General features: G+C 29.1%; 3 protein-coding genes and 1 long non-coding RNA gene across 5 annotated transcripts; 3 read left to right on the top strand and 1 right to left on the bottom strand.

The window, feature by feature from the left end:
- The first annotated feature begins 7,031 nt into the window (after window positions 1–7,031).
- Window positions 7,032–25,189, top strand: LOC111628995 (ubiquitin carboxyl-terminal hydrolase 22-like). The gene is made up of 3 exons (XM_023372857.1): window positions 7,032–7,422; window positions 22,817–22,949; window positions 24,086–25,189. The coding sequence occupies exons 1-3, from the start codon at window positions 7,303–7,305 to the stop codon at window positions 24,139–24,141; spliced, it is 309 nt and encodes a 102-aa protein (XP_023228625.1). The 5' UTR covers window positions 7,032–7,302; the 3' UTR covers window positions 24,142–25,189.
- Window positions 25,190–32,322: 7,133 nt separating this feature from the next.
- LOC111628994 (ubiquitin carboxyl-terminal hydrolase 22-like) lies at window positions 32,323–45,213 on the top strand. The gene is made up of 3 exons (XM_023372855.1): window positions 32,323–32,442; window positions 43,485–43,657; window positions 43,770–45,213. The coding sequence occupies exons 1-3, from the start codon at window positions 32,331–32,333 to the stop codon at window positions 43,866–43,868; spliced, it is 384 nt and encodes a 127-aa protein (XP_023228623.1). The 5' UTR covers window positions 32,323–32,330; the 3' UTR covers window positions 43,869–45,213.
- Window positions 45,214–46,806: 1,593 nt separating this feature from the next.
- LOC111629002 lies at window positions 46,807–51,474 on the bottom strand. The gene is made up of 3 exons (XR_002757255.1): window positions 51,300–51,474; window positions 48,165–48,386; window positions 46,807–47,019 (listed from the first exon to the last, which is right to left on the bottom strand). It is a non-coding gene; the product is annotated as an uncharacterized LOC111629002 (long non-coding RNA).
- A 3,811-nt stretch (window positions 51,475–55,285) lies between these two features.
- On the top strand, window positions 55,286–61,790 carry LOC111629001 (Krueppel-like factor 6). Of its 2 annotated transcripts, XM_023372865.1 has the most exons (3): window positions 55,286–55,368; window positions 56,013–56,135; window positions 60,507–61,790. In XM_023372865.1, the coding sequence occupies exon 3, from the start codon at window positions 60,509–60,511 to the stop codon at window positions 61,508–61,510; it is 1,002 nt and encodes a 333-aa protein (XP_023228633.1). In that variant the 5' UTR covers window positions 55,286–55,368; window positions 56,013–56,135; window positions 60,507–60,508; the 3' UTR covers window positions 61,511–61,790. The 2 variants fall into 2 exon arrangements, with proteins under 2 accessions (XP_023228633.1, XP_023228634.1); XM_023372866.1 differs by lacking the exons at window positions 55,286–55,368; window positions 56,013–56,135 and adding an exon at window positions 57,170–57,281.
- Window positions 61,791–64,844: the final 3,054 nt, after the last annotated feature.

Genomic DNA, 64,844 nt, shown 5'->3' with positions numbered 1-64,844 from the left:
AGATGACTCATAAAATGAAATAGAAAAATTATATTATTTTCTACATAATGTTTACAAGAAGGGAAGTTGCATTCGACCTTTTTCGAGAAAGGGAAATCAACTTCCTTTCTCACGAGCCATCTTCAAATTCTGACCGCCATATGTCTATTTATCCTCTCTGTACGTCATCGCACAGCCCGTATAAACCGCGGTACCTGCTACGTGATTGGTCAGAGAATGGGTTAAAAAGAGCGATTTTCCCGCCATTCCGGGCAGTCCTCGAAATACGAAGATGCCATAAAGATGACATAAGAATCACCTCGTCGAATATTTTACTTTGTGCGCCTTAATAAAGAAGAAGATTACCTTGCAATCATCTTCCATTTCCCGTACTTCTCCAGCTACAGAGAGGACTATGTACGCTACATAAGTCCAGGTAGTATAGTCCATATTTTTGTGAATTCTCTCTCGCGAATAGAGTAGGAATTTAATAATCTCGCAGTATATTTGTATTAGTAAATCTTGTTATTGTTATATAATGGTCACGTTGCTAAACTCAGCTCCATGTCACGATCTTATCGCGTACCCGCGACTCTTCCCATTCATCGAGTAAGCCCTCCTATTTAAAATATTTTACTATCATATATCGCGAGTTAAACCGCGAAGTAAAAATAATAGTTTAACTGGTATGGGAATCCTGACGTCGAAAGGATACCTCCAGTGCCAGCGAGGCAAGTTTTAGGATGGAGCGAGATCCTATTATGACGCCCCCCCCGAAAATATCGAAAAGTGAAACAAATATTTTTTCCTTTAATTTTCTTTACCACTGAGGTACCCCCTAGGAATTAGCGCCTGGAGCGGCTGCTCCGTTCGCCCTATGGTAGGGCTGGATACCTCTATCCTGATGACCACATACTAAAGCCATCCTAACGACCAAGTGTACAAGTCAAGTGGATTGTTGCCGATAAAAATTAGAGAATCCAACCCATCTACCTATTATAAAATGTTTAATTTTAAATTTGAATTGGGAACTAGTTCTACGATTTAATAATTTAAATTGTTAAACATATCATATTTATCGGTTAATTGTTTTCAACGTCGTTGATGCCTTTAATTGAATCTAAAGAGTAAAATGTGGAGAAAACTAAGTCATGAATAACATATTCAATATAATATAAAGTATGTATAATATATCGTATATTTAGACAATCGAGAAAGTGAATTTTTTTAAAATTGATTCAATTGATGATGAAATGGAACTATAAACAATGAATACACTAAATTTTGTTTTAAATTAAATACAATATAGAACGTATAAGTTACTTTTTATTTTTTTTTTTATCGGTTTTCGGTGTCTTCTTTACTATTTTAAATGAATTATTCAAATTAAATTCATTACGTGTTCCCAGTTCCTAAAGATTATAATTGTTCCTAATCTGCCAGTCTTTTTGACGAATCTCGGAGTTTGCTGTCTGGAAAAGTATTTATTTCATAATGTATTATTCCTGCACAAGATTTCAATTGGTGATAAGTAATTATATTTTTATCATCTCCACTTTCTAACCCTTGGGATTCTATTTCCGTATATTCTATGTTACTATCTCTTTCGTCGTCTTTATGATTCTTCTTCTGTTTGTATCGATTGATTACTGTAAAGAGTAATATATTTTAAGTATTTAGATGATCTTTACACGCTGGCTATTTAATTTATGTAATTCTAAATATTTTTAGCTTTTAAAATAATGGATAAGTAAATTTTATATAATACAGCTAACTAACTATTAATGTTTTCTTCAAAATGTTTCGTTCCATCTATTTTTTTCCTTTTTCTCTGCATCTATTCCACCTTTCACCTATTTTAAAGTTCATTACTTCATTACGAAATCAATGAAAAGTATAATTTTATACTACCAAGCAGCAGCACACGCAGTAACAAGTGTATAAAGAAGTTCCTGTAGAGTTTTATGAAATATAAGTTTATATATAAACAGTACAAACACAATAGCTTACATACAAGCTATTATAATACAGTGAGTGATCGGTTAACGAACAGTTCAGACTATGAACACATGTTCGGATAACGAACACTTCACAAAACAAACACAAGAAGAAGCGACGAAAAATAATGAATACTGATTGGTCTTTCCTTGTCTTCGGGCAACAATTCGAAACGTTTCGGAGCGCGGAAGACATCGACATCGACGCTCAACCTGGTATATACTGATTGGATAGTATTCCTCCGAACTTTGAAACTCCCTTCTAATTCCAGCCTTTTATTTTTCTAACAGAAACAATTCTTTTATACAGTAGTATTCGCGAGACTGTCGGATGGGCACTCGTTAAGTTTTGCGTCGGTTTTTATTTTAGAAAGGTGAGAGTATAATAGCAAAGGTAGAGTGGGCAGAAGATGTCTGATGTTGCTGGGCAATATGGCTCGAATAGGTCTACCAGGTCAACAGTTGGCTGCAATTTAATCTTATACAGTATAATCAAGAAGACTCAAGCAGCTAAAGGAGTAATAAAAATCACATCTGAGAAATAAAGAACATTTAAGAGCTCGTAATGGAACCTGAAACGAATCTGACGACAGAAGAACGCCAAGAACTCTTGAATGAAGAACAGGTGGAAAAGTAAACAGGCTGCATCAATAGGCATAGCCTTAAAATAGTGAAGAAATAGTGGGTGAAATGATGTTATAAGAAGGGTGGGTGGAAAGGAAGAAGGATATGAGGGGGAAGGAATTCTAGAAAGATGAAGAAGGAAGTAGAAGTGAGACACATGAGCGCCCTGCCGGGTACCTTTTTAAGAGAGAAATATAAATTACAAAATTTCCCACATAGGGGAGAACAGTTAAATGTAGCTATTTACGATGAAGTGCGGTTTTACAATTAATACCAGAAATAAATGGTCATCACAGAAGTGGTGTTACAGAGAGGATACGGCGAGACAGAGTTATCTGCAGAACCAAATGATAAATATCACTCCGTGCTGTTCTGCGATGGGCGATGTATCTTCTTAAAGTTGTCCATGGTTGAGATGAAGTTCAAAAACAATTTTCGTGCAGTCTATTCTCTTGAAGAAGAAATGGCTGGTATGGTCAGGGATGATTATTTTTAACACTCTCCCTCTCCCCCGCACGAGAAATTTCAAAAAAATCCCTTCTTAGTGTGCATTTTCATGGCGTACCCTAACTGTGTACCAAATTTTAACTTTCTACACCTAACCGTTTGTACTCTGCGCTTATTATTGTCATTATTATTATTATTATCAACCCATCCTCCCTCGGGGAGGTGAAATTTCCAAAAAAAAACCCTTCTGCACGCACGAGAGCGCCACTATCGCCACAATATTTTTTTTCTAGAAGAAAACATCCCATTTAAAATTCATTTCTTGAACAAAACATATTTTGAGAAAAATGTCACGGCACGCTTCATTTATTTTACGTTCAATGACATGTTAGGATCATTTAGAAACATACTAAACGGAGTCGCACGCACGCCATCTTTTGATCATCCCGACGATTCTATATTCGATTATTAAAATAACACATTTGAAGCGAACAGACGAAAAATAATTATTTTATTATTTCAAACATAAACATTATTAAAGTTAATATTCAATAAACAGATACGATAATAAAAGAGAAATATAGCATTAGAGTAATGTAGGGCCGGTGAAAAGCATCTAGGCTAGACGAGTGCTCATTGTTTGGTGTTAAAAGCGTTCCCGTTGTCAAGGAGGAATGATGGGACGCTATTTCTTGTAAATTCTCTTCTCAGTTACTTTGAAATGAGTGCTCATGGATGTATTCATTTAACCAACTTCAAGAACGGTAAAGGAACTCATTCTTTTNTAATCTGCCAGTCCTTTTGACGAATCTCGGAGTTTGCTGTCTGGAAAAGTATTTATTTCATAATGTATTATTCCTGCACAAGATTTCAATTTGTGATAAGTAATTATATTTTTATCATCTCCACTTTCTAACCCTTGGGATTCTATTTCCGTATATTCTATGTTACTATCTCTTTCGTCGTCTTTATGATTCTTCTTCTGTTTGTATCGATTGATTACTGTAAAGAGTAATATATTTTAAGTATTTAGATGATCTTTACACGCTGGCTATTTAATTTATGTAATTCTAAATATTTTTAGCTTTTAAAATAATGGATAAGTAAATTTTATATAATACAGCTAACTAACTATTAATGTTTTCTTCAAAATGTTTCGTTCCATCTATTTTTTTCCTTTTTCTCTGCATCTATTCCACCTTTCACCTATTTTAAAGTTCATTACTTCATTACGAAATCAATGAAAAGTATAATTTTATACTACCAAGCAGCAGCACACGCAGTAACAAGTGTATAAAGAAGTTCCTGTAGAGTTTTATGAAATATAAGTTTATATATAAACAGTACAAACACAATAGCTTACATACAAGCTATTATAATACAGTGAGTGATCGGTTAACGAACAGTTCAGACTATGAACACATGTTCGGATAACGAACACTTCACAAAACAAACACAAGAAGAAGCGACGAAAAATAATGAATACTGATTGGTCTTTCCTTGTCTTCGGGCAACAATTCGAAACGTTTCGGAGCGCGGAAGACATCGACATCGACGCTCAACCTGGTATATACTGATCGGACAGTATTCCTCCGAACTTTGAAACTCCCTTCTAATTCCAGCCTTTTATTTTTCTAACAGAAACAATTCTTTTATATAGTAGTATTCGCGAGACTGTCGGATGGGCACTCGTTAAGTTTTGCGTCGGTTTTTATTTTAGAAAGGTGGGAGTATAATAGCAAAGGTAGAGTGGGCAGAAGATGTCTGATGTTGCTGGGCAGTATGGCTCGAATAGGTCTACCAGGTCAACAGTAGGCTGCAGTTTAATCTTATACAGTATAATCAACAAGACTCAAGCAGCTAAAGGAGTAATAAAAATCACATCTGAGAAATAAAGAACATTTAAGAGCTCGTAATGGAACCTGAGACGAATCTGACGACAGAAGAACGCCAAGAACTCTTGAATGAAAAACAGGTGGAAAAGTAAACAGCAGGGGCGTGCCGTGACATTTGATGATAGGGAAGCTGTGTTTCTATAAGAAGCCGACATCCAGGGGCAATCAGTTAATTCTTTCTTTAAATGTATTTTTAATAGATTATTTATCTGACGTACTTAATAAACAAGTTCATTATAATTACCTCTGTTATTAGATCCAATATATTCCATATGCCCTCTAAATGCCAATTCTTGCTTTGATAAAAACATATAACATCTATTTATTTAGATATAATATATCTATTATCCATAATTANATAAGACATTCCCTGAAAATAAGACCTAGCGCATTTTTCAGAGCAAAAATTAATATAAGACACTGTCTTATTTTCGGGGAAACACGGTAGTAAAATAATTTTATTAATAATAATAATTCAGTAACATAAATTTATTCATAGTAAAATGTACTCGCGGGCCGTAAAAATTATTTGGCGGGCCATATACGGCCCGCGGGCCGCCAGTTGGACAGCGCTGGCTTACATACAAGCTATTATAATACAGTGAGTGATCGGTTAACGAACAGTTCAGACTATGAACACATGTTCGGATAACGAACACTTCACAAAACAAACACAAGAAGAAGCGACGAAAAATAATGAATACTGATTGGTCTTTCCTTGTCTTCGGGCAACAATTCGAAACGTTTCGGAGCGCGGAAGACATCGACATCGACGCTCAACCTGGTATATACTGATTGGATAGTATTCCTCCGAACTTTGAAACTCCCTTCTAATTCCAGCCTTTTATTTTTCTAACAGAAACAATTCTTTTATACAGTAGTATTCGCGAGACTGTCGGATGGGCACTCGTTAAGTTTTGCGTCGGTTTTTATTTTAGAAAGGTGAGAGTATAATAGCAAAGGTAGAGTGGGCAGAAGATGTCTGATGTTGCTGGGCAATATGGCTCGAATAGGTCTACCAGGTCAACAGTTGGCTGCAATTTAATCTTATACAGTATAATCAAGAAGACTCAAGCAGCTAAAGGAGTAATAAAAATCACATCTGAGAAATAAAGAACATTTAAGAGCTCGTAATGGAACCTGAAACGAATCTGACGACAGAAGAACGCCAAGAACTCTTGAATGAAGAACAGGTGGAAAAGTAAACAGGCTGCATCAATAGGCATAGCCTTAAAATAGTGAAGAAATAGTGGGTGAAATGATGTTATAAGAAGGGTGGGTGGAAAGGAAGAAGGATATGAGGGGGAAGGAATTCTAGAAAGATGAAGAAGGAAGTAGAATTGAGACACATGAGCGCCCTGCCGGGTACCTTTTTAAGAGAGAAATATAAATTACAAAATTTCCCACATAGGGGAGAACAGTTAAATGTAGCTATTTACGATGAAGTGCGGTTTTACAATTAATACCAGAAATAAATGGTCATCACAGAAGTGGTGTTACAGAGAGGATACGGCGAGACAGAGTTATCTGCAGAACCAAATGATAAATATCACTCCGTGCTGTTCTGCGATGGGCGATGTATCTTCTTAAAGTTGTCCATGGTTGAGATGAAGTTCAAAAACAATTTTCGTGCAGTCTATTCTCTTGAAGAAGAAATGGCTGGTATGGTCAGGGATGATTATTTTTAACACTCTCCCTCTCCCCCGCACGAGAAATTTCAAAAAAATCCCTTCTTAGTGTGCATTTTCATGGCGTACCCTAACTGTGTACCAAATTTTAACTTTCTACACCTAACCGTTTGTACTCTGCGCTTATTATTGTCATTATTATTATTATTATCAACCCATCCTCCCTCGGGGAGGTGAAATTTCCAAAAAAAAACCCTTCTGCACGCACGAGAGCGCCACTATCGCCACAATATTTTTTTTCTAGAAGAAAACATCCCATTTAAAATTCATTTCTTGAACAAAACATATTTTGAGAAAAATGTCACGGCACGCTTCATTTATTTTACGTTCAATGACATGTTAGGATCATTTAGAAACATACTAAACGGAGTCGCACGCACGCCATCTTTTGATCATCCCGACGATTCTATATTCGATTATTAAAATAACACATTTGAAGCGAACAGACGAAAAATAATTATTTTATTATTTCAAACATAAACATTATTAAAGTTAATATTCAATAAACAGATACGATAATAAAAGAGAAATATAGCATTAGAGTAATGTAGGGCCGGTGAAAAGCATCTAGGCTAGACGAGTGCTCATTGTTTGGTGTTAAAAGCGTTCCCGTTGTCAAGGAGGAGTGATGGGACGCTATTTCTTGTAAATTCTCTTCTCAGTTACTTTGAAATGAGTGCTCATGGATGTATTCATTTAACCAACTTCAAGAACGGTAAAGGAACTCATTCTTTTCGTGTCATCCATGCTTATTTCATAGCCTGTATCACCGAGGAATCGAGAAGAAAAAAGGTACGCACTGCGGATCTTCTTTGCTAAAACATTCGAAATGTGGCAATCATCGATCAGTTTTTTTTGTTTTTTTTTAATTACTGCTATGATATTCTCTCGTATATTTAGTTCACTTTTATAAAAGACAACCAGTTAATTCGGCGTTTATCTTGGAAATGAAGCAAAACATATTTTAACTTATCTATCCACACAAAAGACCTTCCACAGAATCAGATGAATGAATGATTCAGTTATATGATAATTTAATGATTCATGCCTTCCATCTATTTACAAATTTTCTTCATACTACTCTTTGTTCTATTAAGAAATTGTTTTAATAAATAAAATAATAATATATATATATATAATTCTTGATAAATCTTACATTAATTAAACAATTTTATATGTACAGTACATGCATCACAATATATTCATTTATTGTTTCCACTGCAAATATTTCATTCTACTTTATATTTTTAATATTGTTTTATATCAATAAAAAAAAAAGCGTATATACCGTCATTTATATCAATAAAAATCAAATTGAATCATGTATTATTTATATACGAAATAAAATTTTTGAATAAAACTGGTAGAACGACCCGATTATCGAGCTATCGTACGCTTACGTAAGTTATCCAGAGTTCTGTGTCAAGTTACCGTGAATTAATGAGTAGAATGGATGTTCCGTGGATGGTCCGGATTTAAGATTAAATTTAACCGTCGGCTTATGAGGTAAAGTGATTTTCTAATTTGTTACGGTGTATTGCACCGATTTTAGTAAATAGTTTTAACAAACTTTTATACTAATGCTTAAGTATTTAAATGACATTTTCCTATTTTATAATCTGCATATATTATTGGATAAACTTGTATTTATAATGACAATTAAATACGGTGGACATTTAAAAACTATTGTCATTTATCTAAATGCGGTAAATCTAGATGTTGCAATTTAGGCAGATATCGTTCTTTCGAAACAGTTAAACTATTAATATATGACGGTGATAAAAAGCAATATATTTTTATTATGATGATTTAGACGATAAAGTAGTTTGGCATGTGGGATCTTATAAGAACGACTGTTTAAATTTAATGAAAAGGTAACAGTACTATACCGAAATTTCAGAGAGTGGGAAAACTTTGGTTACAAAGTATAAGAAGTTTTTCATGCTATTTCAGTTTGGAGATTTTAATTTTTGTAAAGAAGGATCAATTATATGATACATATTAAAATTATAATTTAAAAGCAATAAAATTAATAAGCTTATTATGGCATAACAAAACTTGAGAATCTATTCAATTCAAAACGTTTATTTGAATATGTAACTAGGCAAATATTTTATTTTGTAAAGAAATAAAAAATTAGTAGTATTACTAAGCTTAGTTTCCTGATTTATATTGAGACATATACAATTAAATTACATATGTGATTTTTATAAAAAAATTATAAATGAGAATAAATCTTCTATTATATCATTATTATAGTAGATTTCTCATCATTTTAAGCCTGATTTATTCTTCAGTAGTTTCAAAAAATGGTATTTTTCATTAAAAATTTTGAATTTGTACAAATCACTGGTAATGATTAAATAATTTATTAGCAGTCACTAACAATGAAACCGTGTGTCATTTTAGTCAGTATATGAGATTTTTATAAAATATGTAGATAAATTCAAAAACATTTTAAAATTTCAAAAGATAGTTATAGAAATAATTTAATTTATATGTGGTTGGTTTTTCTTTATTCCTACTTAAAAAATTTTATCTGAACTTCTATGCAAATTTTAAAAAAAATTTTCTATAGGTTTTGCAATGAAAATCTTATGGTACTGATTTATTTTAATGCTTGAAATAGTAAAAAAAAAAAAGCATGCTAAAAATTTTTGGAAATAATACAATAATAATTAAATCAGATATTTATTTTAATCTTTAAAAATATTGCAATTGTAATCATATGAAAATAATTATGTACTAGTTAATTGTTTGTTTAATTTTTTTAAAACTTTTGTATTTTAAATTGAAAATAAAAATGAAAGTTATGCATTTTGATGTATTGTTTTCTTTTATTAAAAAAAATTTAATTAAATCAGAATAAACTTTTAAAATTGCAAGTTTATATTTTTTAAAATAGTTAAAATGAAAAGTTTTGTCAGGAAAAGTAAATCTTTATATAAATTCGAAATGAGTGTTGTTTAGTCAGTTTGTTTTTGCGACTTCTAAGAGTGTGTTTAAATAAACGTAAGTTACATAAATCATGTTTTTATAAATACAGATTTGCATTTAAATTTTTACATTGCATTTATAAAGAACTGAAGTGTTGACTTTTATAACTAATTTTCTTTTGTATTATATTTAGGAAATTATAAAGTATTAATCATTTTATGATAGTATTTTAAAGAATTTTTTTAATGCATAAATGAATATGCATGTATATATAATCTCTCCATAAGTGTTTAGACTCAGCATATACTAGAAAAATTCAAAAAATTTAGCATTATGTCAATAAAAGATAACATCTAATTTTGTGGTTAAAAAAAAATCATTCTTTTATATTTGTATCATAATTTTGAATTCAAGCTTTAATTTTTTTATAAAGATACTACATACAGTAAAAAATTCAGTGTAATAAAGTGATTATGAATATATAAAATTTTTTAATACAATGCTAAATATATATGATAGAAATATACTGCATTTACATATTATGGTAAAAATATACCTTTCAGCATTAAATTTATTTACTTTACAAATTGAATATATGCATGTACTTTTGACATTTCAAAATGTCATCCTCAGGAGAACAAAGAATATTCAAAATTCATTTTTATATATTCAATATATATATATTTTTTGTTTGCCTGAATGACATTTTGAAAAGTCAAAAGTACTTGCATATTAATGATTAGAAACTAATTAATTTGTCTAGAGGTAGGTTGTTATGCCACCTACTCATGTTAATTTTAATCTAAATTAATAGTTCTGGAAGTGAAGATTGGACGAAGGTCTAGGTAGCATAACTGACAATGCATCCACAAGGTAAGTGGAAATTGTAGGTTTGAGTCATGCTTTAGGCTGGTTCTTTTTCAGAATATTCTAAATTAAAAATTAATTTATTATAAGTACTTGCATGTATTCAATTTGCCAGGTAAATAAATTTAATGCCAAAAGACTATTTCCTCTTATATAATAAAGTGAACATTTTATGCTTTTTTTTTTCTTCAAGTTATTTTAAAGTAAGCATACTAGAGTATATAATAATCTTGACTTTACTTGAAAATCTTATACAGGTCAAAGTTTCAAACTCATCTCAGGCCTAGGCTATATCATATGTAAAAATAATAATCTTAGATTTTATGGTTGTAACAATGAATTATTATTATAATTGCTTATGTTTTAATACTACAAATTATATGAAGTTTCAATTATAAATGAAGATTTGCATCTTTTTAGAACAGAAAGGAAGAGAAATGTTTTCAGTCCTAATGGCAATCAAGTTATTAGATTCTCATTATATTACAACTGCTTTTTCGAAAAGTATTCTTCTTGAATAGAAACTTTAAAATAAGTGCAACAATAATTTGGATTGTAAATAAAATATATTTATTAATCATGATAACTAGTAAACAACTAGTTATCATAATTAATAAATGGTAAATGGCCGATATTAAGAAAATATCAAACTTTATTTAAGGAATCTAAAATCTTTACTTTCTGAAATGTTTTCAGGAGGACATCTTCAGGAGAATCAAACAATCTAACTTAAAGCTTTTGCCACAATTACAAATTTTCACAATTCAGTTCTCTTGAACACTTTTAATCTCCTACTTGGTTTTTTTATTGTCTACTCTGATGTAATATTCAAATTCTTCAACCAATCAGAGTTCATTGTATCCACATCTCCTTCTACCACATTATTACTAATTTCCTACAACCATCATCAACTCCTATAACTTATCCCTCCTCATTCTTAACCTTACACCCAACTAACTATTAATTCTCTCATCATTTCTTCTTTCCTATTATTAATCATAGCATCCAAATTTCTGATTTATCACATTATTCTCTATCCTTATTAGATAAGTACACATTGTTCCACCATTCTTGAATTTGTGAAAATGTATTCCTTGTAAATTACTCTTGTCTTATCCCATATTACTCTTATGCTTTTTTCATACACTTGGGCTAGGCTTGTGCTTATCTTACTCTTACATACTGTACATCCCTCTTTAATCCCCATTTATTTAATATTTAAGTTCTTCAAAGTAGACCTTATGTACAATGTCTCACTTCCACTACCTCTCTATCATATATATCCTCAACTGTTGCATATTCATTATCCACATCTGCTCCTTTTACATTATTATCTTTGAAAATTTATAGTTGTGGCCAAAGCTTTAAGTTGTATTGTTAGACGTGTTTTGAATGTCTCCTTAAAACATTTTGAAAAGTAAATTTTTAGATTCCTTGAATGAGATTTGGTGTTGTGTGTTTAATATTTATTAATGTTTAACCATTTTAACATATAAAAGAAAAGTAAGATATAAATTTATATTGATCTCAAATTATCATTTATTTTCTTTTAATTTATATTTTTAAAATATAATAAATACTAATCAGTATACAGTGAGTTATCTTTTTTCCATGGTCCACCAGAAAACATTGCATAAAAAATGGAGTCCTCCTGTTCAAATACATATAAATTAGATATGTTCTGAATCCTTCAAGAATGATGATATGAATTAATAATAATCATTTTTATTTATTCTATTATTAAAAAGTGCCTTGAAAACATTACTGTGTAACATTTTTCCATCTAATTGTGAATCTCGTTTCCATGTTTAGTTATTTATCTAAGATCATAAGGCTGCTTTAATCATTTATATGTAAATTTGTAGATTGGCAGAAGTTGATTATTAATGTAAATTAATTCATCTTTCAACTGCAAGAATATATTTAAATTCAAGATTCAAATTTCCATTTTGTTGACTTCATTTAGACTAGATGTTGAAGACATTCTAATAGTATCTTTAGTAGTTGTGGGAATTATATCAATAGCAGAACCTTCATATTTATTACAAAAGTGAGGACACTGTTCCTGCATTGCTGTGATATTTCATTCCCTGTAGTCATGATGTTTTCATGGAGGACAAAGCATTGGGTCAGTTAACTTTAAATTTTTCATGCAGTTAAAATGTGAATATCAAAATATAAGATTGTGTAACACTGTAATTGAATAAGAAAAAATCAAGTACAGTAATATTCCAAGTTACATAAGTAATGCAGACCAGAGACCTTTACATAACTTGAATTTTATGAAGACGAATTTGTAAATTGCTTAAGTGTAACTACATAATTAATAACTCAATATTGTACATATATTATTTATTATTATTTTGTATAAAAGAACAATAGAAAAACAAAGTACATATACAAATTATTTTTAATTTTTCTTTTAAAGTAATTGCGGACCTTTGTTCTTTTTGGTTTATCATCATCAAATTTGATTTGTCATTTCGATTGCATTTTAATGGTACAGTACTATAAATAAACAATGAACACTGTAAGTGTAGTGGTGATGAGCATGTTATGTATTAAACAAATCACTTGAGACAAACTACACTAATGATGTGAAACAACACATGTAGAAAAACAAGCAATTTCTTGTTGTTCTACATGTGTTTGGCTTCACTGCTTGACCCTCAGAGTACTATAGAAGAAACTTGTTTACTAGAAAGAGTGTCCGGTACACTTGCATACATGCTTACAGTTAGGCCGAAAAGTAAAGGATTAGCAGGGCAATAAAGTAATAAACAATACAGTGCAAGAGGAAGAGAGGGAGAGAAAATGAATGAATGAATGTTTGAAATAGAATAATTCATTGTAAAATTACATGTTACTCTACTCAGATTTTTTCCACTTTTTGAGATATACATTTGACGTTAATGCGAATTTATGTAAGTCACATGTTACATAACTTGGGGTATTACTGTAACAAAAAGAAGTCACTGTATATAAACTTACTTATGGTGCAGCAATAATTTTACTAAACAATAAAATAATATTAATTTTGATTTTATAATTAAAATATTATGATGTTATATATTAACAACAATGTAAGAAAGGTGATGATTGATTGATTATTATGGTAAAATTATGAAGTTGTAATGTAACTTAAATTACATTGTAATAATATAAACATTTACTGTTAAGGATAAAATTCACTATTATTTTTATATTAAGCATATCTAAAGTAATTAGTGAAAAATAAGCTTTTATCATTATCATTTCACATAATCTTATCATATAAAAACTTATAAATATGATTAATCTGATAAATTAATGAAATTTAAGTCAATTTATTAGCCAATCAAAACACTAACACCTAAATGCTAATTCCAGCATATAATCTTTAATGTTCCAAACGTTTGGAATATTAAAGATTACATGCTGGAATTAACATTTATGTATTAGTGTTTTGATTAGTACTGTATACAGTTCCAATTTGTTTGTAAGATTTTTTTATGTACAATTTATTAGCTTTGCTTAATACACAGTTATATAATGGATGAGAAAAAAACTCATTTTCTCTCAGACAGATTATCTACAATTAATAAAAATAAAAAATAGTAATTATCCCATCTTGGCTTATTAAAATTTACTAAATCCTCATAAATCTGTTTATCATTAATCAGTACATTTTAACAATTATTAAACAATGTATAAAAATGTCATACACAATATATATAATTCTTCATGTTGCCCATTGGTGTCTGATAATTTTTGTAGTTGTGTTGAAGTTAAATTCAACCTGACAATGCACATATATATCTCTCTCTCTCACATAACTATACTCTTCAATAATCAAGAATGTTTTCTGTTAACTGTTCAAGTGTGGATTGGATATCAAGAAGAAAGTTAACAGTTCTGAAATTAAAAATTGAAATTCATTGAGTGCACACTTTTCTAAAGCTATAATTCCTTATTAATAATTGCATTCATTAAATCAACAAAAATCTTAAATGCTAGGACAGGATGGCAAACCTTTTTGAGTCTGTGTATCATATAATGAGCCTAATTATCCTTAAAAATATTTATGCATGCCAAAGTTTTGGACTTCAAATAACAATATGTAAAGAAATAAAATTAATGTTTTAATTGGAATAAATGTAAAGAAACTGTTTGAAAAAAGGATGATCAGATGATAGACCAAAAAGACTGGAAAACAATGGATGATAAACTGAAGTTGTATGACATGTTTACTGTCAGTTGATTCTCCTAATGTGCCACTTTGGACATGCATGCCATAGGTTTGTCACCCATGCTAGGTTAATCATTTTAATCATTCAACATTGATGTATTTTTTGTTTAAGAAATAGTTATGTTACCCAAATTTGTTCATGGTTTCTTAATTCTAATTTAATATTAACTGTAGTAAATGAATAGAGAGTGGAAACTATACTTTTTTGTGCTATTTTCAATTTTTCTGCTACTATAAACAAGTTTGAGATTTTCCTGATTGTAAAAAATAGTAATGGTCATAATGAGTAAATAAATTTATTTACCCATTCATAGATTTTTTGTTGATTTTTTTTAGCATATTTTATTATATTGAACTAACATTCTACTAAATTTCAGCTAGTTATTTTACATTCAATAATCAAATTATAGATTACATCTTTAATTTTATCTAGTTATATACATGCAATAATACTATGTTGAAAACTGTTTATAAATAATATCAATATTTGTTATTGTATGTCATTGAATATTTAAAAAAAAATATATATATATCAAACAATTACTGCAAGATTAGCATCTATTTTTTGCTTATTGTTTTTTTTTATGTTGATTCTGTGCTGACTTAAATGACTTTTGTATACTACTACTTCAGTGTATCAGTAATATAAGAATTTCTAAAGTTAATTTTTGCAATGTAAATAAATAGACATGTCTCTGAAAAAGTATAAAAATTCTCTGAAAATAAACAAAATTATGACAACTTTTTAATGTTTTTTGAATTTTAATTTATGGAATGTACTTAAAATATTATTCTGTTAATTAATTTTAGTAAAATCAACTGTCATCCCTGTTGTTTAAAAAAATCTAAAACAGGAAAATGCATTTTAAGAAAGAACTTAATTAGTGGTAAAATAGTTTTTAACAATTGAAATAGTCATAGGATTATGTTTCTCAATTTTTTCTTATGAAATAATAATGGAAGTTTTAATAAGTTCATTATTTGCATTTCAGATTGACTGATGGATTGGAATAATATTTGCCTATGCCATTGCAGTGATTAACAGTGATGTAATAGCTATCATAGATAGTAGCTAAGAAAAATGTCTTAAATGCTGTTATAACATTTATCAGATAATGACCACAAAATATATATATTATAGTTGTCAACCCTCTTCATTTTAGGCTGAGAATCAACCTTTGAAAGCAGTTGTTAGCCTGAGCTAGAAAATCCCTGCTTTTTTGAGATAACATAACACCTTTAATATATCATCTCCACAAACATCAATTTTTTTTTGAGGTTTTAGACCCTTTTCTATTTTGAGAGTACAAAAGGACTGGAGAATGTTGTGTGGAAGAGTGTATTGTGGATTAGAAGGTGTCCCAAGTTGGGATCATAAAATGTCCTAGAAGGGCTCATAAGAAAATAACCTAGTCCCTTCCGAGAGTTCATTATATATGAGTGTTTTGTTGTGTTTTATACTTTATTCTACATGTTATGTATTATGTTTGTGTTACTTTATTTCCTCTTCAAATATATAAAAAATGGTAAGTAACAAAGATAAATAGGAAAGTGTGAAGATTGTAAGACTAACCAACCAGACCTAACTTGTTATATTGGACTACCTAAAACCTCCGAGGATAAGAAGGCAGTAGTGGGCAGTCCATAGATAACGGTTTCCAACAATTTGGAAAAGTAATTTTGATAGGAATACTACAACACCCTGTAGGAATATGACTGTATGAGCCTTGCAGGAGGACATAATAGGGAGCTGGCCCCCATTTGGATAATACAGATGTAGAGGAAACCCAGAAAAACTCCACATAGCCAGCCAAGGACAAGCCAAATAAGCCAGCCAGAAGGGAGTACCTCCTGGACTGGGGTAAGTATTAATGTAAAACTGAGGCAGAACAAACCATAGGGGTGCTGGAGACCATTACCAAAGAAATGGTAGAAAAATATAGAAAAGTATAGCCTGACAATTTGTCGAGGAAGAAAAAGGTATGACCCACTTCCCAGTCTCCAACAGATGTGTAGTTCTGTGAAGCGGGTTTTTGGATTATATATTATGTGAAAATAAAATTATTATTAATCTAGCTGAAGGCTATAAAAAGGGAGCATTGCAGTGTTAGTCAAGAAAAGAAGGGGTATCAATCTTTTGAAAGGATAGACTAATGCAACTGTGGGTTGGTGCAGCAGCCCACTAACACTATGCCCTGACAGACATTGACAAGTTGATCAAGGCCATGGGAGGCAGGATGAAAAGAAACACCTGTTGCCAGTTGCTGATGGTGACCTGAGAGCAGAACCATTGCTGCCAATCAACTGAGGGACACCCATATCGGGAACATGACCACTACCTGAAAAAAAGGAAAGACATGGTATGGCAGCTGAGAAGGTCCATTTTGCTGACTATTCCCATCCAGAAGGATTGCAGGACAGATGAGTCCAGTGCATGAACCTCCACATCTAATGCCTGTCCAGAAGAAAGTACCCAGCCAACCACTTATAATAGTGCACTGGGTGATAGATGACTGAGAGAAGGCATCCTTTAATGGAAATTTACAGATACAGCATGTTATCAATACAAAGAGCATTTATGAAGAAAGGAAAACTAAAAATTTTACAATTACAACTGTACTAACAGTTCGGAAGGAAGCAAGAAGAGATAGGGTAAGCCTGTCATCCACCAAGTGGCACTGCTCTTGAGGTTCAGACAAGACAAGGAAGTGGAATTCAGATGGGTAAGAGAAAAATAGTCATATAAGAAAAAGATGAGAGATTAGTTGGTGCACAAACACCCACTGAAGTGGCTGTGGGAATACCAAGAGAAGAATGCCGCATCCTGCACCAGTAGATGGTAGTGGCAACTTGGTTGATGCACAAGCTTAGAGCCCAGCAACAATTAAACAATATCTTCTCTATAGGGAGGGAAGGAATACAGAATAGCATGTAGTAAAGGATAGGAAAGGATACATCAAGAATGGGGGTAAAGAGAAGATAGTGTTCAAAAGTGACACTATATAACCAGCATATGATCTAGAAGTATATGTGATATAGGAAGTGATTAGTGTAAGCTTAAAGATTAAGCTAAGGATTCTTGACTGCATAGACCAGGGGTTGCCAAACTTTTTTGATCATTGACCCCCCTACAACTTTTCAAAACCTTGCATTGACTCCACTGAAAAGTTTGTGTTACAAGGAAAAAAAAACTCTTACTATTTTAATATGTGTTTTTTTTAATTTTACATTTTTACATTTATTGTATATATGTTAATAATAATTTTTGTAACTGACAATCAATGAGACAGGTGAGCTTGATGATCCTTAGCGTGATTAGCAACATCTGGTTCAAAATTTGTAAGTTTTAGTCTTAAATTGCTTTGAAGTTCCACATTCAACTTATTTCTGTGTTTAGTTAAGATGGAATTATCATGGCTGATGCCAGCAAAAAAAAGGATTTACCATATCACAAAGATTTGTGTATTTTTGTGTTATATTTATATTCATCCAGAAATTGCTCAAATTTAAATTTTTTTAAAAAGTGTTTTTGCTTCAAGATCAGCTAATAATTCAATAAGTTCATCTTGCAAGTTGATGTAGACGTTTTCGATTTGAGCAAAAAATGGCACCATGATCCATTCTGTGATATCAATATTTTCTAAATCTGCAAAACGCTGTACTATTAAATTCATTGAAACAATATTCAAAAAACATAATAATATGTATAATAATTTTTAGTTTAAATTTTTCTGTCGACCCTCAATAATGTTATATTGATCCCTGAGGGTTGGTATCAACCACTTTGGTGACCCCTGACCTAAACCCTGGCAGATTAAACAACAATATCAATTTATGACTAATATTAAAATTCCCAATCAAAATACAAGTTTGCTTGTATTGTGGTTCTTTTAGAACTTGTCCACATTTCAAAAATAATATTTTCTTTGCATTCAATGTTGCAATTCACATACAAGAATTTCAATAAGAGCTTTAAATTTCTGATTAAATTATGGAAATTAACTTTTCTAAAAGATTTCCATGTATGGAATTTTACTCAAAATGTAATAGTTATACAAAATTATCCGCCTTTTGGTATGAGAAAGCCAATTTGAAAGTAATCAACAAGAGACCATGTTTCTCACTTCTTTCAGCAAGTTATCTCAACAAATCAGCCTTTCCTAGCTATAAAGTAAATCTCATTTATAATCTAAAGTTGGCATGTATGATATGTATACATTAAAAATTTCAGGTGTTAAAATCATAATATATATCTATCTATTTGAAAAAAAATTATTTAAATATTTTAATGCAAATTTTAAAAATATACCATTTAGTTGAGATATTTTTATTACAAAAATAATGAATGATATGAATATTAAATTTAATTATTTATGAGACATTGTAAATGAAGGAAAAATTTAATCTATAACAGTAATTATAGTAATATTTATTGAAAGAATCAAGAATAGTGAAAATCAATAAAAACATTAATTGAAGATATATTGCATTGTGTATGTGAAATTTTTAAAAAAAGAAAGTTTTATAGTTTTTACAATTTTAATAATAATAATAGATTTCAGAAAATCTTGTTTTACAAGTAAGAACAATGATCTGTCTGAAAACATTTGTCATACAATGTAATTATAATTTTATAAATAAATATCAGACAGAGTTAATTTAAATATTAATTTTGTTTTAATTGTAAATTGTTTACAATTAATTTATTCTAGATTTTCAATGTATTTGTTCAAATATGTTATAAATATAGGTGATAAATCACTTTTATAACAGTTTGTGTTATGTAGCTAGATATCTTCACAGATTAACTATCATTCATTTTATTTACTTGTTTATTTCCATGAATTTTTTTAATTCCATATTGTCATGTTTTCATATATGAAATGATAATTCTTATTATATATGATGACATTTTTGAACTATTTCAACTACAATATTAACAGGTCCACTCTCCGGTTTGTTTGATGCCTTGTTGACCCTGTCTCTAATTGGCTGCCTTGTCAAATATTAAAAAATTAATTTTTAAAAGAATTTTAGTTTAAATTATTGATTTTAAATTTTGTTTTCATTTAATTTAATGAATACATAAACTTGGTGATAAAGATTATCATCCACATCATCAGCACATGATATTAACATGATCACTTATAAAACCATTCTGAAATATATTAAACAATTATTCACGTATTCTAAATTAATTATGGTGTGTAGATGACAAAAAAGAATGTTTTTGAACTCCTTCCGATTCCTTCATCAGGTTTTTTAACGATTCTTCAATGGATCTTCATTTTGGAATAAAATTCGAACATGAGTTCGAATATAAGACCAAAGATCCATCAAGGGATTGTTAAGAAAAAAAAACCTGATGAAGGAATCAGAAGGAGTTCAAAAACAGTTTTTTTGTTTGTTTAAACTAAAAGATATTTTATGCATAAAAATATCTTTTAGTTTATCTGCTAAAATTTATTTTTCAGAAATTTTTTTAAATATTTAGCTTTTTTATTCAATGATTTGCATTTCAAAAATTATTAAACAAGATTGACAATTAAGAGTTTTCTAGTATTTATCAATCAGGAGAACAAGTTTTTTATTTAAAAAAAATAGAATAAATTTATGGTTGCTGTAACGTTTTCAGTCAATTAATTGACCGAAAAAATTAGATGCTGTAATAAAATAGACTGCATTTTAAGGTTTGTAATGTTTAGTTATATTATGTTAATAGATCAACTTACTCAAATCTTTTATTTCTGTTGTCATTTATAATAGTTTTTGTATTTCTTTTTAAAATGGTTTTTAATTTCCTTTGGTTTTTTTTTTCAAAATGAATAATGGTAATATGAAGAATAAAATTATTCTATATAGTTTAAAGATTTCTTTTATGTAAAAAAATATTTGTATTCACCAATGTTTGTTTATACATTTTGTTATAAAAACATTTAGTTTAATTGTAAACTTTATTGAAATGTTTTTAAAATCTGAATTTTGTTGTGAATTATTTTAGATGTGTTCTGTATGAAACTGAAAAATGGCTAAAAGAATAGTCAAAAATAAGAATTTGGATGATAAAGTTTTATTGTAATCAAGTGTATTTTTGCAATATGTTATTATTCAGGTACTGTACATGCATTCAATTCAATTAACGTAGTTTAAAAATGGCCATTTCAAACTATTTCATAATTACCAATGTATATTTATCATAAATAATAATAAATCATGTTGTAAAGTAAACATGATATTTACAAATTAGATTTTAATAATTTTGTAACACGTAAAAAGAAAGATAATGTCATAGTAATAGTTAACTGAATAAATAAAATTTGAAGAAAAAATTTGCAGTATTGTTTTTTTTTGTTATGTATACTTTACTATGTATACTTTGTTACGTATATGTTTACTTTAACTTTTTTAAATCATTTAAACTAAAAATGTAAAAAAATAAAGTCTTGTAAATTTACAAGAGTTTATTTTTAAACTTATAAACAAAACTTGGCTACTTCAAAAATAAAAGTTTATTAATTAAAATTTTCAAAATGATTTTGAATAGCAAACATATTTTTATCTAAATTATTATTTTTTTTAAATATTTTTTTTGCATAAACAAACGTTTGAAAGTAATTCTTTTCACAACATAGTCAAAGTATCCAATGTTTTATGCATTATATTTGTACATGTACACATGTATAAAATGCATAAATTCATGATAACACTTGCTTTAAAATAAGGTTCAAATAATATAAATTTACCAGATTTTATGTATACTTTCAATTACAGCTATTGAAAAAAATGTGTCATTATCTTACAATCTGTTATCTTAATTGTTTATCCCATTGATTTCAACTAGGGAATGCCATGATGATTCTAGGAGTGCTGCAAAATATAGTGCTGAGCAGCATCATAACACTTCCAGACCATTGATTTGGGGAAGGCTAAGGATTTTTCTCTGGGCCCAGAGAAAACTTGGAGGCCCTATTCCTTCACTTATAAATTAATGTTGTTTTTACTAACAAATGTTGAAATTTTTAAGGCTATGTTTTTATTAACAACAGTAAGAAACATTCAACATATTTCATTTGTATAAAGAAAAAGAGGTATGCTAAGGGACATAACTAATGAAGCTCCCTTTACCCCCAGGTCACACCATTTCAATCACTTATAGTCCTGAACACTTATGTATATTGCTAAAAGTACAAAAAGTCCAAAAACTATACATTGATAAGGAAGTGTGAGTGCTGCAAGAGAAAAATTAACAAGTTGATGATATCACCATTAGAAAAAGGTTTACTATATATACATGTAATAATAATTAATAAAACATTGTGATATATACTGTATATATATATATATATAAGGTTTATTAGTAAAAGGTGCTGAGAATATCAAATTAGCAAAGATGTTTGAATGATAGCCATATGTATGTGTAGTCAGTGAAAATACTTAATCGTATGTTGTATATGAGAGAGAGACAAATGCTTAAAATAATGAAGAAATCGAGATAGTTCATTCATAGGTAAATGTTTTTAGAACTGTTTTCATTATTATGTAACTGAATGGTATTTATGATTTGGTGATGGAACAAAAGAATTGTAAAAATATCTATCCTTGAAAAAACTCTGATTCTTTGTATTAAAGTATTTACTGTATGTATTTGTTATTTAAGGAATTGACTGTAAGGATATAATTTGATACTGTATAAAAATTGAATAACAGATAAAAACAGTTAAGATAAAATCATTAATGTTCTCTGTATTCAAGATGATACATTGGGTTTATGAATTTGACCATTCTTTAATTTGCTCTAATTCTATTTCATTGGAATCAAAAATTGATTATTGAAGAAACCAAAATAAAAAATAGAATATGTATAATATTTTGTTTCTAAAAAGTTTCAATTTAAATAATTGAATTACAGTTCTTGATGATGCCATGTTTAAATTAGTTAAAATATTCAAAGAAACAGCTTTGATGTTCAATACACAATTAAGGAGAGATCCAAAAATATTTGTCCATTAAATAAAACTTGATTTCTGAAACATCAAAGCCATTTGTTTGTGTTTTAACTAATAATTGGAGAAATTTTAGTTTTTTTTATAATAATCTGACTTTATAAATTAAAGTACTTATCTCTTCATACAAATTTTTAATTTTTTTTCTTAGGCTCGAGCATGTATTTGTCAAACTTGTCGAAGTCATGCACCAAGATTGCATGCATGTCTTCATTGTGTATACTTTGGTTGTTATGGTGCTAAACATATTCACGAACATGCACGGAACAAAAAACATTTTCTTGGTAAGTATTTACTATATTTAGAACATCAATATAGCAGAATGAGAAAATACTTGGTTTTAATTTCTCTAACAATATAAAAATAAATTATTTGTGTTATTCAATGACTAAATAATTTAAGTTTAAAGTAAAAAAATTATTGTAGTATAAGCATATGGAAGAATAAAATTATTCTATATAGTTTAAAGATTTCTTTTATGTAAAAAAATATTTGTATTCACCAATGTTTGTTTATACATTTTGTTATAAAAACATTTAGTTTAATTGTAAACTTTANTTATAATTTATATGCTTAGGAAATTGATATATAATTTATATCAATTTCCTAAGCATATATAATTGATATTAGATTGATATTTTTATCTTATGTCAAAATCACTTTAGTTCCAAAATCTTCAAATATAATCTCTCTGTATAATTCATATGAATTAAATTTATTTTAATTTTTACTAATGTAATGCTACTCAATGAAGTATGGTGTATAATAATTATTGGCTTATAACGTCAAATGAATGAATATGCAGAAATATCTAATACACCAGACTCATGCTAATCTGCTATTCTCTATACAGTGGTGTGCCAGATTAGTCAGTGTTGGATTACTGATAAAGCAATGAATGATGTGACCTAAAGGCAATGAATGGCATGACCTGTCACCCTTCAGTACTGAGTCTTTTTGGAGATAGATGGTCAAATATGGTGTGCTGACATGCAATACTGTATACAGAAATGAATCTGAATCCCAGGAAAACAGAATGCATGATATGATTAACATTTTCAAGTGAATAGAAGCACATCGGTGATCACACTAGGAATTGCTGAATAATTGAGAGACCGGATTATTAAGAACTGGATTGGGAAGACAATACTGTACTTTATATTCATTGTTCATCTCATAATGAAATTAAACTACAAGCTAATAATTACATGTCATTCATTCTTTAGAATTTTTAAGATTATTCATCAAAATATTTGAATTTTTTAATGAATTTTTTTAGTTTGTTTTTTATTTGAATTAAAATTATATAGAGAATTTCAATCTCTATATAGAGAATTAATAAAATAAAATAATTATAAAAAGGTAGGCAGATTAATAAATAAGGTAACAAATGAATTTATGGACATACTTTTATTTGTAGAAAAATGTAACTATAACCTGAAGATAGATGCATACTCACACTACTTCTCCACATAGTCTCCATATTTATGCAAGCATTTAATCACCTACAGATTAATGCATTCATTCTAGCAAAGAAGAAAGTTGTGTTGAGCAACTCCAGCCAGTTAAAAACAGTGTAGCAGGTCTTCTTCAATTTCAGATCTTTGTCCATTGAGTTGGTCTTTTGTTGGCTCAAACAGTTAATAATTGCTGAAAGACTGGTTCAGGTTGTGGATAGGATGTTCCAAAACCTCTCTACAAAAATCTTCAATTTAGCAACAGGTGATGTCAATATGGGGTTCACATTCATGTAACAAAATTATTCCTTTTGAATTGTCCCAGGTCTTTTGTGACAGATAGCCTCTTACAGTCTGTCCAGTCTCAGAATATCTCCAGATTATTCAAAAGTATCTGCAAATAGATCTAGCTTTAGAACATCTATGCTGTTATGTAGAACAGGGAAAAAATCTTTTTAATTCCATTTTCACAGCAGATGAAACTTGGGTTTAACACTTCCAATCTGAAATCAAGAACATTAAGAATGATATGGAAGCATCTGGCATTCCCTTTCAACAAGAAGTTCAAAATGTCAGCAAGTGCTGGAATAGTTTTGGCAACTGAATTTTGGGGCATTCATGAGTATCTATATAAAGACTTCTCATCAAAGGAGATGACAATAAATGCCAATGCCAATGCTTTCTTATTAGGATATATTTGCTTATTTGAAGGAGGCCATTCATCACAAGAAGTTATTTATTCTGTTTCATAGTGTTGTTCTTCTTCATGACAATTCACAATGCTGCCAAAGACAGTTGCATTGCTGCAGAAGTGAAAATGGGAGGTTTTAGCCCATTCTTCTTATAAACTCAATTTGATCCCTTCAGATTTCCATATTTTTCTCACAACTCAAGAAGCATCTCTGAGGGATATGTTACTGCTCAAATTATGGGGTGCAACTTGAAATATACAAATGGCTATACAAATAATCAGGACAAAGTGTTTTTCACATGGACACAGAACAGCTGGTAGTATGCTGGGATAAATGTGTCTACAAGTATGGTGACTATATTTAAAAATAGAGGAAAATTAGCGATTTTGAAAGATTCCTGCTATTTAATTGTACTTTGTTTTCATGTCAATAAATAAAAAATTAGAAAAGTTATTCGTGGTATTGGTTTCATATAGAAAATAGAATAAAAAGTTAAACTTTCGCTGTATTATCGTACATTTATTTCTACCAGTGTACGATACGTAAGAGTAAAAAATAAACGGATGTTTTCAAGCAACAAGACAATGACAAGACGAAAAAACAGGCCTCTTTTTTCACTTTGAAATGTAATTTTAGTTTATCTAATTAATGGGTTGCTACAGCAGTTTAGTAGTAAGAAATTTTACTCCCATTGAATGAATTCAAGTTTTTATCATAATAACTATGCAATATTACAATTTTAATATTAATATGGAAATTTATATATTTAGTTATTACATTGAATCGGAAAAACTGTTTGTTATGTAATCTTAATTATGAAGAATTTTAAAGAAGAAAACAGTATATATGATATACAATTCAGAAAATTATTATCGTGTTATCAGCAATTATTTCTAATTAATTAATAAAAATATAGTAGTCCTTTGTTTTATGGCGCAGGTCGGGAGACAAACCAAATGAGTGATATTTCAGATGGCGCGATATAAGCGATGTATGTATTATGTATCCAGCTGTTTTTTTCTATTTTCATTTTTCATACCTACTACTTTTTCTTGATGGTTATATTTCATATAATGACAGTTCAAGGTCAATGATTGGATGCCAATAAAACTTCAATGGCAACCGAGTTTTTAAAAATTATTGACTAAAGTTCTTTTAAATTAACGTGGCCATTCCTCATTTGTGTTTTCGTTTACACAATTTTTAATATTGTTTCATACTGCTTGAGAAAATAAATTTTTGTGTAATTATTTCTATCGTCAATAATCGATAAAAATTCAGATACTAATTATTTGTGTGTGTATATTGCTTTCATCCTTCAGATGGTCTACATACACTATATCAACGTGGATAAGATTGAGAATTTTACTTTCACATTTTTAATGTAACTGTGCTCTGTAGCGCAGATTTTTGTTTCGGCTCCATACAAAATCACAAATGTGGTGACGTTCTGTTTAAAGCAGTTTAATACCCGCGTGTACGGTGGGAACATCCTCATAGAAAAAAACGTTGAGAAACGTTTAAAACGCCCATAAGTGAATCCGGTAGCCTACAAATTCCAGCACCGGTTAATGTAAATTTTTCTAAAAGATTTTGTTTTCGAAAATCTATAACGAAAAAATGATATTTTTATTACGACATTAAATTTAATTGTTAGGTTAATGTAGAAAGTTTCCTGGAGTCAAACCAAGCATATTTTCATTTTGAAGTTATTTTGTTATTATTTTGATCACTCAAAATTTTATCATAAAACGTATCGCATTGTAAGTTGCTTTATGCCTGTAATTAGCATTTCTTTCGTGACTTATTTTCGACTTTTCTTTTGACCACAGTTAATTTTACGAGTAAATATATTTGTTACAGAAAACCAGTTCCCGAAAAACAAAGGACTAATCTTATCAAATTGTTAAAATCTTGGAATTCAAAATTCTTTTCGTGCATTTCATTAGATATTTTGGTCCATCTGTCAGCTATATTGATTTTTTCGTCTTTCAATTTCTTTAAGTGTTTGGTTATTTTTGTTTTTATTAGCGCCCATTGATTGAATTTCATCTGTTTCTATTTATGTAATATTTTCCTTAAATTCGTTGAAATTATTCTGTGAGTTACATTTCATGCTTTTTATTCCTCATTAGTATCCATTTCAGATTTATGACCCTTATNGGGGATAACGGAATGTCCTCTTGAGTAAGATTTGACTGTGATCTCATAATCACAGTCTCTTGTGAATCTTCTAATTTTTCAAGGTCTTCTTCAGTTTTTATCGAATGTCAAACAATTCTCCGGCATGGACAAACTTTTTCAAACTTTTCTCGCGCATCTGACAACGGCTCAATGAGTTTTTCACAGCCTCGTTCAGTCAACACATCACACCTTTGAATTATTTGATAATCTGGAGATGATTTTTTCTTCTTGGAAACTTTTATTTGCTTTACATCTTTAATTAAAAAATCATACTTTGGTTTGTTATTAAAACACTACGTATTATATTTTAAATCTTCGCTGAAGAGGTTTGTGAAAAATCTTTTCTTGATTTTACTCACCAATTCGATGCTTGCTGGCATTCTAGGATTTAAATTTATCTACGTAAAAATAAGAAGTGGGGAAAGGAAGTGAACGAAACAAACTTTTGAACTTTAACGATACGGAAGCCGTTAATGTGCAGATTACCTAGATACTCTGCGAATTACCTAGGTAATTTGAGAAATTGAACAATTTTCGCAGCTTTAACAGATTACCCTAGTTAATCTGCAGATTAGCTAGGTAATGTACACATTAAAGGATTTCAAGCTTTAGCGGTAACATATACATATATATATATATATATATATATACACTAGCTGTTACCCGCAACTTTGCCTGTGGAGGTTTTACAAGCAAACCCCATTCATATTCAGTATTTCAATAACCATAGTAATTGTTATATTGTATAACACCTACTACTGAGAATAATGAGAATTGCTGAGAATCAAACAAACTGTTTTCAATTTGATCAATTTTCTGGAACATTTACAATCGTTCTATAATCGAACCAATATGCAATAACAAATGGTTCAAACATTTGGTTAAAAAATCGAAATATATAAAAATATTTATAACAATATCTGAAATGTTATCAATTTAATACACCTAAGTACTCAATGAAGACTAAACATAGTTGAAAACAAAAAATTGCATCTAAAATAGTACAGTAGAAGCTGTTCTTCCGGTTAAGCCTTAATGTGTCCTGTGTTGTTCCCGAAAATATTCATGTTGACCTCCTTGACCTGCGTGGGCAATCCCGAATATTTTCGTGTCTACATCGGAACGTTTTTGATACTAGATGTTGCTATGCATCACAATTTTTATATTAAAAGAAACTTTTGAAATATAATTTTTTTTTGTTTCTATATTTTTCAATATATTTATTTTGTTTGTGCAACATAAAAACAATAATTTTTAACGACACAGTAAACACAATTATTATTTAAAAAAAAAATTTTTTTAGGCTTAACATCGACAAAAGTTCAACATGGCATCACAGGCAACAGATAAAAATTTCAACATCAGATAGGTTAATGCTTTCCCTCTCCCCCGCAGGGAAATTTCAAAAAATCCCTTCTTAGTGTGTGTTTTCATGACATACCCTAACTGTGTACCAAATTTCACCTCTTTAGGTTCAGCGGTTTGCTCTGGGCAATGATGAATCAGTAACTCAGTCAGTCAGGACAAGTAATTTTTTATATTTAGATATGTAGAAACAATAATTGTTTTTACAAAATGTGTTATATATCAGGCTATATGAAAGGATATTTTTAAATTTCTGGAGATATCATCTCCCTGACTCCTGAAAGAAACCTGTATCCATCTCAATTTGATTATTGATTATTGCATTTTTTCTACTTCAAATAAGTAGATTTCAAATTATGATTACTATTACTATAGAATTACCAATTATATAGTTCTATATAAACATTGAAATCCACTAAATCCATAATTTTTCATTTTTGTTAGAGAAAGAGCATTTTCTTATGATGTATTAGTACGTAATAGTAATTACACATATGTTTATTCCTAAACATTAAAGTTGTTAACATGGTTTAATGAAATTAAACTGTTTTTCAGATAAAAATTTTAAATTCATAAAATGGTTTAGGAATCCAATATATATCAACTTCAGTCATAACTAACTTATAACCAAAATGTCCAGCATTTTTATATAAATTTACGAGAGAAATTTAAAAAATGTATAATTTTAAATTATTTTTTATATACAGGGTGTTATGAATAAAGTGAACCAGTTCTATAAATTGGGAATGACTAAAAGTAAGAGTAATTCTTTTGAAGACAAAGTCCTTTCCAAAAAAATATAGGAACCACCATTTATTAACTTTGTGTTCCAGACAACACTTTTGGCGACTGACCGCTTACTGTTTGTTTTATTTTTCGGTTTTGTTTGTAGATACTTGAAAAAGGCCTATTTGGCCACAGTGTCTTTTTGATAAATAAAATAAAATATATATATATATGAGGGGGACCCCAAAAAAACCAAACTGAGAGCGTGCTGCCATATGTAGACGTAGTAGAGAGTTCTCCTGTTACATGGGGTTAGTAGAGACCTTCACAAAACAGCTGTGCAAACGGCATCAGTTTGTAGGTTTACATTTGAACGTAATGTTATGTTTCTCTTACTGTTATTTTGTTCCGCCTGCAAAGTTCTGGGCGTCCTTCAACATCTCAAAATGATGAAAACATTGAAAAAATCTGCCAAAAAAGTGTTAAGACGTCTGCGAGAGGATGTGCAAAGGAAACGCCTGGAACTTTTCTCAATCAGGTGACTGATTCCTTCATCACGACAACACCTCCACACCACGGCCTTACGAGTGACCCAATATTTGGCCTCTCGGGGATGGCCTGTTGTTCCCCACCCTCCATATTCACCAGACCTAGCCCCGCGCGACATTTTCCTGTTTCCGAGAATGAAGAAAAATCTAAAAGGGAAGTGTTTTGATGATGTGGAGGCGGTAAAAAAGCTTCGCTAAGGGCACTGGATGAAATCAAGGTTGAAGAGTTCCAGAAATGCTTCAAACATTGGGGAAAAAGACTTGACAAGTGCATCGCATCTAATGGAGAGTACTTTGAAGGTGACTGAAGAAATTTTGTAAAAAAGTTAATAAATAAAGTTTTTATACAAAAAATCCGGTTTTTTTTGGTCCCCCCACGTATATTGACCACAACACATGCACTTTGCTGCACTCGACTGTAGATAACAGTGGTAAATATATTCTTGTGACTGTAGAACCTTGCATTATTAACATCTAAATCCATGGCAATAAAGATAATTGTTCCTGTCCCAAATTGTAAAAATACAATAACGAACTCCAACAAAGAATAAAAGCAGTTTTATTAAATACTTGCAAAGAACTAGTACAATTAGTAATTTTTAATACGATGTTAGTAATAAAGAAAACAGTTGTTCCCAAGACAACTGTTTTCTTTATTACTAACATCATATATTCAAAGTAATATCCATTTTCCTGAAGAAACTTTGTAATGCAGCTTTGAATGCCTGTTTGCGCACACTATATAATTCCTGGGAAGTGATTTAGGCACATACCTATCACACGAAGCAGTAAATATGCATGCTAATGACAGTTGCATTTGTTTATGTGCTTGCCTCTCTGGATTTTCTGGCTTTGATGTTTGTGTTTACTTGACAATGGCACAAGTTATCAAAAATTACCCCAGAGTAAATGTTGTTTAAGTTTTTATGTACTTTGTGATGGTACCATTTTTGATCCCATACAGGCATACACCATTGGACTTTATGGGTCCTGTGGGGACTTTTGTTAATCTGTCTGGTCTTCAATACATATATTCACCAACTTTTGGGCATGTATAATTCTCTTGTACCTTGTTTGGCTATAATTTGTCTTATCCTCTCATCGTTAATCACTCTCAAATTATGGGACTGGTTCACTTTAATTGTATCACCATGTATAATACAAATGCTCTTAACATATGCTCTCAGATATGATCAAAATAAGAATGGTGGTTAGTTATTTGAAAAAGTCTCAGTTAAATGGGAGATTATAAAAATATCTTTAAAGAATTTAACAGAAAACTTGTATATACTATTTGTTCATTTATAGACATATAATACTAGTCATTTTTTGTTGTCAGACATCTGAAATCATGATAGATAGTACTGTGATGATTTTGGGTTATCTGATAGTAAAAAAGTAGGAAACTGGTTTATTGCAGTAGGTTAATATGGCCGGATGGCTGAGCGGTCAAGGTGGCAGCCTACCGCTCTGGGAAACCCGGGCTTGAATCCAAACGGGTCGAAAAATCCCCAGGAATTTTTCGGGGGTGGTCCGTTCAGATATGTAGGGCTCCGCCCCTCACCAGTAGGTTAATATTTTATTTACTTATGATAATGATATGTTTATTATCTTGACCATTTTATATCATCTTGTCCTAGGAATTATAAAAGGAAAAAAAATTTGATATTCTGAAAATTGATGAACTAGAAGTGTTAAGAGGTTTTCTACAGCTTTTTTCAATGTTTATAATTTGAATTGAATTTAAAACAACATAATCACATGAAGCCAAAGTGAGAAAATGTTTTGTACTCTCTGAATGTTTTTAATAATAATCCTCTTCAAAAGTTCAAAGCCTATAAATTGCATAATTACACATATTTTTGTTTTTCTTATTTTCTAATATAATAATGTTTGGAAGATGTGAAGATTATAAAATTTGAGAGATAGTGATAGTTCAGTGAAAAGATTATTAACATTTGAATACACAGTTTGCAACAAACTATTAAACTGAAAACTTAAATCTAAGAACAATAACAAATATTACAAATAAAAAATATGAATATTTTTTAATTATTTTCTTTCTCTTATGCATGTTAAATATGCAAGTCTTATAATAATCTTATAAATTTAAACATTCAGATATAATAGAAAATTTTTTTCATATTGGTTTTGTATTTATACTGTTTTTCCTATTGTATTGATACTATTTATACTATATTCCTTTAAATCATAAATGATAGGTATTAATTTGGTTTTCAAAATTTTTTGCATTAAAAATTTCTTACAAGCTAGAAAATATTTTGACTGTTTTATTGACATGTAAAAAAATAAATACTGAGTTGATATAATTACACTATAAAAAAGTAACAGTTTTTTGTATTGAAGATATTGTTATAATACATCTAATATTAATTAATTTATTAATAATTGTATTCATAATGAGTGTTAAAACTCAATGAGTAATAAAAAAGAAATTCTATATTCTCCAAAAACATGATTTAAATATTGTTTAACTGATTTATGTGTGTTCAACTTTTTTAAGCATCGAGTAATTTAGAAATTTTATCAAAGGAAAATAATTTTTGTAACAATACTATATTTAATGTTAATGCCAATTTTAAACTTTGAAAAATATAAAATGATTTTTAAATTATTTTTTTGAATTATAAAATAGGTTATAGCAAGATATATCATTTTTTTAATTTACAGACATGTTTTCAGGCATGAAAGAACAGTATTATCCTTGGGAACCCAGCAGTTTTGAAATGGATTTATTAAGAAGGAATCCACGTCGAAAAAGAATTACTGATAATTCTTATATAGGTGATCTATCTAACATTTTAATATGAAATGAAATTAGTTTGAATACACTTTTCGATAACTTTTAAAACTTAATTCATTTTAAAATGCTAACATCAATAATGTTAGAAAAAATTCAAAAGATATTTTCTTAAATTTGATGATAAAATTCCAAGAGTGAAATTTTAAAGGTTTTGGTGGAAATAAATTAAATCTTAGTTTTTTAATGTAGTTTATTTTGAAAGAAATAATTATCTTCTTGTGCAAAGTAATTCTTACTAGATAAAATTTAAGAGCACTATCTATTGACATTAATAAGCCGTAATAAGGAAGACACAAAAAAAACAAATATTAATGTTTAAAATTTGTTTTCTCTACACCTGAAGATATGACATTCTATAAATGTAAAAAGTACTTGCATGGTTTTTTTCTATTTCACTTATTAAAGTTTATTAATGCCAGCAGACAGTGCTCTTAAATTTTATCTGATAAGAGTTTATTTTATAAATTGGATTTAATATACCTGAAAATATTGATTATTAACAACTTTATTAGAAATTTTTATATAAAAAATCATACAACAATTTTTTATTATTAATTGTTAATAATTTTAGAATGTATCTCTAAAAGGAATTTTTCACAAAATTTATTTGTATTTTTTTAAATATATGGAAATTATATACTTAGTATATACTAGGAACATATTTCCATTATGTTTCATTAGAAATAAAATAATTTTTTATATGATTTTACACCTAATGGTAAGAGAGGTTTTATCACAAATTCCTAATAGTATTGAATATTGTAAATATAAAATAAAGAATATTTAAATAATAAAAATCTGAATTATTTTATTATAATTTAGTTCATATCGTCATCAATATTAGAATATTTATTCCATATTTTTCATAAAGAAATAAGTTTTTTTTAAAAAAAAAAGTAATATTTTAGATAAACTATAATTGACTTATAGTTTCTTAGAAATATAGTGTACATGAAGAGTCGGTATAATGCATAATATATAGCACATATTTCATTATCTAATTATTTTAAATAATTTTTCTCTTGTTCTATCATTACTATGTTATTTTACAATAAATTGTTTTTATTTTTTATCAGTATTAATATAGTATATTAATCCACTATATCTGAAAACTTGTACAAGTATATTGATGCTACCAAATATCTTATGACAAAATAACATTGTCTCAAGAAGAGTTGACAGTTGTATATCTCTACCCCACATTTTGTAATAGTCAAACTAATTTAGTTATTATAGTAAAATTATTACCTAAGTATATGGTATAATATGAAAAACACCATTATGTATTTAATTTGAAAACAGATATAGGCAAGGAGCAGGTTGACTATATTTCTAAAATTGCAATGCAGACATAAAAATGAATGTATCAAACTTTAATTCCCTCATTATGTAACTTTAATTCAAATCAAATACCATTTGATTTTTATTATAAGTAATACATTACCAATAATCATAATAAAAAAAAGAGAGAGAAATCTATACTGTTTTTATATCTATATACTGTTATATCTATATTGTTTTTTGAAAGGAAAATGAAATTGCATAAATATTTGTTGTAAGCAATACTAATTGCATCAAAATTATGTAACTGTCAAACAATAAAAAGTTTCATATATACAGTAGAGCATTGATTATCTGACCCCCAATCAACCGTCACATCAGTTAACCGACCACGTTCTAGTCGGCAAATTCAAATGTCCGCTAGTGATGTGGCGTTATAATATTTGGCTATGTCTTGGCTACTTTAATATTATTTTTGTTAAATTTTTGCATGTTTTAACTGGCAACACTGACTCAAACATGAAAGGGAAGTCAGTATTTAAACGAGGCTTAATTTTCTAATTATGAGTGGTTGTTTGTTTTGTGAGCAATAAAATAATTTTAAAATAATTTTTAACGATACAATAGCGACGATTATTATTTTTTTAAAAAAAATTGTTAGGCTTAACATCAATGAAAATTCAACGCGAAGTAGGTTAATAGCGATATACTAATATACTAATTACATGGGATATACTATACTAATAATGCATTTTTTCATACTTTTTGGTTATCTGTTTTTTCAGTTATCCGATCAATCCCAATTGAGTTGGATAATCGATGCTCTACTGTATGTTCAAATTACATTAATATACAGTACAGGGGTTGAATATGATAAGAGTAGTCAATTTTGGATATTTTCTATAATTAATACAATCTTGGATTCCACCATTGATTGTGTGCTATATGCCTCCCATGTAACCAAACAATGGCTCTGCACTTCAGTTTCCATAGGAATACTGGTCCACACTGACTGAAACTTTCTAATGTCCATCAACATTTTTAGATCTTTATTTTCCATGCTCTTCCTTCAACAAATCAAATCCACAGAGGCATCTGGGGTCTTCACAGATATGGACAGAAATGGAATCATCTTGATTCCAGTCTCAACATCCTTCCAGTCATAATAGACCATTGATGACTTAGCTGTGTGGCTGGAAGTCTTGTCCTTATGGATTCAGACCTTTGAAGTGTCATTACCATACAGATGGGGATCTCTTCTTTGTACAGCTGTTCCAACATAAATGATATTTTCTTCTGGAAGTATGCTTTATCTTTGTCGTGGTATCCACTTATTTGAGTTACAACTTTCCACAAGCACAATAGCCAACCACTATAATAAACCCTTTTCAGAGCTTTTCCTTACTCTGTAGGACATAACCTATTGCCATTTGTCATTAGGAAGGAAATTTTCATACAACTTTTGGGCATTTGTGAAATTGTTCTTGGATGTAGTGTGCAATAAGCTTGTGTCCAAGTGCTTTGTGCCTGCATTGCATCTGCAGATTATTGTAAATGATATTTCCTAAAATACTTTGGGATATATCCAACTGTTGAACAAGATGGCTTTATGTTTGTGTGTGTGTTCATGTTCATTGTTTTCTTTCCGAACTACATTTGCAACAATTACCTGTGTACAAGATGGCTAAGATTTGTTTTGATGGACCTTTGGCCTCCCACATGAATCTGATGGTTGTTTCTTACAGTTATGGATTACCTTCCCTACATTTGCTTTGCTGGAACTCAGTTAAAAAGAGTGTAAAGAGCAGGGTCTATTATGGAATGGCTAAAGTTGGTGTCAGAAAGGCCACATATATATCCTTCCAAAAATGTAGTAAATTTTATTAACATTTTATTATTATATATGCTGCTAAGTATGCTCTATTATAGAGGAGTGTCAGATGGTTATGTAAAGGTCATGTGGCTTGTGGTGGTCATGTAGTTCCAATATGCTACTTAACTAAATGTATCGTAATTAACCCTGTTTATATAGCAGATGAAATAGGACTTTTCTTTTTAGAAGGATTTAGTTCAAATCCTTTAGCTACTTTATATATTTTATAAGTTATTTAGCTATTTAATATATTGTGTAAGTTATTTAGTTCAATATTATTTTAAAAGAAAGGTTAGTTGCTGTTTTTATTGCAATATTATTTTTTAATTCATTAAACTTTTCAAAATCTTTATTGGCAAACTTATTTATTAATTGAAATGTTTCAGCTTACAGCTGAAACATTTCAATTAATAAATAAGTTTTAAAAAGAAGTAGAATCTAATGTAGAATAGAAGAAATAAATAAATAAGAAAAAAGAAGTAGAATCTAATGTAGAATAGAAGAAATAAATAAATAAGAAAAAAGAAGTAGAATCTAATGTAGAATAGAATACATAGAATCAGAAGTCATGGCAGTGACTTCCCATCGAGTAAAAAATGCACTGACTGACTATATATATAGGAATCAGAGTTGCTGATTTTTGGGGATCAATTTCTCTGCTCCCCAAATACCTGTAGTAATTCCAAATATCTCATTTGAAAGAAAATTGTTTTCTTAGGTAGTGTGCAAACTTTCAATATTTTCTATAATGCGGTTGCCAAAATATAAGCAATTGAAAAGTGCAAAAATCACCAAAAAAAAAAAGCTGTATTTTTTTTTCTTCTTTTTCTTCATCCGACACGGCAGACACTTGTATAGAAAAACTACCGGGTCTAGAAAGCTCAAATTTTAAACTTAAGCCTTTCTTGTTACCAGTGGGTGTTTGCAAAATTTAGAGTCAATAAGTCAAAGTTCATGGGAGTTTCCCATAGAGCTAATTCAGTTTTATGGCTTAATTTTATGCTTATAAAGATAAAATTGCATGAAAACAAATGAATTTTATTCAAAATGTTACTCAGAATTACGAAAGCTCAAATTTATGCCAATTAAAACTTTTTAAATTATTTTTTAAATGGCATATTGAAAGCATCAGTCAGCAGTGCATTTGATTGGTAGCATTTTTGTCAGTAACATGTTTGGTTGGTATCGATCAAAATGAATATTGAAAGAGTGTATTTGGCATTGCATTTGGTTAGTGCCACATTCAGTTGCTGAGTGCCTGTTGAATTGTAAATCATTGTCTTATGTCTTGATGTAACAATACAATTATTAAACAAAAACAATTGATATCCAAACAAAAACATCTGAGATGTAAAAAAATTATGCCAAGTAAAAATTTATGACAATTTAGACAACAGTCAGAATTTTTCTTAGGAGTGTTTCTTTGGTAAAGATAAGCTTGGCACTTGGAAGCAAAATATAGAAACAATAATACAGGTAAAAAAGTTGTGGGTAGTTTCCAAGTGCCAAGCTTAGTTTTACCAAAGAAAAACTCCTAAGAAAAATTGAGTGTTGTCTAAATTGTCATAAATTTTTACTTGGCATAATTTTTTTATATCTCAGATGTTTTGTTTGGATTTCAATTTAACATGTAGTTACTTGTTTTTGAATATATAAAAGTCAATGAAATCTGTTCTAGTCTTATGTGTAACCTTGGTGTTTTGAGTAACTATAGCAATAAACTTTTCAAAATTCATATTTTCATATTTTTTATTTTGTTTGATATTCTGTTACAGTTTAGTGAATTGAATGCTTTGCTCTTTTCCCAAACACAATCATATTAACACAACTTTTATATAGAAATTGAGATTTGATAGTTATAGAAACTTGTGGAGAACCCAATTCTTTTTATAATTTTGTGTACAACACTTCACATCTGTCCTGGAATTCTTTCAAATGCAACAGACATATGCACTAAATATTCAAAAACCAGATGATGTATTTTGATTCGCTGGAAAAATTCACTGAAATGTAGAAAGTTGTTTTGACTGTTTCACAAAATTTACCAATATCAAAATATGTATGTACTGTGCATCGATGAAACTTGCAAGCATATTGGATATGATGACTTCTAAGTAAATTGTCCAAGTGTTGAGAATTTGAATGATGATGAAACAGCAGGAACAAACTTACTGATGCAGGATATTCATTTTGAAAATATTTACTGTTTGACTTATTTTACTGTTGAGCAGTGCTAATAAGCAAGAACATGGACAGCTTAGTTGACAGAGTACTGGCTCCCACCTTTCTAGGGCTCAAATTTTCAAATTAATATTGCTTTTCTATTGTACTCTAAAAATTGCAGAAAATGTTAGACATGCCATATAAAAAGCAGACTTGTAATTTTTCTGTTGAAACTTTATTGTTTTAGAATTATTATTATTATTAAAAGTTTGAGTAATTTTGCTATTTTAAAATCACACTGTTTGATAAATTCACTATTCATAAAGAGTTTCTTGACCATAACAATTAATAACTAATGTTTTCTGTTAGGTTACCATGTTTGTTTTCTCAATTCTATTGTACACTTTCCCCTGGTTTCCAAAACTGGGGCATGCATTAGAATCAGGCATAAATTCAACTTAGTGATGCCTTGTTTGCATCATTTACTCTTTACTTGGCATGACAATTTGTGTATATTATGTCTTTGATACTGTATATGCCCCTCACAGTATTTCAGTTTTGGTTTTGAAATGGTTTTGTGGTCTTTTAAACTAAAGCAAGCTGAATGAACAATGTTCTGCAAACTGGTCTTTCATGAAACTAAATTTAAGCAAAGAGTTATCTGCTATGCTGAATAACATGTATACAGATATTTCAGTGTGATAATACAAATCTGGAAAATTTCAAGCTTGTGTATACCAACAAGAAATCTTGTAATTAAAATGTTGATCATGCTGTAATTTTGACAGTGATTTTGTGTTAGTCTGCAGATCCTATATACCTGATATTAAAGTTATAAGTGAATATATTTGGAAATGTGAACATCATGAAGCACTGTAAACATGACAATGAAATGTTTTTCCAAAAATGCTATATGAATACATTAACTTACTGTGGCTGCATGTTTGATGATATAAGGAATGCATTATTTTTACAAATTAACATGTTTTTGTCCTGAAACTTTGGTTCTCATTAGATTCAGTGGCAATTCAGAATCAATTAAACACATTATTTAAATGTTAAATATTTTTTGATGAGTAAAATATTTCAAGATGATCATGAATTGGCATCTATTTTTATTGTTTGACTTACTAAATAACTATAATTTTACTAGTATATATACCATAAAAATAATAATATAATTTCAATGAACTTCCTGAACAAACAAGTTCAGAAGTTCAGCTGCTTAACTATGATTTTCTGATATTCACAGAAATGTTTGATGGTTTTGTTAGTGATTTATGATTCACTGTCTCTTGATATTATATTCTTTCAAGATGATTATCATTTGGAGATAGATTATTTTGAGATTTTGGGCATTGAAAGTTTTTTTTTTATCTTATTAAACATAAATAAATGATCAAATTTTGATTCTGATTTAAATATGTAGTTTTCACTTCTTTTTTAAGTTTTAAAAATGCAATTAAACTTAAATTAACACAAACTATAATAGTATAAAATGTGCTAAAGGCTGCTTGCATTTGACAACTTTGATAGTCATATCATCATCTGTGGCTAATTACAGAAACAGTTGAAGTGCATTTTCATGTGCTTATAAAGAAATTATCATTGAGACTATAATCATATACATCAATTGTCAATTGCTAGAATAATTCTCAAAGTTTGTTTTTAGTTGATGAGAAAGTGTTATTTCAATGAAACCCTTCTAGACTACTAGGTTGGAAGAACTGCTGCTGCTGCTGACATTATTATTTTTTCCCCCATTGATTTCATAGTCATTGAATCTCATTTCAGTTGATTTCTTTCTCTGGGGATATACATATACAGTAGAGCGTCGTTTATCCGAATCAATTGGGGACTGGGGTGGTTCGGATAACTTATTTTTCGGATAACCAATTATGTACGAAAAAATATATTAATTTATTTTTTTATATATATATTGAATACTTCTATATATCCTACTTCCCATGACTAATTTAAACACAGCTCTCTCCGAAAAGTAATTAGCATCTGCATATTCTATATCTTCATATGCTACAACGTCTGTTTTGACCTTTTTCTCCTTATCTGCCTTCAATTCTACCGACAGCCGTCTCCCCATTTTCCTTAATGTCCCTCTCTCCTCCATCTTTAGTACTGTTAAGTCTGGCAACAAATCCACTTCAGTATTGCTGTCCTTGTCCTCTACGCCATTTCACAGCTGACCAAGAGGCGGTCGTTCAAACTAATGACCACTAGATTCAAATACCGTCCCGAACTATCAAAGCTGTCAGATTAGTAAGGTTCAACCTGTACTTACAAGAGGTAAGCGGGAATTCTGCTATGAAAATATCATGCCAGGTATATGTGCATTTGTTTTTATCTGTTAATCCTACTTCTACTTTAAGAATATTAGATGTTCGTTCAGAGCAAGAGCATGCATTCGTGCAATTAGAAGCACGACAAGTTTTTAAATCCGAAAAATATGTGTTAAATAATTGGAGGATCATTTTGCTATTATATATTTTTTTTGCCTTCAATTAGAACTAGATTTAATGTATTAATATTTAAGAAATCTGATGATCCAAAAATGTATTAATTAATAAACAAAATCCATCATTTTACTAGAAATAGTTTTCGAATTACCACAATGTTTGAATAACACTGCAGAACTACAAAAAATAATTGTAGTCTGTCAATGTTATAACATTTGCATCGCTCTTAAGTCGAGTCGACATTAATATATGTGCCAGCTTTTTTAACGTTGTGAAATTGTGATTTTCGTTTTTGCATGTTGCTGTGATTTATGTGAAATAGTTATTCATTTAACTACATATTTTTTACTTTAAGTGGGAAGGACTGTAATAAATGTTATGGAATTTTTTAGGTTATGGCAGGAGTTCGAAAGAAGCAATATTATCTCATCAAAAATTAGAATTTTTCGAAGAACTACTTCGAAAATTGCAAGTTAATGATATTGTTATTGTGGCTCCTTCCATAAGTGGATTGTTTGCTGCTCCTTATGTACTCAAGCACAGCTTCCAAGTTGATGGATTGATTACTCTTTCTTCTATTTTTCCTAGTCAAATGAAACTCAATGACTTTGAGCATTTAAATGTAAGTTTTTCTTAATTTATTAAAAAATTTTTATTTATTATATATCATTTTTATTCTTTATAATTTATAGGTACCGATACTATTGATTTACGGAGACAGGGATGATCTAATTGCTAAGAAAATGGCTGAATTTAATAAAAAAGCGGACAATATTTGGATAGAAAAATTACCAAATACTGGATCAAATATTTTGCAAGAGAGGACTTTTATTTTTCATAAATTATTATATAATTTTTTGCGCTATTTAGAAAGAAATTCGTAAATAGGATAAATTTACCAACCTCATCTTCAAATTATTATTCTTTTCGAGATCGAGATCTATGGGAAGATGGAACTACCTTCGAATAGATGGATCGGATATACAGTATTTATTTTTTAAAGGCAATATTACGCGAAAGAAAATTTCATATTCGAAATTTTATACTCCAAAAATTACCAATAATGACAATTACGTAATTTTTAATAATAATACTTTAATAACCTGGTATTTTATCAGTTTAAATTCATAGAAACAATATGTACGAAAATGCCATTAATGACACATTATTATATTTGTATGAATTTTCTTATTATAAATTCTCGTAATATGTCATTTAATTTAATTTAGAAAGATTGTTACAACTTTTTGTATGAATATTAGTAAGAAATTAATATATTTGTAATAAATTAATATGTTAAGGGCTGTTCAAAGCTGTATAGCGGCATGTAAATAATAAATTGTAGTGACGTGTTTAGAGGACGTGTTCTGCAAAACATGAGAAACGCAATTGTGAAAAAGATTTTAATTTCTAAATCGAAGAAATTTGCATTGCGAAATATCTGCAGATGTAAATGACATATAGTTTACTGTATGAAAGGCGTTGCCTGGATTACTAGGCATCAAATGCTGGAAAGCATGCAAAGAATTCATCGTAATAAAATTACTATTACAAAAATGATAACACAATAGAACCTATTCGTTCATATATTCTATATCCTACTTTTTCTTCAATCTATCATACATTACTTTATGCTTCAATCGTATTTATACTACCAATACATTCGATGCTTATAATAAGAAAAACATCAAAATTGCAGCAGTTATCGTTCATTTTTCTCATCACAATCAGCTATAAAAGTAAGTATTAAATATAGTTTCTACTAAGCAAACACATAATCTTGTAGGAAAAAAAATTGTAGAATTTTGAGGTAATAATTTAACACAGATTTTTGAAGATCTTAATAGGAGAAAGAAAATTACTTTCTGATTGAAACAAGAAACTGGATTGGTAAATAGGATTTGGATATCAAAGTGCTCGTGAAACTTTACAAATGTTNGTATATATATATATATATATATATGTACAGTACATATATATGACTTTGCAAACTTAAAATATAAAACATTTTAATTGTACAATATTACAACATTGTATTACTTCTTTAGTCATAGAAAGGATTTTTTACTTATTTAAAAAAAATTAAAAATTCAGTTTCCAGTAAGTCCAGTTTCCATATAAAAAAATGTTTATAAATTTAGGCATCTAACAGGGCTGAAGTTATTTTTATACCTGAGACGGTCTGTTATTCAACTGCACTCTTTGTGACCACTTGAAAGTTATATTCATTAAAAGGAGACTGAACTGCATTATTTTTAAATACCTGCCAACTTCTCAGTTCTCCATTTAATCTTTAAAATGACTAGAGAGGTGACTTACCTCTCTAGTAAAATGATAGAGTGGATATAACCCATTATCTCTCACTCCTAATGTCGAAAAAACATTACCAATAAAAGCGTATTTAAAAGTTTAAAAAATATATTAAAATTATTACTTAAAATTGTGACCGGAGGGTCGGCACCTCTTCGATGCCTCGTCAGGATGGCACCACTGTGTCCCGTTCGACACAAGCCGCGACGGCAATTTGGTTTTTGTTACTGGGTCACCTGAACGGTCGCGTGCGGATTCGGGATGGAGGAGTGTGAGACAGCGTTGGAAGCAAGACACTCAGATACCAGGTTAACAAAACAAATAACCGTTTATTTTTTTTATTTGATGTATAGGCTAGCAGTAGCGAGACAAATAGATATTTGATACTAGAGCGACATCGAAGAGTTTGCGAGAAAGAGAGAGAGTTTACATGAAATCGCGCGTTGTTATAATACTGTAAGGTCTCTTTTTATGCGGTGGATACGTTCTACAGAGAAGCGCATATAAAAAATTCGCATAAAAAAAGACTTTGCTTGCCTTGAAAAAGTAGGGATATGTTCCATAATTTTATAAAATCGCATAAAACCAAAACAACGAGTTAAAATTAACTTAAAACCGCATAAAAAAGTTTGCAGAAATTAAAAGAAATAGGCTGCTTAATACTGCAACTTGAAATCAGCAAAATTTAAACTCGCTACTTATTATAAAAATGAACAAAACACCGCTAAAATAAAATTTAATTTTAAAACAATTACAGTTTATACCTTTTAATGCGAAACTCAGAATGATGTAATAGCGACTTGTCGATGGTAAGTATCATGTACAAGGGGAATCCCCGAATTGCAAAAGCTCACTCTAAAAACAAATCACTGACATCTGGATGTGAAGAGTTAATTAAAANTTAAAATTATTTGCATTTTAGGCCTACGTGGATTGATAAATTTAGGAAACACTTGTTTTATGAATTGTATTGTCCAAGCTCTGACGCACACCCCTCTTCTTCGAGATTACTTTCTTGCTGATCGCCATGTCTGCCAGTTCCAAGATGATCCTTCCATGTGCCTGGTGTGTGAAATGTCCAGGCTCTTCCAAGAGGTAAATAAAAGACAATGAAAATTTAATGTTTTTATTAATATTAATTCCTTAATTGTTGTATTTTATATTTATATACAAATATAAGTTTTTTTTTAAATGAAACACATTCAAGATGCATAGCTATCAGACAAGGAAGAAAGGAAAGATCAAACACAAGCAAATAAAAAGACTAGTATTTAATGAAGCTTACTGTATACAGTGTTTCTCATAAGAAATCACCTTGGCATTTAAGCAGGCATCCTATTGTTTTGGTAAGCAATGAATTCTGTCTTCAAAGAAAGATTTTGGTTGCTGCTTGAATTAATCCTGAACTGTGTCCTTTACGTCCTCATCAGTGTTGAATCGTTCTTCCTTTAGGAATTTCTTTAACAGTCTGAAAAGATGAGTCACATGGTGACAAATCTGGACTGTGTGCAGAATGTTCAAGAACCTCCCATTTCTTATGGGCTAGTGCATCAACAATTACCCTCATGATGTATGGCTATGCATTGTCATGGAGAATGATGACTCCTGAAAACAGCATGCCAGGTCACTTGTTTTTAGTCATATGCAGATTATTGATTATACTGGTGGGTATTGATCATTGGAGTCTTTAAACTCCAGTAAGATGGGTTCTGCATGTTGAAGAATGCATTCAGCATAGCCTTTTTGGGTGGCAGCTGTGTTTTGAATTTCTTTAGGTTTGGGTGAGCCACTGCATGTTGCAGACTTTCCTATTGGAAGGAGATGAAACGTAGTGAACAAGTTTCATCTCCTGATGCTATGCACCATAGGAATTGTCACCTTTGTTACTGTAGTGCATCAAATACTGTAAGCTGGAGTCCATTTACTGTTCCTTGTGATGTTCAGTTAGCATGTGGGATATCCATTGGCAATATATTTCTGGTACTCCAAGTTATAGGAGAAAATCCTATATAGTTCCAACATAAATGTCAAAATCACTTGCGTAATCATGGAAGCACTGTCAATGATCATAATCAGGCTATTGGTCATGATTTTGCACACTTGGCTAAAACATGGCAAATCTGCTGTTTCCTCTCAGCCCTCTTGGAACATTTGCAATCAATCAATAACAGTCATCTTTGACATACTCTTTTCTCTTCACACAGCAACCATTCTCCAATGAATCTCCACTGCTTTGCATCCCTTAGCTGTTAAAAACTGAATTACTGTTTGCTGATCCTGCTTGGACAGGTTTCTAACCACACCAGCCATCGCCAACATAATGCCATGCATCTAAATATGAAGCCAGTGGAAAATTTAAGAATTGTGCATGCACCACATATATGGTTTCACTTTAGCATTTGCATTCCAAACTTCAACTCATCTTGTGGCACACTTTAAATGGGTTTCATTTGAAGCATTTTCTGGATGTAGTGCTGTGCCATCAATGTTTCTTCCACCACCACTATGGGTAATGTAACTCATACAAATGGTTCCTCAGACAGCATGCCAGCAATGGGAGCAGTCTGCCACTCAATGGTAAAGATAAGATTGATTCACTTCCTAGTGGTCTTCCACACTCTAACATGGTGGTTGTTTGTTTCCAAACAGATTCCAGAGGCCATATTCTGGTCACTGTCTCTGGTCTCTCATCTGTCACAAGCCGGTCGCTGATTGGCTAATCCAAGTGATTAGCCAATCAGCGACCGGCTTGTGAGAGACGAGAGACCAGAGACGGTGACCGGAATATGGCCCCTGGTCTCCCAAAGCAATAGACTGCCACCTTGACAGCTTGGCCATCCGGCTTTCAGTTATAAGGGATCGCAAATATACCCGCAGACAATAGCTTTTATATTATTAAATGGGATGAATGACAACTAACAATGAAAAAACAAACTGTATAACAATTTATTAAATTGCATTTCATATGATTTCATATGAAATGTAATCCAAATTTCGTTGATTTCTTTATAACAAATGTGTTGATAGGGATAAAGGAAACATCGTAATCGAGTTTATCACCAAATTAGCCTTATACGATTTAAGAGATAAAAATACATAAATCTCACTAAAGTGTGGCTCTTTTTACAATAACATTATATATAATAAATATTATTATTTAGTTTCTTCATTTCTTATTTAACCTTGATATATATTAGCAATTCAGGAGTGCATTTGAATGTTTTTTTTTCTCACTTTTACTTTTGACATTAAATCGTCGTACTCTATCTATCTAGCCGAGTATTATTTTTTCGTCGATATATCGTGGTATAATGCCAAATGCATTACTTGATATTCTGGTACTTTGATATTTGTAATCAATTACACTGCTTAATGCATAGCAAACATGTCCTTTTGATAATGGCAAAAACAACTCTGTAGTCAATAAACCTAACATTATAAGAACATATTGTGATATATTTTGTGACATTTCACATAATATATCACCTGAAAATAAATAAATATTTTAATAATTTTTGCTGTAAATTATAATATTTTAAGTATTACGTTTATTAGAAAGTTAGTAATTTTTACAGTTTATTTTAATAATAATAAGCTAATAACCATTATATATTAATATTTTAATAACCATTATGTTGAAACCACATGTATATAATATAACGAAACAACATGCCAATATTTTAAGGATAGGTTTTAGGATCAAAAGTAAGCTTAAAAATCTTTATATACATTTTTCAAACTTCGCTTCATTTTCGAGACCTAATCTTAAAAAATAATAATAAAAGGTATTTTTCAAATTTCCCACAAAAGTACTAACACTAAAATTGTAAACTTTTTAAAGTAATTGTGCATTTTTTATGCTTCTGTCAACGGATTGAGTAAATGTTACCCAAGTAGTTCCTACTGTAATAAATATGAACAAAGCCTTCTCCATTTTAAGGCTTTACAGTATTAAAAAAAACAGTTGGAAAGAAAAAGTTTATCGATATAAATAGCATTTCATTTTTTACAAAATTAAACCGAAAAATTTACAAGAATTGCTCAAATGTCCTCTGCGTTTACTTTTTATAAAAACAATTGAAGCACTATACTTGTATTAAAACAAGTTTAATTTCCATGTTTTCAGAAAAACAACTTTCAACATTTAAAATAAAGCTTCAGATTGGATATGTTGGTAAAAACATAAGTAGGGGNAGAATTGCTCAAATGTCCTCTGCGTTTACTTTTTATAAAAACAATTGAAGCACTATACTTGTATTAAAACAAGTTTAATTTCCATGTTTTCAGAAAAACAACTTTTAACATTTAAAATAAAGCTTCAGATTGGATATGTTGGTAAAAACATAAGTAGGGGAAATACGTACAAAATGACATATGGTTTTATTTTAGGTTCATAACTCTGTATTGGTAAAGCACAGCACTGTCATATTCTATACCAATCATCTTTGGTTCTTTACCTATGAAATATAATAAACATTTATAATATAAAAATAATAGAAAAAAATATTGTTAGTTTAATTGCGATCAGCCAAAATTCATTTTGTCCATATGCTGTGGACAAAATGGCAGATTACGTAGGGACAAAATGACATACACGTAAAAACTATAAAATTATTGACAAAGTTCACAAATGAAACGCTTGGTTCTTTTAGAAACGTCAGCGCAAGAAGCGTGAGCCCAAAGCAAACAATAGCACCATAACCAGTCTTCTCCAGGCTTAGATCGTGAAAAAAGATCATCGCAATACAAGGTATATGCATAGACAGTCTTCTTCATCATCATGACAGTTATTAGGAAAATTTTCTTCTTCAAGTAACTTTTTAGTAATGTTTCGTCTCCTTTTCTCTGGCGGAGCTTTGGACTCATTTTTTGATTTAATTGCCTTCATATTAATAGTAGAAGTTAAAACTAGAGGTTTGTCGAGTCACGTGATTCGTTGCAAGTTTTTTGTTATGTGAAAGATAATAAGTTTGTAAATAATATGTAAGAAAGGAAATAAAGTTTTATACTAAAATTTCTTTTAAACAATAATGAANTTGCCTTCATATTAGGAGTAGAAGTTAAAATTAAAGAGGTTTGTCGAGTCTTTGGCTTACGTTTTCTTTGACCATTTATAAAACGTCCTTTTAGAACTGGAGAAATCTCCTCAATAGACACAGCAAGAGTAGAGGACGATGGATATTCTTTAGTAGCAGCAGATGAATGATATTGAATTGAATGAGTTAAAAAAGTTCTTGCTCAGTGTTTGCTGATGGAACCTGAGATGAATTATCGGCTTGTTGTTCGGTAGGTGCAGTTATTTCAGCTGTATTATTGCCGTTATTATTGTATTATTGCTGTTATTTTTTTATAATTTATAAAACGTTAAGAGGTTAAGGTAAGTTCATTGACTGAGCTCTTATGGACTGAATGACATAGGTATGTCATTATGTCCGTTGCCTATGTATGTCGTTTTGTCCATATAACGTTATAAAAAAAAACAAAATTATAAAATAAATACAAAGATGATATTTTTTATGGAAAAAGTTATTTAAGTGCAACAACAAATTCTTGAGGGTAGGAATAAATGCTACACAAATAGATAAAATAGTGAAAAACTTACCATCTATACAAAAAACTTGTTGCAAGGAAAAAAAACTCGTAACGTATCAACGCTTGTCGTCGGCCATGACACTCGGACGAATGAGAGGAGTGCGTTCACATTTTGACAGGTTAGTAAAAGTCGCTCGGATAACGTGGTGTCGTGGTCAGTTGCGCGCTTGAGACCGCCAAATTCGAATTTGAAAAGGTTTATAGAGAACTTTAAACATTATATGTACTGTACCTGTATATACAGTATACTGTATAGTTCATATTTTAGAAATATATGTAAATATGTATTTATAAGCCTAAGATTAACGAATACCGAGATAAAGTTATTTGCAGTATTCTTAAATTTGATTACATTTAACTTAAATAACAAAAATATTATTCCAATGAAATCTTTTAGATAAATTTAGATCAATAACATTAGTAACTCAAATAATCTAATGCAATGAATTTAAGTTTTTAAATGACATTTATATAATTCTATATGATATAGAAATGCTAGAAATATTAGACTATAATTTTTAAAAAGGATAATACAATAGAATTAATATACAGTATGTAAGAAAATTATAAAGTAAAAGTTATCATTCCATCTTCCTAGTTCAGCTATCAAATTGAATTTGCCACTTGTTTCAGTCATTTAATTACAAAATGCTATTGTATGAATACATAATACAGATATTTTGATTAGAACGTTGGTAATAGCTATAAACATTCATTTGTAGACTTTTGAACTTTGCATCCAATACTTTAGTTGGAATTTTTACTGATTTACAAAGTTCAAGAGTCTGAAAATATGAAATTCAGACTTTTTCCGAATTGGAAACATAAATACACATAGAAAAATAAAGTTTATTTCATATTATCATAGTTAAATATATATTTATATGTAAATGATAATAACAGTAATTAAAATAAATTATTAAATTATGTCAGTTTACTTTTTCTTTATCTATTTGATATTTTTATTTATTTAAATTGTTTAAACATTGAACTAAATCAAATGCAAATGAACAGAAATGTAATTATATTAATAAATTGAACATAGAATATAAGGGAAAAATATGTTAAATACAGTAAAACCTGTCTATGGCGACCACCCACGGTTCCTTCAAAAAGTGGTCTTTTAGACAGGTGGTCGTCCAATACAGGTAGAGTCGTAATACCGTATTTCCGTACGTATTTTGCGCACTTTTTAGCCATTTCTACTAAGCAAAACTCGAGGTGAGCAAAAATAAGCGAATTTTTTCAACGATAGGGCTATATTGGTATTGTATTTTATTCTTATCGGATAACCCGATTTACAGGAGTCGTCATGATATTATAAGACAGATTTAATACCAATATTTTAAAGATTAATACAATACTCGCATTTTCTCGATTATAATGCACACTTTCTTTTTTCCGACTTAATTAATTCGACTCGGTTCTTTTCGTTCGCTCCTCAGTTACGTGTATTACGTCATCAATATACAAGCGCGTCCTATCTCTCCATCACTTTGCTTTTGGTTTTCGTTAGTTTAATCTTATTTTAACTTTAAAAATACTGTATTTTTTAAATATTTAATATTTTCTTAATTAATTAAGTACAATAAGAAAAATTATTAATTAATAATAAAACGATTTTATTATTTTTTCTCATTATACGATTTCATTACAATCGCGGAATCGAAAAAGGAAGTAAAACTGATTTTTGCATTAATGCGTTTATTGTTTTTTGAATATTTTGCCTGCGAAAATTACTTGGATATTATTTTTCTAAAAATATCGTGGAAATAAGGTAGGTTGATACAGAAACTATTTATCGCACTTGTACTGTATATGAGCTTCAAAATAAATAAATAAAAATAGATTTTATCAAACGATGAGATCAGCCGATTAATTGTATCGTGTACAATATTTTACACCCCCAAGGAAAATACTGTAGGTCTAGGGTAAAATAAATTTTGTTTTCCCACAGTTAAACTTCGCCGCTAATTGCTGTTGTGATAACTTTAATACGATCTTCTAACGACAGCACTTTGCATTTCGGACATTTTCCAACAAACTGAAATGAATTTCCTTTGTTGCTAGACTAATTTATTAACACCTGCACCTAATTTCAAGGGTGGGAGAAGTGCCCGGGATGGGTTCGAACGAGAGTTTACACTAATTCATTATATTAGGAGGGGGAAACGTTGTTGAGATGGGTTCGAACAATAGTTTAGACCAGATACATTTGCGAAAGTGGTCGCTTATTACAGGTGTTGTATGTTGTTTCGGACCAAAAATCGATGCCCGCGGTCGCGTTACACAGGTGGTCGTTTAATACAGGTAATTTATACGAAGACTCTATGGATAAACTATTCGGTGCCAGAAATTTTTGCCCGTTTTGACAGGTGCCCGTCGAATGCAAGTGGTCGCCTAAGCAGTTTTCACTGTATATGAATTATTCACTTTTTTTTGTACATTATTTAATGATTGAAAAAAACTAAGTATTTCAAACTTAAATGTGTAATAAAAGATTTATGATATTAATTTATTGTTAGTCATAAAAAAAACTTTAATTTATATTAAAATGTTTTTATTTTTAATGTCAAGGTTTATTATGATGTTTAAATTTTAGCATTTTTCCACAAATGCGAGTATATTGCAAGATATTATCATTTTATTTGAAAACATAATTCCAAATTCCAAATTTGTTTGCGAATAATTTTATTGATTACATTCACAATAATAATAATAATAATAATAATAATTCTACTTTCATCTTTCATTAATGGACTATTTCATCAGTATAATTCTACTTTCATGAAAAGTTTCTGTAATTATTTTCAGCAAAAGTAACGTCCATAAAATATTACATGAAATGTGGATAACTTTGTATTCAGGTAAGCAAATAATAAAGATTTAACTTTAACTGTATTCAAGTTCAAGAAAATATTTTATGAAAACTTTTTTTAAATTTTTAAATATAATCTGTCATTGCTAACTTAATAATTTTTGAATTAATTTGTGAAGAAAATACTTCCAATGAACTAAATAATCTTCATATTTAGTTTAATCTTTCTCGTTGGAAAATGAAACTACATTTTTTAAAAATAATAGTATTAAAACTTAGTCCTGGATTTATATAAAGGTATAATAATAAAAAAAAAATAGACCTAACCTTTGTTATAATGATACGAGTTTAAAAACCTGGCATCAAATTTCCAGGCACAACTGTTAAATATCTGAACAAATCATCTGTTCTCCTTCACCTTCGTTCTGTTTCTCCTGTTGCTTTCATTTAATTTTTGGTATTCGCAGCGTTGTTAAAAGGATAAATCTTGTTAACATCACATCTAAACCAATAAAAATTTTGTTTTTTAAATTATACCTATTAAATTTCATTCTTTATAGTAAATATTTCTATAATAAATATGTAGATTATTACATAAATATTTCATAATATTTTGCATCATTATTATTACAAATCTACATATGAAAAAACAACGAGGATGCAATAAATTGTAGAGTAAATTTCCTTGATTTTCCAATATTTTGTATAATTTATTAATCGATCCTTGATTACGTTGTTAATTTTTTGAGAAATTATTTATTTTCAACTATTAATACGATTTTTCTTGAATTTTCTTACAAGAGATCTTATATATTCATTTCTCTGCGTTTTGTGTTTACATAATATTATAAAATTAAGTAACTTAGCTTTAAAGTTGACAACATTAATAACATAGGATTATTTAAAGTTATTGTAAAAATAAGCTACAGTAAATATTTTGTTTGGACACATCAACAACTATATTTTTACCTTATCTACCTCACACAGATACGACCAACAACCCATTTGTATACAACCAAATTATATAGTGCTGCCATCTCTGATTAACAGCGACAATTATTATATATATATTTTAAATATTTTATTGTAAATACATAAATAATAGACTATAATTATCCATAAAAAATTAATTAATTAATGCAAATTACAACATAAAAAATCTAAATTGATAAACAAATATATCCTATTTGATATTATTTTTAATCAATAATAGGAAATAAAATCGAAATTGAATGATAATCTAATCTAATTTTTTTTATTTCTGATGTTTAAGCATTTTCTTTCTAATAATGTTTATAAGTCTGTTTAAAATATTGTATTTATTCTTATTTCTATTGTCACGTGCATCGTTTCAAATTATCAATATAACAACGATTATGATTGGTTGAAGATTATTTTTAATTTTAAGCTTTCTTACATAACAATTATTTAATTCGATATCAAAGAAATTTTCTATTATTTGATAAAATCGAATTAAGAACTATACGTATATAACTGAAAAATATGTATAAACTGAATAAAATTATGTGTAGGCCTATATATGCAGTGCCGGATTGTTCGTAGGCACACGGGGCACCTTCGAATCCCGGTCTTGAGGGTCCTAAATTGAAAAAATAAAGCCATTTTAACGTTGTAATTGTATAATTTATAAATAATTCTATCGCCACAACTAAACATTATTAGTTTATGATGTAAAATTATGTAGAGGAACCTCCAATCTCCTATGTCCATGGGTCGTGGAAGGTCTTAACCACAACTGTATATATGTATACATTTTAAAATTTCGAGAAAACTTTTTAATTTATTCCTGGAATAAAATAAAAATCCTAAATTCTACATTTCAGTGTGTATTTTTAATCTATAAAAGAAAAAAAAAATCAATGTAAATATGATTGATTGTATTAATATAAAGTCAAAATGATAAATTATTGATTTTACTTTCTTTATTTCACTTCAGTTTGCATAAAGTTATAAATTTTGTAACAAAATATTTCTTATTTTAAAGAGAACCTATACAAGATTTGGAAAATTAATTTATAATCTTATATATTAATATAAATCACTTCTTATTAGAGAAATAAATTAAATGAAAATCAATTTTATCCTTCAAAATTTTTTAAATTTATTTATTTTTAATTTAATTGTTAATATTATAACGATTTGAATATTTTTATAATAAGTGATTAAATTAAAAAAAAGTTTTATGGAAAAAAATTAATGATTTATTTATTCTTTACTACGTAATCGATTGTTCATTTTTACTAAACTATAGACTCATAACTCCGAAATACAGTATAACAGTACTGTACAGTAGACTAATAGTTCGATAACTCGTATTTGTACTAAGTTTTCATTCTTTTATTTTGCATAATTAAAGCTTACCGATTCGCTCATTTATGTATTAATGGTATCGATTATCTACAGATAAAAATTATTTAAATGAATCCCTACTGTCGATGCGTATCGACATTATTGATCTTAGTATAAAGGTACAAAAATCTAGTGAATGACCGTTCGGATTTAAAGTTTGTATCTGAACACAAAATATGCAAAATCTTTTCAAAAATTCATATTAAAAACTATTTGCTCCACGTCGATAGCAATTTTAAATATTACCCTTAAAATGTTTTTTTTTTTTTTTTTCTCCTGCTATGAAGCAGATATAACAGGGAAAGGTTTGCTTTTCTTTTATCATTTCTTTTATCCAATTGTATAAAATAATCTAATATAAATTTGAAAAAAAATTGACCCTAGATAAAAGATTAAAAAAGGGAAAATACATTGTTCAAAAAGTAAGAATTGCAAGAAAATCAAATAAATCTTATTTCTCAAGTACGTGAAATTCTAACAATGTTGATAAAAATGAATTGATCTTATCATTTACTTATCATTTGTAATTTTCGAAATATTATCTTTCAAGCTTCTTTCCACTTTTGCATTAATGTATTTATCTTCTTTAATTCTCTCCCCCTTTTTTTTTATACGAGCTTCTCTTCGTTAAGTATGAAAATGGAATTTAACTAAATAAAAATTTATCATGCAATTTATGTTCAATTATTGCTTTTGGAAACTAAGTATTAAAATTCGAAGAATATTTTAAGGAACGAAGACGATTTTACAGTTAAATTGTTGTAAATCAAGAGTGATAGGCAACAGAATATCTTCAACTGTATTAATTCGTGATAAAATTGTCACAGATAAGTTTTGTTTTGTTTTCTCGAGAAGTCAGTATTAGTTGTTACACGTGGCTGATAAAAATGTTATTTAATAGGATCTTTTCTAGGCTTTTATTATTACATGAGATATAATTTATCTCGTAAATAACTCTAAAATGATTTATTTTTATAATGAATTGAACAAGCTACAGCTATTAATATTACTTATATTAAACGGGTTATATTTTTTAGCTTACGTTAATGATTGTAAACCATTTATCTTAATAATCATAGAAATTTAACTAATAATAAAAATGTTGCGTTGATTAATAAAAATAATATTTTTATTAAAAGAAATTTTCTTAAAATATTTCAGCCTTCTAGGATCATGTATCATTGAGGAATCGGATTACTCCTCCAATATATAATTGATAAAAGGTATCACCTGCATCCCTACGGAATGTCAACAAGTAATACAAAAATATAATCAACTTAATCAGTTTTAATTAGAATTATAATATTTTGGAAGGACAAATTTTTTTTTTTTTAATTCATGTTTAGAATGATCTATATGGTAAATAATTATAGAATATGCACTTAAAATCTTAGATCTGTAATGCTTATGATAGTGCAATTGTCATTATTTATATGTACTGTATAGTACTGTACATTCGGCATCCATTAGTTAAAGATTAACAATTAATTTACCAATTACCTGTTTAGCATTAACTTGTTTAACAATTAGTAAACATTTTAAGTAGACAAATTCTCTAATACACACGCACAATCATCAGTGTTGATTTGTATATATATATTGGAGGGTCGGGCCAATGACAATGAGTAAGAAAAATTTCTCATTGTTGTAGTGGATATAGAAAAATTAGACTGCATCTGTTATGTACAATACTAGTTTCTACTTCTAACTTTTGTAATTTGGTGTAAAAAATATACAGGGAGAGTGACAATTTGCTGGTATAGAAACATTGGGGACATGTTCCCTCTGTCCTTTATGCTTCGACGCCAATGCATACAACGTATTTTATGAAAGTTTATATATATATACATAAATAAAAGAATAACAACAATAATAATAATTTTAGAAGATGTGAATATAATATTAAAAAATTTCTCTTCTTTTTTTTATTTTCATGATATCAGAGTTCTAGTTTTAAACAGATGAATGATTAAAACTTGTATCAATGGAGTATCAACAGAAGCTTACCAATTCAAGGTCTTTGAAGGTAAGTCTAATATTTCTACGAGAATACGAGAATTGGCCCATTCTTAACGTTGATAGCATCAAAGGACATTTGAATATATTCTTCGAAGATAATGGATATCATTAAAAAACTAAAACTGGTTTAATCCATTGTTTTAAAATCAGATATACATGTCCTTGATAACAATTACTATTAGAAACTGTAATTAAAATCGTAGATCAGAGGCCAAAGATATTTTTACTTATGTAATCTGACGAGAAACATTTGTTAAATACAAATGTTATAAGATAATTGATATTTTCAGATAATAATTTACGTCAAAACTAATGTTGGCGCCGTAATATAATTCCAAAAAGAAAGAAAAAAATAATAATAATAAAAATAGAAAGAGAGAACAAATACAGAATATTTCACACATTATTAAATTTAACAATTAAAAATAAAATTATGCTTTAATTGCTTAATTTCTTGCAAAATAAATATTTGAAACAGAAATTAATTAAGGTCTAAGTAGGCTACTAAAGTACTTCACTTTTAAAATAAATAAATTTAATATTTATTATTTTAAAATATTTTAGAATTTAAAGTTTGGCTAATTTTTAAAATTTTTTTCCTAAATTAAAAATAAATAATAATTGTTTGTAAAATATCTTATTTCATTTTAGAGAATTCGGAATGGAGTATTATAAAATGTAAATGAGTGGCGAAGCGTCGTTAAAAAGAGATGTTTCGTTAGACATTGATCGTTTCAACACGTTTGTAAAAAGATTTGAGTATTCAATTGCAAGGTAATAATAAATAAATTCTTTTTAATCTACCATTTAAGTTAAAATCTGACCTCGTAAGTGTCGTTTAAGTGATTTTACACAATACAATGCTAATATTTTAATCATAATAAAATTTCAAAATAATTATAAATGAGGATAAATCGGTCATAATATGATTAAAATTCTACATCCAGGTTTTAATTTTAAATAATTATCGTACGTTATCTTCTACGATTTTAAGTTTTGTTTCCGATAAACCTTACGACCGTATTCACAACTAATAATCAAGAATGAGAATTATAAATTAACCAATTATCATTGGCTTTTAGTACGCGAACGCTTATTGGTTAAACTTTTAACTCTTGATTGTTGGTCGCGAATGAGGACATTTAGTGTTTATACTTCGAAGGTATTCGATCGTAAAATATTGTAAATGATTAATAATACATTTTAAACTCCGTGTATGTATTTGAATTTAGATCTGTTTATATAAAAACTTAAATTAAGATTACTGTTCTGTTCCCTCCTCAATATTTTTCAATCAAAAAATCCAAAAGCTTCAAGTATTGATTCTGTTGTTTATGTTATTTTCTTTCAGTTTTATTAGTTTAAGCCAATTCGAGGTGCAAAATTGTTACAAAAATAACAGATTTATCTACTTCCATTCTATTATTTCTTTCTTTTTTTTTCCGTTCAAAATTCTTCAATTTGCCGAATAAAATGTAGGGAATCTGATAGAAATGCTATTTCAACTGTCAGATGTAAGGCATAAACTGTCTTCTACTCAAATGAACTGATAAAAGAGAATGCTTTCTCTAGTAACATCAATATCAATCAACACTTGTTTTATTATTTCCTATAACATAAATTCTAAAATCTATAGACCATTTAAAAACTTTTTTTTTTTGTAGATTTATTATTTAAAATAATTATTCATATAGAATAAAATAATTGCTTTCTCCTTGACCTGTTTACTTAATTTTTAATCAGAATTACAATAAAAATCATTTTGTAATTAATCAATAATTAGTTACTTTATCGTGTTGAATGGGAGAAGATAATCGACGGACCCCAACAGGAGGTATGTGTGTTCCAATCAGCTGACGAGTATCAACAGATCAAGGGCGAGAATTATCATTCTGTAGAGATGGAAATAAATCTATGGAGGTTTGCTGATCTAAGTTATCTTTTTTTTTTTTTATTTTAATCTCTATAAATGTTCAGTGATTGGAAGTTTCTTTTTATATATTTGTATATATGAAACCTATTTCTAACGTTTGACTTTCGTATTATTTATAGTGATCTAGCGTAATAGGTTATTAATATCTTTCGAGTTTTATAACCTGTTTATCCATTAAAAAAAAGGGGAAAAAATTATTTCTTAATCGAAGTAACAAGTACTTCTCTATTATGAGAAGTTTTAAAATATAAAAACTTTTTTTAATATAGTTTAACGTTCTAATCTCTCTCCGAATTATTTGATATTCTGATGCGAATAGGTTTTACTTTTTCTTCTGAAAAGATAGAGGAAGTTCTCGTATAATAAATTAAAATTAAATCAGTTAATTCTATCAAAATTCGCTTAAATTTAATTCTTCGTTGTAAATCTTTTCGTTTCGCAATTCAATAATATTTTCGATATCGACGTAGCAATTCTCGATTTAAATATTTGGTCTTTATATCAAAAAATTTTTAAATTCGAAAAAAAATATTGTGGAAGTCACTGTTACAGGTCCTATACCATATTTGGTCAAGATTTAGGGACATTTTGTTAAATTTGCATGGTTTCGAGCAACGTCATACCCGGGATGTCGTTCTTAGCGGAATATAAACTGCTTCCGTTTCCTTTCGCCAATTACTGTAGCTGAGGGCAGTTTCCGTTCGATCTTTCATTCATTTAAATTTCTAAGAAAATTTCAAGAAATTTTTTTTAATTTTTTCGTATATGAATAACAATTACAACAGATCTTCAGGTAACAATTTTGAATATATATATTTTTTCCTATATGTAAATGATCGCTCAGCAATAAATAAAACTAAGTTTTCGATAAGATATAACTGCTTATCTATTGGTTTCATTGAATAATTTTCAATTTTTCATTGTATACTAATTATCTAAAATGTGATAAGATTTATTTATATTTTAATAAACTAGTCGGCACTTATTTTGCAGTAGTTTTCAATGAAAAAAAATCCGTTAATTCTTCAATATATCTTTTCTTTTTATGCTGTTTATATCTTTTAACTAATTTATTTATGCAATGTAATTATTTTCAAGGGTATTAATTTATTTTATTTAAATTTTAAACAATAATTATTTGTAGGGAATCAATTCTTGAGTTTTTTGTTTTTTAATTATACAATCGAGATCCTAAAATTGCTTTCGATCGAGTTTGCTCTCTAATATCTCAATATAGATGAGTTAGATAAGGCCGAGTGTACTTAAACATACTTGAACAATTCTTAATAGCAGATATACTGATTACATTCTACACGTAAATCTTAGACATGAAATATGAGTGAATGGTCACGTATATGCTTCTTTAACTAGAACACCGGCTTTTGAAAACGTGAATATATATATATATATATATATTGATTATTAAAATCTTCTGGTTAGAAGAATTAATTTTTCTCTGAATTATTACTGATACAACTTAAGTTTTTATATAATAATATATCAAGTTTTAAAATTATTTTTTTATACAATCCTATTGCAAAACATGTTTACTAGTTTTAATATCTAGATTTAAATATTTAAATTGTATCGATTTAAACATTGTTTCAGATTTACTTATGCGTATCATTCGATTAAATATTAGGGTAAGGATATTTGAACTTAAGTGAAAAATCTAAATATAGAGTTTGATTTCTCTTGATCTATATAAAGGTATTTTTTTTTAGTTTAGGAGCACTCGTAGATATGTACAGACAGGTTATGCAATTTCGATTCTTACCATTTTCTAATAGAATTACATATTTTTTATCTTAATTTAAAATCTTATTATAGCAGAGATAATTTTCTATCAGCATGTTTTCTATCTCCCAACAATATCTTGAACTCTGCACTCCCGATAAGAGCTGTATTGTTTTTCTATCAATCGAAATCAGTAAAATCTAATACTTAACATTTTGTTCTTAAAATTTAAGAATACATTTTTAATTTTTTAAATGATTTATTCAGCTATTTAGTTTTTTAAGGTTTGTAAAAGATTAAGTAGCTTAAATCAGATCAATAAATTATATAAAATAGAAGAATAGTCTTTTAGATCAATTGATAAGCTATAAGCAAAATATTTTCTTGTAGAATTAAATGTAATAAAACTAAATTTATGTTTTAATCATTTTATTTAAGGTTAGTTTTGTTTCATACTTTTATGAAATTAAATTAGAGATATTCACAAAGCCTACATATCCTACGAAACTTTTTTAATACTGTATTGATCTTCCTCAGTAATAATAATAATAATAATAATAATATGAAGGCCAAGTATAAAATTGTCACGTGACTAATCTGAATGGCGCCAGAAAAGAATGCAAGCGATATGATAGATAATGATATCTATAAAAGTGATTTTTGCTTCATTCGTATCTTTCGAGGAACAATATAGGGCACTGATACACGGGGGCAACTGAGATTTCTTTGACGTCAAATCTCATCCACGATTTACCCTGCGTGAGAAATGTTTTGACTGCGATCTATGCTTTATCCAGATGTTGTTATTTATATTTAGTTGTATTAACGAAATTGCTTAAATAAATAAACTTATTTAAGGTATTTATCAAATTTTAGATCGGATAATATTAAGTTTAAAAATTTTACATAAAACAAATTATTTATTTTTTTTTATACATAAGTTTTAACTTTTTAGCAAAGTATTTGATTAAAATAAACTTAGGATTATTTGCAAATGAAATATTTTCTATATTCCAATTCTCTTATAAAAGCATCTATTTATCAGTACCAACTATAATTGTCAGTACACATTGTATTGAATTTCCTCATTTTATTATTATTTACATATTTAATATTTGTAAAATACTTTGTCATCTGCATAAAACGATGTTTGCTTTAATCTAATGTCTAATGTTAACCTCGTGATGCGTATGCATTGTTTAAGCTTGAACCTGTTAACTTCTGCCTGTATTCTATCGATGAAGTTTGTTTGTCTGTCAGATAACATTCTGAATGGAAACCACGCGGCAATCCAAATCCCTCCCCAACTAGCCCGTTAGCCAATCGCTATCGTGGACCTATCGGTGCTACTCAATATAAACGATTGTTCGACTTAGCATACTTGTATACGCTTGTAACTTAAAGTTTATGTTGTAATTAATAGATTATTTCGATTTATATGGAACAGTATTTTTTACGTTTGTTTTAATTTTCAGAAATGGAAGATTTTTTACCACTCTGTTCTAGTATGGAGAGGGAAAGTTGGACTCTTCAAAAACTTAACTCGTCAGACGATGACAGCAGTGATATCAGTGCTGAAGGAATATCTTGCGACAGTTGGTCGTTGGATAATTTAGAAGTGGATGCTTACCTCGACTATTTGTTTCCACCTTCTCCCGGAGATAGAATACTAGATAGAAACTTAAAGATTATAGAAGATTATCTCTTTCCAGATGAATCGGATCAAAATACCCCTTGTAACTGGTTGCAGCAGCCCGATCTCCAGTCTAACTGGCAGAATAATATTTATCAAGAAACTACTTCAAATTGTTGGATAATGCCTTGTGGAAATTTCGAGCCTGTGCCTCCTACCACTACTTCCGAACAAGATATGGTAGTGTTAGGAGTTGATCTTAACTCGTTGTCGTCGATACTGTTAGAGGATTATCAGCAGCAAACTCTTCCACCGACCAGCTATGCTCCTAGAAATTATGTGGCGTCTCAAAATGTGAATATGTCAATGGCTCCTATTCCACCAGCCAAGAGACAAAGACAAAACATGCTACCAGCTAATCCAGCATTTTCTATGAATGTTCCTAGCGCGGTCGTTGGTGGAAGGAGGACCAATTCCAGACAATCTTCGAATAAGGAAGAAGAAAAGATATTTCACTGCACGTACCAAGGGTGTACGAAAGTTTATTCGAAAAGTTCTCACTTGAAAGCTCATCTGAGACGTCATACAGGGGAAAAACCATTTGCTTGCCAATGGCCGGGATGTGGCTGGAGATTTTCTCGATCGGACGAACTAGCTCGACACAAGAGATCCCATTCAGGTATAAAGCCTTATAACTGTCATATTTGCGAGAAACGCTTTTCCAGATCGGATCATCTAGCTAAGCATTTGAAAGTTCACCGAAGAGAGAAAATGATAACGTTGGTCTCGGGGCAGACAACTTCTTATAGATCAACTGTATCTATAGCATCTTCATCAACGAAATAGAGATCGGAATGTTCTGCTAGTGGATCAAAAATAAGTGGCATTTGAAAGTTAGAATATTTAGAAAGTCAAGTTTCGAAATTTTCGAAACAAAATACTCAAAATTGTGTTCTGCTTAGGGGAATCTAAGCCTAAAAAAAGGACAAGTTTTGCCTGTTTACAATTTCGTTTCCGTTCGAGATATAGTTAAGAAATTCCAGGAGGTCGTTAGCCGAACTGAAACTCCGGAAGCCTTCTTCGTAAGGCTGTTGTTTTTGAAAGAAGTGAAACAATTGCGGCTGTCGAAACATTTCCATACTCAACATTCCATGAAATTTATTCGTTTTGTCTTCATTTGTTAAATAACTAAACTTCCAGTTTCTGGATTTTTTTTTCTTTTTAAATGATTGTTCATTAAATATCATTCTATTGTATACGAATGTTTAATATATATATTTTCCTTTTTTCGAGAAAAATTAATGTCCTAATTTTACTTTCCTAACTGAAAACTGTTTTCTAGGTTTGTGAAATTTGTAATTTGTATTCAAAAAGTTTTGAACATAATGTATATAGAAGAGAAATTAAAGGTTTATAAATAACATTTTTCATGCATTGTCATTTTAAAAATCTTAAGACAGACACATTAAATGATTCTAATTATTCTTACTGTTATACATTAACAATTTTAAATACCAGTAGTAAATAAATGAAATATTCCGCAAATTAAATCTCCTTAAAAATAAACTATTACATGTTCGAAAATAGATGAAAATAAAGTTTTGTTGCATTAAATACTACGTTAGAATCTTTGATTTTTGCTCGAATAGGATTTTTAACACAAATCTAATATAAAGATTTGTGAATTTGATCTTAATCAAATTTAAATCCTCGATGTAATTAAAATTACTGTTTCCTTTATCAATCTATCAAATTGACATTAATTCCTTTCTCTTCAAACGTATAATTAAGCGTAAATTCTTGTGATTTTGAGTTGTATTCTGTAATTGCACACACAATATCAAAAGCAAGTTAATTTCCCGGTGAAATACTTGTCTTGTTAGCAGTAATTGTCTTTTTTTTTTTTTTTTTTAATCTATAAGTGATCAATTTTTTCTCCAATTTAGAAACACTGATATTACAATACATTATTCGAAGTCTTACCATAAATGTTTCTAATCCTATAAATAGGAGAAAGATGAAGAAATATAATTAAGTTTATAAAGAAAAATATTCTTGAACTGTCAAAAATTTTCGATTATTTAATCCAATTATTAAAGGAAAATTCGGATTTTAAATGATCTTAATACTTTTCAAGAAATTTATTTTGTATAATTAATCTCGAATTAAGTTCAACTGAAAGGAAAATTTTAAAAATATGTGTCAAAATTATTTTATAGATGATGGAAAATCATTTTTACTTCATATTCTTAACTAAAAATTATAAAAACGAGTTAAATTTGACAGTTTTATTGATTCTTTTATTGACAAAATTCCCAATTAAATGTATTATTTAATATATGCTCTCTCGCGTACATAATAGAAGTTCACTTTTTCTCCATTTTATAAGTTTCTATGATTTAATACTTGAAATCATTTTAAATATCCAGAAATAAGTAGTAATTTCTATTTAGAAAGAATTAATACATATTTTTTAGATTTAATAATTATATAGACACGTTGAAAATTAACACCAGGCTCTAATTATTGACGCTTTTGTAATCAATTTTTAAGAATTGATTTTCAATTACAGTAAAACCTGTATAAAACGGAACAAATGATTCGATATCCTGCGATTCCGGTTTACACAGGTTTTAATTTATATTTAACAGCTGGTTTGTTAATTTTCAAACATTTAAATCGAAAATATAGATCGAAATTTACACTGATTTATAGGAATGAAACTATTATTCAACTTCTTTTTAAAAGAGATAAATCTTCATTATTTTGGCATTTCTCATTTGAGAGATATTCAATATATTATTTGATCGATTTTTTAAATTATTTTATTTTCTAAGGGAAAGCATTGATTATACATATTAAGATTTAACACAAGCTGATAACAAGTTTTATCACAATCTATTCGAGTTGGTCACTCGAACTGCTACAGATATATAAAGTTACGAGATGGCAACGACTGTTTGTGGGCCAAAGGCGATATCTCTATGTTGTACCACACGTAAAACGTCACAAAAGTTATCTAGTTCCCCCGAAAAAAAAATTTCCCAATAGAATAATACGTGAAAACAATTTTATTTCCATACAGTTCCATTATGTCAGTAATAATAATAATGATAATAATAATAATAATAATATGTATACATCAGCGTCAATGTGTGGTAAATTCGTATTTAAAGCGAACGGCATTATTTAACGGAAACAACAATGTTTATCAAAGCCTAAATCGGGAAACTAATTAAATGGTTTCGATAACAGGGCACGTGAATAGTGACCCTGGCCCCTTTCTACCAGCCCCGAAATGTCTCTCTAGTCGTAAACATTCGCCAACGGAAGCGACTACTTCCTGATGTTATTGACTCTACTCGGTACCGATCTCCACTAAAATAATACTTTTCTCTTGTTGAAGCTATGTAATTTATCAAGAGACACGTCAATATGTCTGTCTGGCTCACTACGGATTCGCAAAACTTGGCTCGTCTATCTAAAATAAAGGAAATTCCGTTATGATAGGAAAATTTAATACAAAAGATCTTAAAAAAAATCACTCTTCTATACATGCTATAGATTTGATATTTATAGTTTCTCTTGCACTTATTTAATTGAATGTTATCGCTATCAATAATTGTTTTTAAGTATTTCAACAGTTTAAAATATTTGATAAGAAGAGATATTGGAAGTAATTTCTTTTCGACTAATCTCTATATAGATTACAGCCTTTGATTTATTTATATTACGTGTTTTTTTTTTTAAATTTACCTATGCTTAAAACAATAGTGACCAAAAATTAAAGGCCATAAATTAAAAGTATAGTTAACAATTAAGTGGCGCCATCTTCTGGAGAAACTGTAATTATACCCAAAAATTCTTATAAATTTATTTAGCAAGCGTTACGATAGGGAAAATAAAAGCAATTTTGTCTAATATAATAAAAACCTAGCCAAAATGATAAATTGCTGATATGTTTAAATATTATACGTAATTTTTTTTTAAACGTTTAGTTATACAATCTCCTCGTAAGCTGTCCACTACCTAATTATATTAATAAGAGAGTAATCTTATAGAGCGTGTCAATGCATGTATGTGGTCAGCATTTTAATTAACCCAAACTGATGAAAAACTGCAGCAATAAACATTAGCTTGCTTAATGAAAACCATACAATTAACATAATGCGATGTTATG

The sequence above is a fragment of the Centruroides sculpturatus genome, unplaced genomic scaffold (genome assembly GCF_000671375.1).
Source record: "Centruroides sculpturatus isolate CEXI.00-Female unplaced genomic scaffold, Cexi_2.0 scaffold246, whole genome shotgun sequence".
NCBI lineage: Eukaryota > Metazoa > Arthropoda > Arachnida > Scorpiones > Buthidae > Centruroides > Centruroides sculpturatus.
This window is presented reverse-complemented; position numbering and strand designations above follow the sequence as displayed.

Excerpts from the sequence above, each read along its gene's own strand:
- LOC111628995 (XM_023372857.1), top strand. The coding sequence starts at position 7,303 with ATGAGTGCTCATGGATGTATTCATTTAACCAACTTCAAGAACGGTAAA. Across the intron at positions 7,423-22,816 it reads AGGAATCGAGAAGAAAAAAG|GCTCGAGCATGTATTTGTCA; the intron begins GTACGCACTGCG and ends TTTTTTTCTTAG. Across the intron at positions 22,950-24,085 it reads GAACAAAAAACATTTTCTTG|AAAAATGTAACTATAACCTG; the intron begins GTAAGTATTTAC and ends TTTTATTTGTAG.
- LOC111628994 (XM_023372855.1), top strand. The coding sequence starts at position 32,331 with ATGTTTTCAGGCATGAAAGAACAGTATTATCCTTGGGAACCCAGCAGT. Across the intron at positions 32,443-43,484 it reads TACTGATAATTCTTATATAG|GCCTACGTGGATTGATAAAT; the intron begins GTGATCTATCTA and ends TTTGCATTTTAG. Across the intron at positions 43,658-43,769 it reads TGTCCAGGCTCTTCCAAGAG|ATGCATAGCTATCAGACAAG; the intron begins GTAAATAAAAGA and ends AACACATTCAAG.
- LOC111629001 (XM_023372865.1), top strand. The coding sequence starts at position 60,509 with ATGGAAGATTTTTTACCACTCTGTTCTAGTATGGAGAGGGAAAGTTGG.